General features: G+C 36.5%; 3 protein-coding genes, 2 long non-coding RNA genes and 1 pseudogene across 5 annotated transcripts; 4 read left to right on the forward strand and 2 right to left on the reverse strand.

The window, feature by feature from the left end:
- Window positions 1-1,234: 1,234 nt before the first annotated feature.
- Window positions 1,235-10,226, reverse strand: LOC146139428 (cocaine esterase-like). Its single transcript, XM_083392077.1, has 9 exons — window positions 10,036-10,226; window positions 9,057-9,252; window positions 7,479-7,675; window positions 6,110-6,273; window positions 5,240-5,376; window positions 4,290-4,517; window positions 3,502-3,658; window positions 2,549-2,795; window positions 1,235-1,788 (listed from the first exon to the last, which is right to left on the reverse strand). Exons 1-9 carry the CDS (start codon window positions 10,191-10,193, stop codon window positions 1,638-1,640), a joined length of 1,635 nt encoding a protein of 544 aa, XP_083248203.1. The 5' UTR covers window positions 10,194-10,226; the 3' UTR covers window positions 1,235-1,637.
- Window positions 10,227-18,404: 8,178 nt separating this feature from the next.
- LOC146139429 (atlastin-1-like) lies at window positions 18,405-25,556 on the forward strand. Its single transcript, XM_083392442.1, has 8 exons — window positions 18,405-18,464; window positions 20,495-20,650; window positions 21,172-21,228; window positions 21,735-21,951; window positions 23,010-23,200; window positions 23,402-23,473; window positions 23,781-23,981; window positions 25,290-25,556. Exons 1-8 carry the CDS (start codon window positions 18,420-18,422, stop codon window positions 25,554-25,556), a joined length of 1,206 nt encoding a protein of 401 aa, XP_083248568.1. The 5' UTR covers window positions 18,405-18,419.
- An 8,789-nt stretch (window positions 25,557-34,345) lies between these two features.
- Window positions 34,346-37,795, forward strand: LOC146139430 (uncharacterized). The gene is made up of 3 exons (XR_014501332.1): window positions 34,346-34,778; window positions 36,173-36,340; window positions 36,813-37,795. It is a non-coding gene; the product is annotated as an uncharacterized LOC146139430 (long non-coding RNA).
- Window positions 37,796-38,154: 359 nt separating this feature from the next.
- On the forward strand, window positions 38,155-39,840 carry LOC146139431 (uncharacterized). Its single transcript, XR_014501337.1, has 2 exons — window positions 38,155-38,381; window positions 38,854-39,840. It is a non-coding gene; the product is annotated as an uncharacterized LOC146139431 (long non-coding RNA).
- Window positions 39,841-41,971: 2,131 nt separating this feature from the next.
- LOC146139432 (uncharacterized) lies at window positions 41,972-46,822 on the reverse strand. Its single transcript, XM_083392443.1, has 3 exons — window positions 46,819-46,822; window positions 45,557-45,688; window positions 41,972-44,651 (listed from the first exon to the last, which is right to left on the reverse strand). The coding sequence occupies exons 1-3, from the start codon at window positions 46,820-46,822 to the stop codon at window positions 44,485-44,487; spliced, it is 303 nt and encodes a 100-aa protein (XP_083248569.1). The 3' UTR covers window positions 41,972-44,484.
- A 9,839-nt stretch (window positions 46,823-56,661) lies between these two features.
- On the forward strand, window positions 56,662-57,661 carry LOC146139433 (uncharacterized; annotated as a pseudogene).
- Window positions 57,662-72,089: the final 14,428 nt, after the last annotated feature.

Genomic DNA, 72,089 nt, shown 5'->3' on the forward strand with positions numbered 1-72,089 from the left:
ATTTTGCTTAACTAAATGAAAATCCAATTGGAAGGCCTTGTTTTAACATATTGATAAAATATTAGTTTTATATATATAATTCTGAACTTTTCATGGTTTCATTGACTTACATTGCCTTTCAATACCTCTTTTTCTCACGTTTAAAACAAATACGTCCCGTAATGTAAAGTAAGGTTCCTAATTTAGGTTTTTTCTTGATATAATTGGATATAATAATGTAAAAATTATGCGCTCTTGGCTACCCAAATGCTGTTTCCGTTTGTCCCAGAGGGGTTTGGGCGATAGCAACGCTTGAGAAGCCCTTATATAGAGTGTTAAATGTTTTTAGGTATATTGTATGTGGTTACGTGTAGCCTACCGTGTTATATGTTGTTGTACTTTTTTTCATTTTTTTCAAGCTTTTACAGAAAATAAAACCGTTGTGTTTCGTAATCGCCTCTTTCTTCATTATTAACACAAAGTTGTGACTTATGAAATATTACAATGTTTACATTTTAAAAGCAAAAAGTTTAAATACAACTTTATAGAATACCGATTGCTATAACTGAAGTTAAACGCTGTAAATTCAAATCAATGCAGAATGCCGCCGCAATGGTAAAAAGAATCCGGTAATATGTTTCACTGCTTAGTGTTTCGTTTCATTTGTTCTATTGATTTACTGTCCGCTGTAAATGTTTTCGCATTTTTCATTCATCAAATTATATCGCCTAATAAAATGTAATCCCAAGATACATTGTTGTGATCGAATGAGTGGTTCAATTTAAAAGAAGGAAATAATAACAGATGTTTTTTTAAATATTGCTCAGCTAAACAAATAATCTAAAAGACGGATATCTTGCGTTTTACTTAAATTGAAAATGAAGGATATTATGCGGTAAGTTCCTCGAGCTGTAACAAGTAATTTCAAAATGTCTTAAGTCCCATTTAAGTCATTTTAAATAAGTAACAAGTCAAGTCCCAGTGCAAGTCATGAGCTGCAAGCCATGACCTTACGATTATCTTACTAGTTAATAGCCTAAATGTGTTGGGTCAATCGTTTAGTTCGGCGACTTAAAGTTACAAATACATACGTGTTGAAACAAATCGAGTCATAAACCTTTATGGCTATCCTACACTATCTGCATTTGCCACAAAAAATAGTTTCAATAAGGCACTGAAGCAGGAAAAGTAAATTACCAAAGAAACAGGTATAGCGTTTTCGATTGGGCTTCGACATCCTCGAAACGCAATATCATTTGGTATTAGGTTTAATAGCGACTTACACCGTCCTTATTATATAAATTACCACAGTGAAAAACAAGTGCTTGACAAATAACAAAAATGTGAGCAAATAAACTTAGAAAGCAATATGTTTGCTTGCTTTTTAAGCACAAAACCGGTATAACCAGGTAGCCTTGCTTGTAAAATCAATTGCGTTAAATTAGATAAAAAGTAAATAATTATAGAAAAAATAATCTTCATATCAACAACGCCGTTTACCAAAATATGAAATTTTAGCAAAATATTCACCTATTCTATTTTATAGGTAACCAAAAAAATCTCGGTAAAAACATGTGCTTCATTTATAGCTTATACTATACAGTTGAAATTGTAGGATAGGCACTGGGCAGCCAGAAAGTCGCTGTTTTTTTCTAAATTTACAGCGACGGAATGACTTTCGTCCAGAGGTTGTAACGGTCAGCCAGCAAGTCACTGTCCACTTCAAAGGGCTCCCGGAACACAATGTGCCGCTTTTGGTCGTCGTAACGTGGCCATTCCACTTGCATTGGGACGCCTATGTTCGGGTCGCTGCAGGCGAAACAGATATATTTCAACTCTATTAATTCTTTGGTATAAGCCGGGGACGCTTAATAAAAATGTTAGATCTTGTCTCATGGAAGCCCATACCGAACACCACCTACTCTTGTTAATACCCGCATGATACTTTGGCCTAAGGCAGTGGTTCCCAAACTGAGGTCCGCATTCCTTTTGGGGTCAGCGAGACAATTTTCTGGGACAGCGAAGCACCTAACAAAAAAATCAACACGACGCTCCTAAAGAAGAAATTTTTCTGTGCATTAAAATTTTCAGGCAACTTACTTTTTCAAACAAGCTGATTGGTTGTTTATTCAAGTTATTGTACGCTTCGAGTTAAATTGTGCATTGTAACGTCATAGTGTTGTATTGTGCTAATGGGAATTGCGTTTTCACAGCCGCTGCGTTGCCACTGGGAGCTGTACGGTAACGGTTTTAAAACTGTACATGATTGCTTTACTTAAATAACGTGATTCGTTAGAGGTTAACAAAGCCTAGCTCATAACAAAGAAGCAAGTGCACCCGTCCCATTGAAACCATTAAAAACAACGTGTTATTTTGTGTTTATTTGTTTATATTTTCAAGGGACCGTGAGCAATTTAAAAAAAATTGGGGGACCGTTGCGTAATTTTTTTTAAAAGTTTGAGAACCACTGGCCTAAGGTATATCGGTGCCGACCTCATATAAAACTAACGCCGTTCGTTGAACCTAGATAAGTAATTTGCATATAGCATCTCGTTGGGCGCATATTTACCCGTTTCTGGCGAAATTAACGAGGTAATCCATCCACTGTAGGGAGAGTCGCTTCTCCTCATCGGTAAAGGTGACCTTGGGACAGAGGTCGCCGCGACCTTGGGGAATGCCAAAGGTGAAAAGTATGTCGTCACCGTGGTCGGCCTGGCAACAGTCGATCTTCTTGGGCGCGGTACCTCTTAACGTGTCATCGTGATTGCATCGCAACTGCTGCGTCATGTAGTACACGAAAGTCTTGTGGCCTTGACCTGAAACAATTCGTAGGCTACGTCTTTTTCGGCCGGAAAAGCTACAGTTTCTGTTTGCAAGCGACTGTAACTCCGTAATAGTATTGTGACAGCATAATGGCGTACATCGCCATGCAGTTGTCCTAAACTGTTTAGGTTATTTTGAAATAGTAAACCTTTTTTCAAGTTTTTAACATTGTCAAGTTCGATGTGATTTGTATTTTCAAATGTGTTTATGTTAGTAAGAGCGAAAATGTGATACAACAAACTGAATATCAAAACGGGTACCTATATAGTTGTATTGTTATTGCAAATCACCAATTATCTTTGGAGACAAGTAGAACACAAATATGACAGTAGAACATGCACAATATATGTTAAAAAACATTTTGTATTGGAGCATTGTGGTCACGACCATTCCATTTGAAATTATAGGTCTAAGAATATTAGTTATTTTTGAAAACGTTTCCAACAAACACCCTGATTTCATCGAATAAAACGGTTCATAAACGTGGACTGCAAACATTTATAATTTATCTAAAGGCCCTCAAAAAACGGAGCCGATTGCTTTCGGAACAGACTCGTAAAAAAACTCGAGTTGTTAAAAGGCTTTAATATGGCACTGCTTTTGTACACCCATAGAACTTGTTACTTTACATAATTCAAAAGCTTTGTACACCATAGATCATGTTACTTTACATAATTAATAAGAGCTTGTCCAGTTTACCTGCATGGACACTGGCTTGTTCGATCATTGGAGCTACAAACCACAGCTCAGCCATCACACTTCCAACGATTTTGCTCCATCTCATCGTGTCATCCTCCTTAAAGATGCTGGCAAACTTCCTCTTCACGATCTCAACCGCTTGCTGCAGTTTGTCCGGCTGAATAAAATCAAAATCGTATCGGTTTGTGCCATGTGAAACGTGAACAAAATTGATTTGCGAAACTCGGATCGAGAAGATGGAATCACATTTTCATGTGGGTGGAAATCTGTGGCGCAGTTTCATTAGAGTGGAAATCTGTGGCGCAGTTTCATTAGGGTGGAAATCTGTGGCGCAGTTTACATGCATATATCTACCTTGACATGATTTAGTTGCATAGTGTCGCAGAATTTGCAATGAACGAAATGACACACGCAGAAAATCAATCTCTAACAATCGTCGACTCTTATTCCAAAAAAATTTGAAAACCGATTTTTACTCAATCAAAGGAATGTAGTATAGTATAACAAAAAAGTGCGTCGTAGTGCGTTAGAAACAAGCCCTTAAATATTCTACTTATTGGCTTACGAATGCCACAAAGAAGGATACTGAAGAAGAATTACAATATATTCGGGAGATGCGATATCAACGACCAAAAGAATAAATTGTTAATCGTGAGAAGCTATACGCTCTATTGTCAATAATGTAATAAATAACTGACAGGGAAAGAGTTGCAAAACTACAAAGTGTCAGCTTTTATAATTATTTTACGCGAATGTCATTGTTTATCATCGATTTTCTCCACACTCACCGGAACACTTAGCCCCAACATTCCCTTGGCTATCTGCGTTCCCATCTCTTCGTTGTATCCCGTGTCAAATCCGGGGGGTAAGTGGTGGGTGCACAGCCCGTATCCCTCCGTGCTGTTGCACCCCATGAGGTAGGGGACCGGCGCGAAATCACCCTCCGTGTACAAAACTTCGGGAAGCTTCGGCAGAAATTCGTCGCCAACAGCAACTCCAAAGTACATGTAACTTGCCTACAGAGGGAACAACGTATATCTTTGGGATGAAATGCTATTGGTTCTCTTAGCCTCCAGTAGTATTCATTGAAATTAATGTTCTAAGGAATAAGGTTATCTTAAACTGTAAACTGAGTGCAATGGAAACTGTTCTAAAAAAATTTACAAAACGATATTCAAGACATGAAAGTAACAATGTAAATGGTGAAAACAATAAAAAAAAAAAAAAAAAATGTGTGATGATTTTTCCGATCTGAGCTACAAAAATCAATCAAGGAAATGAAAAAACAAAATAGATGCCAAACATAGTGGGGAAAGAGTGGCTTAAATTCGGTTTATTTTATCAAACACATGGAGTTCTGCATTTTATACCTTGAAAACACCATCGACAGGTCAAACTAGGGTCATTGTATTGTATTTATTATATGTTTGTTACTTGTCAGAGTCGAGTCAATGTATGAATTGCGCCAAAAAAGTAGTCAGCAAAGCCAAACCTTACAAAACCTACGTATACAGCACCTGTTACTCGTTCATTTGGTAGGTATGTGGTATAATAATATAGATATAAACAAGATAGGTTCAGAGAGGTTGAATAATCACATTATTACGTCTTAAATTAAATCTCTATTGTTGGAGATCAAAGAAAATATCGGCATCCATACCACATTTAAGTTTAACAAATCAGCGCCACATTTTTTTATACAGATGATCAATACCATATTAAAAGTTTTTGCACTTACGATGTCCTGAGCTTGCACAATCTCCTTAGTGGAAAACTTCTTCAACTTCCTCATGATTTCTTCCGGTTCTGTTTCGGTGATGCCCAGTTTGCCGAACATGGACTTTCGAGCTAAGGTGTGGTCCTCGCGTAGAAGTGCTGGTGTTACAGAATAGTATTTAGTGGTGTTTTTTAGTTATAAGTATAGGAGCGAATTTATAAAAGCGCTTAGATAATGAGGCACAACGCACCATTAATGTTTTCTCTGGCCACTTTTAATACTAAGCACGAGTTCGTGTCGCTGAGCATGTAGTACAAAGCTAATCACCAGCTTTGCTAATAATGGTAGTATTAAAACTGAATGTTACCACGATTGGAACAAATTATCCGTTCAAATCCTAAATCTTTTGTTTATTTTAGGGTTTTCCAAAGTTAATTCAGATTTTCCAACTTTATTTTTATATTTACTTCAAAGATTGGCATACAAAAGTACGCGAGAAATAAGTTGAATTGTGACTTCATTTCACATTATGATTTATTTCCATAGATAAATGTATTTTCGTTTTAAATATACGTACCAAAGGTTTGCAAAACATCAAATTGACACGTTCCTTATTAGGTACAATCAACTATTTAAAATGGTTTTGACCACTTTGACCATTAAAAATGGCAAGTTATACAACATGATTAAGAAAGGTCAGCTAACATAGTCGCATACATTTGTAGGGGCCCAATTTGCAGTACTTATTTGAAAATTAACAAATTATATGACTTAGGAATTTTATGGGGAATTATAGGAATTATATGACTTTTAAAAGCGAAAGATTTTACCTTATGCATATCAGTAAGTATAAAACACCTTATGTTACCATTCAAAAACTTTATTTCTTACGTCGGTGATTGGCCACTCCGCTGTTGCCGATGGCTTTATGGAAAAGTCCCCTCGATAAGGGTGAAAGCACATGAAGCCCCACCGAAATTCCCCCGGCGCTTTCGCCAAAGATCGTCACATTATTTGGGTCGCCACCGAAATTTGCAATGTGGTCCCTGGTCCATCTAAAAAAAGTCGCTTTAAATAATAACCGCGCGAAACTTAATAGGAGAGTATACGAGTTCTAAAATCGCGCACCGGGGAGCTGTGGCAAACTGAATGTGTAATATAGAAAGAAATCTCCTCGCCCTTACACGTAAACGCAAATGACGACAATGGCTTCAATCGGGAGCAAATATATTTTAGACTTTCCTGTCTTAGTCAAAGTCAGTCAGTCATAAGTTCTTAGACTTTCCAGTGTAAGTCAAAGTCATTCATTTATAAGTTCTTAAACTAATAAAACAAGAAAGTCTAACGCATATTTACAGGTAACTGTGTTTGTATATTTATGTGCTCAGGCGCGGTTTGCCACAATCGAATGTTGACAAAAGTACTTAGGGTTGTCTTAACAGAGAAGCATGGCGAGTTTCTTTAAATCAAACTTGGCCGAAGTCGAACTATTAAGTTACGCATGTATTGCACGAGGCAATCAATTACTAAGCCATATACTACACTCTTGCGTTCTGCCTTGTTAAACGTCACAGATCTCGCAACTGGTGCGAGCTTACAAAGGTTAGCACTGTCATCTGTCAGGGTTAAGAGAACTTTCAACCGAGTGAACTAATGAAACTTTGAAAAGGGATAAGCAGACTACACATTTACAAAAAAACAAATTCGAGCGGTGCTAGTTTATTATAGTTTAATTTGTCAATTGCAGTTCCAATCCAATTTCCGGTTACAGCAAATTTTACTTTGTGCTTATTCGGAGCAAGTTTTAGCTGGCAGGCGAATTATACAGCCGTTATTGGAAAAAATTTGCCATTTTGTCTGAATTAAACCTAAGTTTGGAACACTATATACGAATCTGTTCATAAGTTTAATGGTGAAAATAAAGGCCCAAATAGACGTTAAAAGCGACATGCTTTATTTTCAAACGTTTCGGCAAATTCTCATGCCATCATCAGTGATATGAAGGCCACATTTGAAAATAAAGCATGTCGCTTTCAACGTCTATTTGGGCCGTTATTTTCACCATTAAACCTAAGTTGTTTAAAGAAGAACGCAATAACCTATAAGCAATGTCGTTAATCCTTATTGTAATCTAACCTAAAAACACAACATTTTTTTTCGCTATACGCTGTTTTTCTAGGCTCGTTAATAAAAATCGAATCATTTTAATTTGGTTAAGTCTTATAAGTTCGTATTACAAATAGCAGTAAATTGGACTTACTCAAGCGCCATAACCTGGTCCTTGAGACCCATGTTGCCGGTCCACTTGGTGTCCTGGCCCATGTCCAGGAAACCAAAGGCGTTGACCCTATAGTTGGGGGTCACCAGCACGACGTCCTTGAGGCCGCACAACACCTGACCATTGAAGAAGATGCTCCCTCCAAGAACGTACCCGCCGCCGTAGATCCAGAACAAAACCTGTGATTGTATGTCTTTTTTTATCTAACTCAGGGTTTCTTAACCAGGGGTCAGACACAGAAAATGTTTTACTGTAATCTATTTCCTTGCTCAATTAAACGTAAAACTAACTCACATTTTGGTATTGTGTTACTGTGTTACCAGTTACTAATTTAAAAATAAAAATTACAACAGTTTTGTTATTTAAGCAATTCTAGAAGGGGGTGCGAGAACTGGTTGGTGGTTTTAAAGGGGTGCAGCGGTGAAAAAGGTTAAGAACCACTGATCTAACTGTTGTTTACTTTGTTATGCGGTGCCTTAGTTAAAGCTATAACAAAACGAATTGGTTGTTGTAGTAAACAAGTTTGGCGTTTGGCTTTGGTGGTCCAAATCCGTTCAGACTACTGACCACAACTGGTCGGAAACGTCACTTTCCTTGGCCCGCGGCATATTATTTAGTTCAAAGATTCCTAGTTTTTGACTTATTCGTATTTATCTTATTTTACACAAGAAAATTTTTCCATAAAAAAATAAAAATAACGTTCACACAAATTTAACGAATATTCGACTAGTTTTACGATGGAAGTATATAGAATATTGTGTTCGGTCGACGAACAATATGCAAGTTATATTTTGGCCCCCGATCCTGGCAGTGTTGGATGTTGTGCTGAGGTAATCTTGAAGCAGCCCTATTCGGGTTATACCAAAAATTACGTACAGGGACAATAATAACCTTAACGTAAAATCCTTTGAACTTTTTGTTATTAATAATGTTCCTTTACCAGGTATTGTTTTGGGTTTCCAGCGCTAAGGATTAATAGACAACTATAAGTTTCGAAGTGATAGGAGGCGTTGATTTTCATGGTTATATTATGTCGCAAGCAACTTAACGCTCTAGCAACGCTTGTAGCACACCGTAACTGCGTGATTATGTTTGCAGCTTTGAGAAGCCAGTCGTACACTTGAGAGCTGTTTAAACAAAGCAAAATGGCCAACGCAGCAATATGCTGTTTGCGTTGACTGAGCAAGGCAATTCACGGAAAAAGGAGTGGCACATTTGACTTGGTTTGTCCACTTGCCCCACACGATTATGTAATTCATCAGGTGAATGATCATGCCTGATATAAGCGTCTTCCTGAAATAAACTATGAGTTTCCAACCAACATGTTTACGCCGTACGGAACAAAACGCGATATCGCTATAATGTCGTTTCTAACGCACAACATAAACCGTTGTTTTTAGTCCTGAATCAATCAGGTAAAACTCAAAGTTACCCAAGGTTACGAAAGGTGTATTTTGCGTATAGTGTGCAGATCTTGAAATTAGCTAATTCCGTATACTGTAAGAATTTTATGAGCGGTTTAGTATGAAGCTGTACGTGACCCTACGAAGCCAAACTTACCGGTAGATTTGCGGTTTTGTCTGTGTTGGGAGTGTACACCGAAAGATAAAGGCAGTCTTCGTCGTAGACCTCGAACTTCTGTCCTCCCACCTTCATGGTAACCATGGTTTCGAACACTTCGTTCGCCATGACCTCATCTTGAGCGGGGTTGGGAGGAAACTTGGTACCGTCCAAGACTCCGTTCCACTTTTCCACCCTGAAACATTTCAAACGTCCGATAATACGCCGCATGTAGAAAGAAATTTCAATTCTTGGAGACAAGACAAAATATAAAGATGGCAAACAAGCGTGACAATGAACAACTGCATAAATATGGCGTTTGGGTTTACTTCGGTTTGTCGCAGCAATATAATAAAGATTTCATAATTTGTGTTTTAGTTCATTGGTTTGGCCGATTTTAGTGTCTACTAGCGCATAAAGCCAGTGGTATTGTATTCGCAAGTCCGGCGTTAAATATAAATTGCTGTTTAACAATCTTTGTTTAGTTTGCTTACATAGGATCCCTGAAACTAAACTGGGTGTCCTTTTATGACATTTTGCACGTCCAATTTCAAAAGCTTTTCAAGATGTCCAATTTTGAAAACTCAATTTCTTTAATGTTTTAAAATAATATATTCGTAAAATCACTCGTTACCGGTATTCATACAAAAATAACTAATATTAGTTTGGACCATTTTTTCTTGGTTTGAACGTGCAAATGGAGGATTGTTTACAAGTTATTATATAGGTTACCAATCAAAAACGAACCAAACTAATAGCAATGGAATGCGAATTGGTCAAAAGAGACAACATGGTTTGCATAGTTGCTGCAACGATTAAGACTTACATTTAGGCAAAATGTTAATGCTTCCGATTATAACTTAAATACGAAAAACATCTCCGACGCTGTATTACACAAGCTGAAAGCCCGTGTTTAACAAACTATTATCATTTCTAGCTTACACTTTACACAAAATAGAACCAAAAACTGAGTATTTACTTTTGCGGAGGCTCAAATCTTAGGTCGCCCAACGGCGGCTTGGCGAAGGGAATGCAGCCGTAGCAGTACACCGGCTTGGCGTCGCTGCCATCCGGTTTCTCCAGCACCTGTCCTCTCACACGTCCAAGATCCGTTTTTACAACAGGGCAATCCGACATTTCTTCTCGTTTTGCTTTCGTTTCTTCCTTACCCTTTGGCTGCTGCTGCTGATTAGGCTGGGACTTGTGCTCTACTTGTGTAGCCGTCGACGCGTTGCAGCCCATGGCTTGTGCTCGTAAATAAATAACCGGCGTCGGCGAAAAGAAAAAGGTTTTTTCTCTATGGCGGTGCTACAATGCGAGAAGTGAGAAGGTTGAAGTTTGGGACGAGGGACAAATTGTATGCGCGGTGCTGAACTATGGTTTCCCTGTATAATGCCATATATAAGTATTTAAAAGTGTATTCTATGCTATAAACCAGTGATTCTCAACCTTTTATGGCTTAAGTCACCCCAAGAAATAATTCATAGATTTTTGGCACGCCGACTGGAATTTTTGTTGATTGTTTCACTGAAATGTCGCTATACATTGAACTGGAACAACAAAATTAACTTAAAACATGTGGGAAATTGTCATTTGATATAGTGGTCTCTAATCGTACACAAATAGTTGTATCAAGAAGCTTACCAATTGAGCAACAATCAGGTTCTTAAAAATTTACAAATTCCTATCGGCACCCTTGAGCAGTAGAAATGGCGCACCAAAGCACCACAGCACCCCGGTTGAGAACCACTGCTATAAACCAACTAGACCGATTACCCATTTTAATAGGAAAACAACACCTGCGGTAATGGGAAATCCGCGTTTATAGGCAATCACTATTTTCTCTCTGCTCGCAACTGCGACCCCAATAGAGTCATATTCAAGTTTAAACTGATCTATTTAAAGATGTTTGCAGTAAACGGAATTATAATCTTTCAAGATCTGCACATTATACGAAAAACACACTTTAAGCCACTTACTTGGAGATCATCACTTTTAAAACAATTTTCGGCCTAAAAGAACCTTTTCTACACTTGGGGTCACCTGGAGGTGACCTGACCATACCTGGGCACACCTTGGTTTACCTGGACACACTTTAGATCACCCTTAAACCTGGACACTTTACGTAAACGATACACTATTCTCTCGGACTTTCGACTAAACAAGCAAACAGGCCTTGGGTAAGCATTGTTAAGCAGGTAAAAAACTGCATGCAATCCTTTAATTCGTATATTCAAACTTTAAAAATTCCACCAGGGCGCATCATTATGGCAACAATTTATAGAAAGCTTATCCTAACGAAACTATACTCGACTGACGTATAATGTACTCAGCGGACTTTAAACTAGACCAAAATACACATTGACGCCGATTGAGTGCAGCGCGGCCTGGCCGAAAATTAACTTGTACGGTTTCTAACGATTCCGCTTTTAAACTGCTTTATACGGTAAATTATATTTTGTAACCCTTAACCACTGCTGCCGACTTAAATCATATCTTTACGGCCGCGTTTCTTGTATAGAGAGCGGGAGAAATTTTAAGCAACGACTATATGCGGACTACGACTTTAGCCTCACCTACCAACCATCCCAGCACTTGAAGAGTTGCCCTTAACAACGTACAACTCACCAAACAATGACACAACGCTTATTTAGCCATCCTGCACGACTGGGCGAATAGCTTTTTATTACATATATCCGCTGCACTTTCGGCCGACGCACCTTAAATATATATTTATATTAAGGTTGCGATCGTTTTGTTTGCTTTGGGGTGCTCTTAAGTTGAAGTGAAACCCGATGGCAAGCCCCTACTCTATGTACTTTCGCTCAGCTAAGCACATTTAATTAAAACTTTGGTATATTAAAGATTAACTGCGCAATTGACGATGGAACTTGAGTGCACTAAAATCGGAAAGTATAAATTTCGAAGTAAAATTCGAATAGAAAATATAAACGATTAGTGTTTCTTGGATTGGTTTCGGTAGATGGCACATTCACCAATACTTATATATTGAACCAATATTTGTAGAGAACACATTTACTTTTCAGAAATATCAAATTTCAGTACGAAAGAGATTAATTTAAAACGTCTTTTCATATATTTAATCTTGTCTATACTATTCGGAATTTAAAATAATATTCCTTGTCTTAAGCCCGATATAATCTGCAAAAAAATCCAGGATATACAGTTTCCGTGGATCAAATATACCCTCGTTGTTTCCTACACAAACACTCCAACACAATAAAGCGACAACCAATCGACCACAATACACTAATATGTACTGGCTTGGAAGGATTATATTAAAACAGACAAATGTAAAAAAGACACACAGACGAAAACCGAAAAATGGTGGAATGAAAGACGCAGGTTATTTAGGAATTACAACTACGCAAGAATCAGACGGGAAAAAATTGCTGAGGGGGTAGTTACACGAATTTACAAGATCAAGAAGTTTGCCGCATTGTTTAGGCTTTAGTAGCATTGTGCTATTACCTTGTGCTTAAAAAAACATTTGTGCTACTACCTTGTGCCACAAAAACAGAATGTCGTATGTGTTTGATATAGTTTACAAAAAATAGGCGATCAACAAGATTTTCCTTACTGAGAAGAATAGAGTAGTAGGTGCTACACAGCGATCATAACAATGAGAATACCAAGTTAACAATGAGGGTTACACTTTGTTATCACTTAGGAGGTTACGTGAAACGCGATATGTTGACTATAAAACACACTTTATAAGAACGCGGCGATTTGATAGCACAAGCCGTTGAGGAACACTACCACAGAGAATATATTTGCGAACGAAAGTCTATAGCTATAGACCAGCGGTTTTCAACCAATGGGCCATGGCTCACTAATGGGCCATAGGAACTTTTTGAATGGGCCACAGACCAAATTAAAAAAAAGCTAGAATTACTGAACAATTTAGTTTCATTTGTGTAACTATGTTTAATTTTACAGGAATAATGGCTTGAGAAGGAATTTAAACTGATTTTTCAGCAGATAGTATCTTACTAATTGAGGGTAAAGAAATAGTCTGTTGAGAAACATGTTCTGCTGTTTTTTGTTCTAAACATATTTTATAGTTGTTGTTTTTCATAAAAATTTATTGGGCCACAGAATTTTTGTGCAACGAAAATGGGCAACGAAAGAAAAAAAGGTTGAGAACCACTGACCTGGACGATAGTCGTATACGAAAACATCAAAATTAAAACTCAGTTAGAGACAATTATTTAGTTGTGGATTTCTGAATTCCCTGACAGTGGCGGTTTAATCTTTTAGTTTGACAGGCCGCAGTACAGTTGAAAGCGTTTCGTTAAAACTTTGTTATATTGTTCAAAGGTTAAACTTAAGTTCGTGTAAGAGGTTGCAAAAATCAACGATTGGCAGTGGTTTTGCGCGTTTCAGCTTTAGATACTGGTAAAAATACTACATTTGGTGTTATAGCCAAATGTGACGAAAATATATTCTTTTTAAGGCCTTTAAATATGAACGATTGAACGTGTGCAACATCTTAATAAAACCACCCGATGATCAGTGCAGTTCTCACTAAAACGGTTTATGACACTTAGGTTTTATAACCTGCATTGTTCTGTCTGCCACCAATATCGCGTCGTTTATAATTTTAGGGTGAGCAACTTAGAATAGTAATTGCAATCCAGAGGTCGATAATAATGTGATCGGAGCCGATACCCGATTCCAAGTCGTAATAATTTAATCGGTGCTTGTCAAGAACTCGATTGGTAACGGTGCCGATTGGTACCAAACTAATTTCATCATTTAAACAGCATAATAAAATTAAAACTTAGTTTCCTTATTATAAAGAAATGTTTTGCGTAACAACCAACAAAACGTTACATTTGTACGTTCAATTTAATTTGCCTGCTTAACCATAGTAATTCGTTTAGTCTGTTGGATTTTTGCGTCAAATATCTGGCATTGGCATCGAAATAAGACACGAAACAACGGACCAACATATTATGCATGACGGAATTGTAAAAATCCAAAGTATCTTCGCAATAAACGTACCCAATTCTAAATCCAGTCCGTCCGCACAAAAAAAAATACAAGTTGGCTACACAGGCGACCAAAGTCAGGTTAAAAGTCACGAATGGCAGAGGAACTGCGCCACGCTCGAAATAACTCCAAAAATAGCGACAGAAGACGTTACAATAAGGAGCACGCTCAAAAAGCCGACAAAGAGAGCGTAGGCTGCCCATGCGGGGAAATCCCTTATTTTGCTGTTTCGCTCGGTGCTCAAAAAAAGGGGAAGCCACCGTTCGGGTCGCAAAATCGTGCGAAGTTGTTTAAAATGTAAAGGAACCGCACACAGCAAACATTGACACTGGAGCAACGGCATCTTATACTGTGAGCAGTTACGTGACTGATCCAGCACAAAAGTGAAAGGTTGCTGGGTTGTGATGAGTATTTGCGAGGCTTGCAATGAAGCGTATAGTATATGGCATTGAACACTACGCCTTTAAAGTGATTTTTACCACTAGGTTTAACGTGTGTTGCGACATTTATTGTGTGGCAAACTTAAATGGTCTGCAGTCATTTCTATTGTGGCAAATGAGCGTCGAGTGTTAAAAACGTTTGCAAAGAACGCGGCTTGAGCTTTCAGTAAAAACAAGGTTTTTTTATGGTTTGTCATTTACGAAAGATTTTGTTGCAATGTGCTTTGGATATGACCGAAGATTTTGCTACACCAGTCACACCCGCATGAAAAATTTTTAGTGTTTGGCTCGGCGATATGCAGCGTATACCATACTGTTAGGAGAGCACGGTTTCTTTGTAATTGGACTCCAAAGCTTGTTTTGCGGCGATTGGTGCAGTTTGTTGCAAAAACGTCAGGTCCGTTTTAGTGTTTATACTACTGACGTGCTGTCATAGCTTGCTAAGGAATACTACTGTAGAATGCAAAGTGCGTTGCAGCAGTTTTCCACTGAAACGATGTTTTTAAGCGAATTAGTTCAGGGTGGTCCACGGTTGACTGCATCGCGGGCCAAAATACTTGCATGTTATTTGCGGGCTACATAAAGCAGGCTGCATGTTTGCCGGGGGCAAAACAGGGTTTTTGCGTTAGGTGGGGTCTTGAAATGGTAAAAGATGACGCCACAAAGCATCATCAAAAAGCAACGGCGAAAGACATAAAAGCTCCAGAATTCTGGACTATATGTCGACCTTGAGCGCGAATAAAATCAAGTGATAATAAAAATGGCAAAATGGTACAAGCAATGCGCGAAAAAAAGAGTGTTAAAAAAAACTTTAAATTAGAACACTGCTTTTAATGCGCGGATGAAAATAATTGTAATGTGGAGGCGAAACGTCGTGCGAATGTATGTGCGTACTAAAGTGATGCATATTATTCTTCTTCTTTCTGCGTAATACAGTAATCAAATTGGTTGTGCGCCCACCTATGCGTTACAGGTACAGTAATATAGTCTCTCAGTGGTTGATATTTGCTTTGTACACTTTCGTTTTATAGTTCGGGAGAGATAGCTGATGGCGGTTCGGTTAGGCTTTGTATAGAAGAGATAGTGATTCAGTTCTTAATTATTTTGTTTAGCGGCAATGAATAAGTTTGTTTTTATGCCCACCGCTTTTTGCATGTAAGTGTGCGTAGCGTTCATTCAGTTCTTGTACCAAACCCAAGTTTGTCAGCCTAATTCGTGATCGAAGTTGCGCTGACTGCTGACGTGCAACTGGGAAAGTGTAATCATAACCAAAATATTTCAGTATGCGTTCTGATTTTTGGTCACTTATTTTTATTTGATTTAACCCCCAACTGTAGGCATTACAATAACTAAACAGTACTTCCCAGGCCACGCACAATCACAGGGCTGGGGGTCACAGGGCTTGGACCAAATTATTTTTCAACATTTAGATAATCTAGCGTCGTGGATACGTTGTCCCTGTTTGTACATGAAATACGAAATGTCTTTTGAAACCGAACTGAAGCAAATCGAATTGTATGTAAATCATTTTGAATACGCTCGATTTTTTAAGCTTATTGGCGGTCGCAAACAAGCTCGAGTTTCACTTGGGAACTGTTTTGCTAGTGTGTCGAACAAAAAAAAACAGGAACCACCGCTGTGGATTTGTGTTCAGTCGACCTTAAGAGCAACGCTTGTATAAAACAGCAATGCTGTAAGGTTAAAACAGGCTCAACGAATGATTTTGTTTTCAGAGCGTTTTACCTTTTTTTCCAATATAAAAACGTTAAACGACGATTTTGCGGCAATTTTGCTAAGTCAGTCGTCCTTTTTCTTGTGATTTGACGCATTGTTACGCGCGTGCATCTTTTGGTGAGGACCGTTTGTAATACGAAATGAGTTTGCGGGAATCTCGTTCGTTTCGTCCCTAGTTAAAACGAGCTCTTTACCTTACGAACGAGGAACTGTTTATAACGCCGCCCCTGGCAAACAAAGAGTTGGTTAATGGCGACTGAATCCAGTTGTAAATAACGAGGTCTATATATAAGAACTCTGTGCAGATTTATACAGTGTCAGTGTAGTTTCATACTTCCTGCTTTGTGTAATATACGTTAAAAATTAAATCAATAAATTTCGGAAAAAAGCATAGAGCTCACTTAGAACCGGCATTATACTCGAAACTGCTGTTTGTTTCGCCCTTAAACTTAAAGTTTCGCTATGCTTGCCATTACCCCAGTTTCACATCGACAGACAAGTGCTACACCAGATTTTCTTAAACTGGGGTCCATGGATCCCTTGGGGGTCCGTGAACTAGTTTTAGGGGGTCCATGAAGGCCTAATGGAAATAGTAGTAAACATTTAAAGAATAATAAATTTTTGTCTATTTGTATTGTGACGTCAATTTATGACGTTATTATGAATTTTTTTCTCCTACCGTGATCCACGCCAGGTAAAGTAAATTTTTTGGGGTCTGCGGAAAAAAAAAGTTTAAGAACCCCTGTGCTACACGATAAAAAAGCGTGACCAAGTATAATGCAGGTAATAACTTTGAGGTGCACAGCGCTACATTCCATACGTTGGAAAATCTGGAAATTTATTTTTAAATTAAATTGGAAGATTCCTTAAAGTTCTTCAGTTCGTTTAAAATTTCCGCTGAATCATAATGGCTATGTTAGCATTGCTATATTTGTCGTGCAAGTTTATTTGACGAAACCGCAACAAATGGATCCCTGTGTAAATAGAATAGTTTCAAAAACCATCCTAATTTAACTGCGGTTTACATGATTCCAAATATGGGTGTTTAATAAGCTTATCAAAACAGCCGAAGGCCAATCTAAAATCTCATTAAGGATGTAACGAAATTAATTCATTTTAATATTACACTATTCAGCTAACATTAAAGCAAGGTTGGTTCTTCCGTTATCCGCCAAAAAAATGTAAAACAATAGTATAGAATAATTTGCCATTTGAATTGTGGTGCTCTTATGCACTATTGGCATGTTTTATATTTATACACTATTGGCATGTTTTTCATTCCGAATAGAATGTATAACTGTGAAAACTTAGCGTCTGTCTGGAATGGCATTTGGCATTTTATCCAGACGACTAGCCACATACAAAGCATCAATTAATGCTAAAAATACAAGAGACTTACAATTCGCTAATAAACGCAGCTAACGAGAATAAAGACTTTTCGTTAGGACCGCGGCAAATTATGTTTTCACTTTTGTTTGTAGGCTAAAACTATTTAACTTACTTTAAAAGCCAACAATGGCCGACACGGCAATTCGAAAAATCCTGGATCAAGGTGAAGACCAAAAATGGAGGATTTTCAGTGACAGGTTACCAGATCTACAACCAGATGATGCTGAGAAGCCACTGGCAATAATCACAAGCGTTGGGGATTTTGGAATGGGAAAGTCCTTCTTGAACAACATTTTACTCAACTATTTAAAACTGGTAGGGCATTTCGGTTTAACCCAATAGAAGGGATCAATAATTGGATTGTAGACCCACATTGGCCTTCATTGGAACCTATTTGGTTACAATGAAAGATTAGACATAATTGTATATATATATATATATATATATATAGGCTATACCAAAGTAATTCAAGGTTGTTTTAGTGTACTACAAAATAAATAGTTTTGTACTTTACTAAGTGGTTTTAAATTTTAAAGTGGTGATGTTTGTTAGTTTTTGCGTATCATGCATCACGAGGCCATAGTTTTCGTTGCACTATATAGTTGAATAAGATGTTAATGCAATTTTGTCTATGGTATCGTACATTCTATAGTTTATTGTTGGTCGGAAATTCATTTTTAATTAATGTTCTAATCAGGGTGAACATTGCTTTCGTGAAGACGAGGAGATTCCTTACATGTTTCCCATTGAACAATCCCAAGAATCCGAGACGAAAGGCATCGACATGTACAACGGTTACTTGCAGCCACATGTAGACCAGTACACCGAGGTATCGTAAATAATATTTGGAGTCAATCGTATGCAACAAATATGAGGCAATAAATAACCCATAGGAAGTGTGGAGCACCAACGCAACGTAGCTGAGTCGAGGCACTATCGTCATACGCTTCTACTAGCAGATAATAAAACAAGCCATCTTCCTGACTTTTTTAATATCAAGTTTATATCTTTTCACATTGTTCTGTGTCAAAGATTTTTCCGATTTTACAATGGATAGTGGCTACCGCTTCTGATCAATATATATATTAGTAAATAAAACAGCCTGTTGTAAAACACGTCTAGCCAAATGCTTCACTGGCCAGATTAATACATGTGTAAATGATAAATCATATTGAAGAGTGAGTTTTTCGTCTTTAAAGTTCTTCCCAGTTTTATTTGCACAAAAGCACAGGACAGCAAAACGTAAACACAAATGAGATAAACTCTATTAGCGCAAACAATAAACATCATGAGAAAATCTATGCGAAATCTTGATTAACCATGAGTATAGACCAGCGGTTCCCAAACTGGGGTCCACGGACCAAATGGGGTCCGTACAGCAGTTTCAGAGGGTCCGCAAGGAGAATTAGTCTTTAAGTAAACATTATCTGTCATCATTATTGTCTTTAGGTATGCTTTACTATTCGATCATATAGCGTGTTTTCTGATGCCGATTGTGACATCATAAAGCATCTATTATACTGTACTATACCTGCTATCAGCGAATCGTATTAGACAAAAAGTTGTTACATTAGATTTAGAAAGAATCGTGACTGCACTAGTGTACTACAAGAAACATGGGTCAACTGACCCTTGAATTTTCATAGGGCCGCGAAATATCAAAATAATTGCAACGGGTCCGCCAGGCAAAATTTTTAGAAAAGTTTGGGAACCGCTGGTATAGACTCTTCTATTAAGCATAAATCTTACTTAATAAAGACACAATGATACGGTTTAAAGCTAAACATAACAACAAGACATATGCTGGGATACGGGCTTCATTATATCTGATTTGTTTAGACTGGGCTGGCCGCTTAAGGCCGCCAGAAAACACACTCCGAATAAATACAGCGATCAGGTTGCAGAAATACATAGGCCTCTAAGTAAGACACTTTAAAGTCTTTGTCATTCACGATTCCTGCAAAATAGCCCATAACATTTAAGTTATAAAGAGTGAAGCGCCGCTGTCGCGATAGAACGATTTCGCTCATGGGAAGCTGGAAATGCACACGACTAGCCGTGGCTCTATGAATTTTGTTTAGGAGGACCAATGACATTTTTGTGACTTCACAAGGTTAGGTAAAAATGTGATGTCCCAAGTTACATCTAAATGTAACGTCGTAAAAAGTATAACCTAATGAACACAACACAGTTCGTTTATTAGGTTAAATTATTGATTGGACAGGTCAGGTGTTACTTTCAATACAAAAGCTATAACCTTGTAATTCATTTGCGCAAAACAAAACCCAAACGCCTTTATATCGTGTAAGTTGCCCAAACTTGTATTTTCGGTGTTGCGACGGATGCACGACGCCTTTGGGCGAAAACAATTTTATAAAAATGGGCTAGGACATTGTAGCAACACAATTATAATTATTTGACCTTTACGTAGTTAAAGTGACCTTTGAGGGGGGATGACATAGCCACGTGGCTAAGATAGTATATAGACCTAATTGGATTTTCGCGAAGCGCGAAAATTATTTGAGTTTGCTTAGTTAAAATACGTAAAAAATACAGTTTGGTACATAATCCACCCCCTGAATCCGCCCCTTTATACGATTGTACGTTTAACACATAAGCTGCGAAGATTTCAAATAACGTAATTTCACCACAAAGCATCATTAGTTCGCTATACGTACAACGCAAAAAAACAATCGAAAATAATATGTATTTTAAATAGCTTTTTCGAAATAAATTTTTATGTGTATTTACCCTTTCATTTTAATCCGCAACGTTAAATTAAATCTGCACAACACAAACTTGAACATCCATGATAAATGTCAATCTTCTTGATAACGATCCGATGTATCATGTCAGAAGGGGCTCGTGACCCTGTGGGACACGGAGGGTGCCTCGGACCCCAAGCAGTCACAGGATCACGCCGTTACCGTGTTTGGGGTCGCCGCTTACTTCAGCTCGGTGCTTATCTACAACCTTGATAAACGGTTCACAACGACCAATATGGACAACATCAAGGTACCCAATGTTAGCAAGGATGGCAGTTTATAACGGTAAAAGTATTTCACTAGTGAGTGGAGGGACGGCAAAACCCAAACCTGTTTGCATTATATATATTTACATCTGTTGTTTTTTTTACTACCGAATATATGTAACTACTGTATATATCAATAAACAAACTACACATTTTGTATAAAATGATCGGTCTTAAAATGGCTCATATAGTGTTTATGATAAAATAATAACGACCTTTGTAAACATTAAAATAAAATTTGAATATTTTCTCACGTTTTAATTTTAAGCGTACCGTAAACAGGAAGAGTGCAGCAAAGAGGCAAAACGTTCAAAAATAAAGATTTTATCTATAACTTAAATAAACCTAAAAGAAGGCGATATTCATACGATGACTGCCACTCTATATGAGATCTATGCACATGGCCAGCAGTAAGGGATAACATGTTGTGTCTGAGGCCGTTTATGGAATTAAATACATGAATGAGCGAATTTTCAGACTATTGTAACCTGTTCATACATTCCAGGTTTTCATGCAAGAAATGCGAAGAAATAGAGGCGATTCTAGCGCTAAAATATACCAGGTACAAATATAAGCTGGCGTGAATTACCACATAGATCACAAGGCATTTGGTATTTGCAGTAATGCAGGGTTAGAGATCCACAATAATTTTTTTTTAAATAGAAAATATAATTAAACGATTTTGGCAATAAATAAATATTTTACGAAATATTTCTAATAAGTCCTGGTGTGAAAACCTATGCTGGTTAATGTATTCCTAATAAAGCATAGATTTCAGTTGATGTTCTGTTGCAATTTAAATACGCACGAATCCCTGTTTTAGCACATTAATTTTAACCAATCGGAATCGTCTAAATATACTTAAAGGTAACTAATTAAGAATAATAAAACTGATCATCAGAATAAGCTTTTTTGTGTTAATAATATCACACGGTTAAATATTTACCTACTTATTTGTGATCCACGAAGTAAAAGTGGATCGCAGAACGAGCTCTATAATAATTAAATCACGACAACAAAATACGTTCTAATCCAAGTTCGACAACAATGGTGCTTTCCCTCTTCTAGGACCTGGTTATTGTTGTACGGGACTTTCCCGACGACCCTCGCTTCGGCTATTGTTGGGATGGTGGAAAGAAATATTTGGACTATATGAAGGAGAATGAGAAGACAAACGAGTTCTTCAAAGAGCTGGAAAACACTTTTCGAAACGTTCTGGTTTTCCTTATGCCGACACCTACCGGTGTAATTTTAACCAAAGGCGTCCCTGTCAAAAGGATGAATGGTAATAAACATATTGCCCTTATGTTAGAAAAATATTTCTTATAGATATAATATTTGCGTCCCTTATGTTAGAAAAATATTTCTTATAGATATACACGACAAAAGCATAATTGCAGAATATTATTCAACACCGATTACCAAAGGTAAACAATCGAAGTTCTGTAGTCGTTGAAAATAGGACAAAATAAGGACACAAGTCTAAAATAAGGACATTTCTTAGAAATAAGGACATTTAGGTTTTCTAATACCTGGCCCTTCAAATTAAGGACAATCCTTATAAATAAGGACGGTTTGGCAACCCTACATATATATTGGTCTATTTTTATTTGTATTCCGACTATAAACATGCACCAACTTAGCGTTTCCCTTTAAAGCAGCGTTTCTCAACCGGTGCGCCGCGGCGCACTGGTGCGCCATGAAAGGCTGCTAGGTGCGCCGCCAGCGAAAGGGGGAAACATGTCGAAATAAGTCCAAAATTAATCGGAATACGACTTTCATGGACAAAATAACGTTTTGAATCTCAAAGGCTGTAAGTCCCTTTGAAGATGTGCAACTATAAAACCCCTATAATAAAAAACGCAGGCAATTTAAGACAAATATCGGTACACCTCAAACATTTCGCGCTCGCTTCACTCGTAAGGTGCGCCGGCAGGTTTTGCATACGTCTCTAGGTGCGTTTTGCATACGTCGCTAGGTGCGCCCCGATGCAAAAAAGGTTAAGAAACACTGCTTTAAAGCATTGGTGCCCGGAAGACCTTAGTCACATAGACATTTTTATTTGTATTCCGAATAAACATATTACCTTCATGTTAAAAACGAAATATTAACAGGTGGACTTTTATTTTATACTATTTGGCTGCTTAATTTTTTGTGAAAAAACACCAATTTTTTAATGTTACGTTGCTACAAGAAAGCATGTAAAACTTGTCGACCAAAATAGGCAGGTCGGACAAGAAGGTCATTTAAAAACTACTGCAATAAACGATCCAAAAATTAAACTTTACACAACGACCTAACAAAAATAACTGTTTAACCGATGTGGCTTATCTCATATGGTAATTTACACAGAACTCGACCCGCTTTTTCGCGCTTCTATTCGCATTTTGGCGAAGCAGATAACGCACGAGATTCTGCAGCCCCGGATTATTAACGGAGAGGCGCTCAAAGCCGGTGACCTTGCCGTTGAACTTGTCAAGGTCAAGGCCAAGTTCGCCAGCAACAATGAGCGACGAAGTCTCACGCATGCAACTGTACGGTACTTTTCTGCAAACTTTTCATCATATTTTTGTTAACATACCGTATATTTAAAGTCTATACCTTTGTTGACTAATCATCCGGTTATTTTGACATTTGGGAGAGATTTTTGACAACTCTTTTTAGGCTTGATGAAATGACAGTTTGCTAGTTTTTGCTAACGCTACAAAATTTTCAACTCAAACCAAAATGTTAAGGCACTGAAGGAAGATTTCCTGAAACAAACCATTAGCAAATGCTTCAACGTTTATCAAGACGAATTGCTGAAGGTAAAATATAGTGTGTTTTAGTTTTAAATAAAGGTTATGTTTACATTTGTTTCTGGAATTAACAACACGGATCTATAATGATAGTCTCCTAATAAAGGATTACTGTGTCGGTGGCAATCAATTTGTTTGGCTAACTTAAAATACTCGACCGCTACAGATTGTACAGGGCATTTTTGCTGTTAAAAAATCCTAGTATGCGGGAAGGTGGTAATTTCTCAGATATATAAAAACTTCACTAATTTTACTACTACTGTAGTCTCTGATACGCAACTTTCATGTCAACATTTTTTCATGACGCTTATCGTAGAACAGAGGATGGCTACAATGGGAAAGTACCAGAAAAGAGCGAAGTGAAAAAGCCGCAAGCCTGGTGATCGAAAAGTTCAAGGTCGAAGTTCAAGGTCAAGCACTAGAGTCGCATGTTGTGGTGGCTGCCGAAACACAGCTTAAGGAACTAATCGACAAACGCTTTTCCGTGTATAACGACGACGCGAGCTGGAAGCAAAAGGTAAGAAACTTAACATGAAATGTGTTTATTGTAAATTGTAATGACTGAAGACGAATATAAAATGACATGGGACGAAGTAAGTCCTATAGATCAGTGGTCTCCAACCTGTGGGTCGCGACCCCAATTGGGGTCGAATAAAAATGTTGTGGGTCGCGATAACTTTTAATGTATTTCGTTTTTAACAATGACGTCACACTAATAAACGTGACTGAGTGCATCTTCTGCGTGAAAGTGCTGTTTTTAGCTCGCAAGAGCTGCTAAAATTATCTAGCGTGACATTTCACAAAATTAGGTTTCTTTGATTTAGCACAGTAAATGTCGCACTTTCTCAAATTGTTTCTTTGCGACATTTTTTCGAATTATAAAAGGGCTGTTGTTTCGAAAAGTAAACTTTTTTATTCAACTTAGGCAACGTGATATGTAAATATAAGGAGTAGAGGCTTCGTATTCTTAATTATGACAGCGGATGCAGAAAAACGCATTTCTTTTAACTCGTTTAAAGTAGTACACCCTGGCCATATAGGCCTAGGTTTCGGTAAATATTTTATTTTGGACTTCGATGCAATCAACGTAGCCGACTCGGCCTAATTTTGTTATTGAACTGCAAAACTTCTTAAGAGCAATCATTTTGCTTTACATCTTTATAGCCACAGTTCTCTGATATTGTGTATAATCTACGCATATTCGCTTGCGTTATTTTGTTCCAGCATTATTTAAAATATTTCATTCGTATCTAAAAACAAATGGGGCCGCAATTTAATTTCTGATTTTATGGAGACCACTGCTATAGATAAAATACCAAAAGTACCTTATTTTTCTGCTAAATGTTTGGTTTCTGACAGTCGATGAGCAAAACGTTAGCCTATACAATTAAGCTAAAAAAGACTGGGAACTATTCTGTTTCAAAAGTAAACTCGGCATAAAATCTAGTTCAACCATTTTAAATGATCGACAAAGGTCACTTTATAGTTTATGAGGAAGGTGCCAAAAAGTACGATTCTTGGTCAAGAGATTATTATAACAGAACTAAAACGCAGGCGATTTACAGAAAAACGATGCCAAAACGTATTTACAGGGAAACGATGCCAAAACGCCTTTAAGTATAGTTAGGCTTACTAAGAAAACATACTAAGAAAACAACAATTATCAATTGGTGAAATACAGGCTGTGTCGTCAGGGCCGGCCCCGGGACTCGACGAAATCACACATTTGATCGGAGTCGGTCTCGGAAGTTGGATTCGGGTTTATATTTAACCGACTCCGTAGCCCTGGTTAAAACCGGCCTGCATAAAATGTGTTTCAACACAGGCGTGGATTGTCGGGGGTGTTCTTATCGGAGCCGGAGCCATCGCTGTCGTCGTTATCTTCCCAGAAGTGTTGGCGGCAGCGGCGGCCATTGCGGCGATACCGAGGGTATGCACCATCTTACAAAAGGTCATACCTTTGGCGGTTGCTGCTGTCAAGTTCGGTGTAAGCAAACTGATGGACGGAGAAGATTCCCCATTTATCAGCTCTGCCATGGTTATGGTCAAAGCAGCGGCAAAACAAGGCCAACTGGCTTTGGCGTGCAAATAAATCTCTTTGATTTACCTAATATATTTTGCATGATATTTTAAACGCGATAGAGCATCGAACAAATTCCTTAATCATTTCCAGCTTGTGTGTTTTCACATTTATGCGCGTTTCTCTCCTACCAGTTTGTTGCTAAATATCACAAATTGAAATGCATTATACAGCTTGTTCTTAGAAATAAATGCACTTTCTGTAAAAATGAAACATCCTGAAGTCTTGTATTTTTCTTTTTATGTCTTTAATGGTTTCAGTTGGGTTTAGTGTGCGAAATGATCCCATTGCGTGTGCCAACACTAGTTTCAAAGCGCCTGTTCCCAGTAATGTACATTCTATGTAAATGTGTATTGTGTGTCTGTTCGAAGATTTAAAACCAAACCACATTTTTTTAAACTGAAATGTTATGCTGAGCTGCGTTTTGTTTACTGCTTGAATTGCACCAAAATTTATATTGCATTTGTCTTCCTGCTTCTGACTCGTAGTTTTATAAAAATAAAAATATATTGTACTGCCTAACAAAATATTTTTTGACGTGATCTTAATACGTTGTTGGACAGCTTACAATAGTAATTGGAGAGGAAATCGAATAAAAGACCTAAAGACAAAACCATATTAATTATATGAGTGATTGACAGAAAATGATTAACAGAAGTTTCACATCCGTTAAGGTAAGTAATTGCAGCTACTGTCCTACTGCTGTATCGGAAGTTTTGGAGGCTTTTACGTATTAAACCTTCAATGCATGGCAGGTTGAACTGCTAAAGCTGCTTTTTGAGGGAACATTGACCCTATCGAGCATAAAAATGTCGCGCAGTCGCAATTTCGGCTCTGGTCTGATATGTATAGCCTTGACAGTAAGCATACATTTCAACTCGCTACTTCTGTTTTAATATGGTCATAATCAACAAAGATCTATTCAAGCTACTAGGGTTTTTCCGAACATTTTTTGTCCCTGGCCCTCCATTTTTAACAGCAGAGGCGTTTTCTGCAAGAAGCTTTTGATCTCTCAAACACAACGCAATAAAACCAGTATAGTTTTGCAAATTCAAGTAAATATTGTAATTATTTATGAAAATTTGAGTTGTTAATGTTGCCAAAGTAAGCATATATTCCTAGAGTATGCTAGTAATTTTTTGACTTTCGACAGTTGCCAGATGTCCGGATAGAGTAGCATCTCAAATAAAGGTAATAAGGCGCCATTTTAAAAACGTTTCTCACCATCCTTTCAAAAGATTATCTTGGGAAAAAATGTTGCACTCCCGGAAAGGGCTTGCAGCTTTCATCTTCTAAAGGTTTTTTTTTTATTATTTCCTAGGTCTTGTTTCACATAATAACCAATATAGGAAACCACTAAAGCATATATTCTATTTGAATAAGGTTTACTTTATTAAAAACGATAAAATTTATACATTAAAAATGCCAGCTGACAATACACTGAAGAATATCCACAAAGGTCTAAAAGAATTAAAAGCATCAATGGAAACATTGCAAACAATACAGTGCACAGTAGGTCAAATAAAAACGGAAACTGCAGAAACAATCACGGAGGTGAAGAAGCTAAGAGAGGAACTTAAAGCAACAAGAGAAGAAATGGAAGTCTTAAAACATAAAAACGAAAAACTAAAACAGGAAATTCACAGCACAAAATATAAACTGGACAAACTAGATCAGTATGGACGCAGAGAAAATATCAGGATCTAAGGTGTACCGGAAAGCGAGAATGATGGAGATGACGACGGGGAACTGGAACTGATAAATATTGCACAAGATTTAAACATTTCACTGAAAAAAAAGGATATACAACGAGCTCATAGACTTGGTAAAAAAAAGAGATAAATCGCGGCAGATTATAGCTCGTTTTGTGTCATTTAAAAAAAGACAAAGTTCATAAAGCAAAAACGAGCCCTGGTAGCACAAAAGATATACATTAATTAATGAGGACCTGACTTATACACGATTCAACCTAATGTACTACCTAAAAAGCCTCTTTGCTGTTGAAGCTTGTGGCACGTTCAATGGAGCCATAACTGTGAAGGTTGAAGGAATATGGCACAAAATAGATTCCCCTGAAGACCTGCTTCAAACAGGCCTCGAACTAGATTGGCTTCAAATTGCAAAAATTTATGAAGAAAAGGTGTAGTAAGTCAATTTTTTGTGTTTTCACCTAATGATTTTTATAGTGTAATTATGTATACCACAGAACAAATAGAAATTAAAAATATTCATAAGGAAAATATAGACGACTGTTTATATTACACTGAAAATTCGCTAAACTATGCCATAAAAAATACAAATAATTTATTTATACTGCATTTAAATGCCCGCAGTCTTGGAAAAAACAAACATCGAATAGAGGAGCTATTAAATCTATTAATAAGAAAACCAAATATAATTCTGTTATCTGAAACAAAAATTGGTCAGGGAAACTTTCTCTTTGATAACAACATAACTGGGTATAATTTTTTACATTCTGATTCACCAGCACAAGCTGGAGGGGTAGCTGCCTATGTTGAAACAAAATATAAAACTCCAATCAGACATGACCTCCATATGCAACTAGATATGGAAAACCAATGTGAAAACCTGTGGTTTAATATTATAAATAACCAATCAAAAAATGTTACTATAGGAGCAGTGTACAGGCACCCTGGGGCAAATTTTGAAAACTTTGAAGAAAAATTTACCTTAAATTTAGAAAAACTACAAACAGAAAAAAGGGAATTTTATATTGGGGGGGATCTTAACATAAACCTGTTAAATACAAAGGAGAGAAAAATCAATGCGTACGTTAGCAACATTTTAAGTACGGGAACCAATATTTATATTAACAAACCTACACGATTCGACCAACATTCAAAAAATTCTTTACTTGACCACTTCTATTCCAATGCTATATTAAATCATATCACACCAGGCATAATAGAATACCATATATCAGACCATCTACCAACATTTCTAGTCATCCAAACATCTACTAAAATTAATAATATTTCTCAACTTAAAAGAGATTTATCCAAATTTAAAACTGATGAATATCTTGATCTAGAACAGGCCTTTGACAACATAAACTTTGACCACAACTGTATAAACCAAAACTTTAACGCATTGATCCAATCGATTATAGTAACCCTAAATAAACATGCACCACTTCGCCAAAGATCACATAATGAAAAAAAACTTGCAACCAAACCCTGGATTTCAAAGGCAATTCTTAAATCAATTAGAACAAAAAATGAAATGTTCCGCAAATGTTATAAAACAAATAACAACGAACAAATTTTGGAATATAAAAAATACAACAATAAACTTACAAATGTATTATCAAAACCAGTTACAACAAAGCAATAGCTCAGCTGAAACATGGAAAATAATAAAATCAATACAAAATAACAGTTCACCAAAGCAAAATATTGACAACCTAACGGGTGATAATGCAAATATAATTACATGTAAATCTGAAATAGCAGAAACCTTGAATACCCACTTTTCAAAAATAGGTAGCACTATAGCATCACAAACTCCAACAACCAGCCATAAATTCCACCAATACATTAGCAAAACAAATTCACCAATAGAATCATTCTATTTTTCACCAACCACTGAACTTGAAATAAAACAACACATACAATCATTACACACACGACAAGCCAGCGGGCCTCACAACATTCTGATCCAATATATAAAAATGTCTTCAGAATTATTAACCCCTATTTTAACCAGGCTTTATAATATATGTATACTAAATTCAGAATTTCCAGATTGACTTAAAGAAGCTCAAATCATGCCCATTCCAAAAATTCCAAGACCTCTGACAGCAAGTGATTATAGACCTCTCAGTAACATCAGTGTTTGGTAAGATTTTTGAAAAAATAATAAACAACCAATTGCAAAAATTCTTTAAGAAAAACAAAACTATAATCAAAGAACAACACGGATTTAGAAAAGGTCACTCCACTTCACATTCTACAACTGAACTTTATAAAAATTTATTATTAAATAAAGATAATCATAATCACACCTGCATTATCCTGTTGGATCTTGCTAAGGCCTTTGACACCGTAGACCATAAAATTTTATTACAAAAACTAAATCATTACGGTGTTAGAGGTCAACCACTTACGTTAATTAAAAATTTTCTAACTGGTCGAAAACATATCACAAAAAATGGGACAACAAAATCTAATCCACAGGTGCCTCTATACGGAGTCCCACAAGGTTGCATTTTGGCTCCACTACTTTTCCAAATTTATATTAATGATTTACCATCTAACACAAACCTAAATTGCAGCTTGTATGCTGATGATACTGTTCTTTTTGCTTCCCATTCTGATAAAAAACAACTGGAAAATATTAAATATAATACAATCTGAATTAACTGAAATTGATTATTGGTTTCGAGCTAATAAATTATCCATAAATTACTCAAAAACCCATTTCTTATTAGTTGAAGGCAAGAACCAAACGGGTCAAGTCAATATTAAAATTGGTGACTACAAAATAAAACAAGCTAATTCAGCTAAATACTTAGGGCTTATTATTGACGACAAACTTTCATGGTTGCCACACATAAAAATGATAGAGCAAAAATTATCTAGGGCAATAGGTCTAACAGCAAAAATGAGATTCTACCTAGACAAACATGCACTACATTTACTATACTATAGTTTAATTCACACCCACCTTCAATATTGTGTGGTGACTTGGGGAAGGGCAAATCCAACAAAATTAAATCATATTAGGGTCCTACAAAATAGGGCTATCCAAATCCTAAGCAACGCCCCACCGAAAACTAGGCTACTACCCCTTTATTATAAACATTTCATTTTAAAACTGAATGATATATTTAAACTTGAAATTCTTAAATTAATACATAAATTTAAAAGCAATGCCTTAAAAACTTTATGGTTCCTATAAAAAAACTTACATTCTTATGAAACAAGACTACGGGTAAATAAAAATTACAAGTGTGGCAAGTGTAGCCTATAAAAAAACTTACATTCTTATGAAACAAGACTACGGGTAAATAAAAATTACAAGTGTGGCAAGTGTGTATTATGTTTGGCCGACTACTAACGGTGTACTGTTAGCTTACTTATTCCACACAGAAGGTCGCAGAACAGAAGAAAAGCTGTATTTGCCTGGGCGAGAGATAGGACGGTTTCTGACGAAGAGAGTAAGTACAAAAGATCTAAGCAGAAACGAGAAGAAGGCAATTAATACAACACTGCAGGAATATGATCCTTACCGTTATAAACAGACCTAAAGAGTCACTATACAACGTCGTGCCATATATACTCAGTGCTACTCGCAATGTTCTAACAATACACCAACAAAACTACATTGTATTAAACTGTACTGTAAATTGGGGTATTAAGTGTGTTGTATATTTCAAGCATTTGCCGTGATCTTGATCGTTACTGTAATCATAGTATAATTACTAACGTACAATCCTTCTCAATCCGTAGTAGGCTACGCGTATACCGCAAGCGGTACGCGACATAGTTAGTTGTATGTTTCGTTTCCATGCTAATCGATCTATAATAATTATCATAAATCTGCGGCTAGAACTGGAAGCGAGGTTTCAGTAATTTGTTTTCAGCCTTATTAAACATAATCAAATAAGATAAAATGGTTACTTTTGACGCAGTGTTAGTACGATTTATTATACTTGGTGTTGTGCGACTAAAAAATTGAGATACATTTTTTTATTTCCACGCTCAGAAATGCCTCTTCACCCCTGCGCCAATAAGGGGCTTTGTGGCGGTTTAGTTTGTATTTCATTATCAGATTCATAAGTCCAAAACTAGTGTTGGCCAGAGTAGCATATATATTTCAATTTGATTACAATTCAAGAAAGATGTGCGACTTATTCAAACAACCGCAGTTCATCAACCGCGACCAGTTTTGATCATATAAAGCTAATTCAGGAACATTTGCCAATATTATAAGGTCTAACTAAAAGTGATTTTGTTTAGCATTTTTGTTTGGGTTTGTTTTTCATTCAGTTACACTAAAGTGCGCATGAAACAGAAATTGATTTTACTTTATTCCGCAGAAGTGAAACTAACAGTATAGACTACAAAAAGCAAATAAAGATCCTGCCCCAGGTTAGTTGCCAACATTACGGCATTGCATTTCATTATCAATCGGTTTTTGAAGGCGGCAAGGCTTTTAATGTTCTGACAAATGGAGAAGTACTAAGACACCCCGTTTAACAAGTCATTTGTAGCACGGTAAATGGGCCAGGGTCGGAAGCTGGTGAGGAACGCAAAGACAGCACAAAATGACGTTACTTTGAAAGACACCAAATGGCGTGACATGACTGGTAAGTGACTTCGCCTTAATATTACAATTAAACTGGCACGTTACCGCGAAACGCCTAACCTTTAATAATGCTCATGTTCAGGTTTTTAATACAGTTTATAGATAGACAAATTGAGCGTTGGATTTGTCTTATAACTGAGATATTTCAGTGGTGGTGGTTGGGTAAGATAACAGACTTGATTTCTCGGGTCCCCTTGAATATAAAATGTGTTCTAAAATGTCCACCGCGTGGCGCTCAAGATTGGCAGTGACGTTGCTCTTTTCAACTTGACAAGGTCGCACCAAAAGTAAAGCAACAAAAGGTGATTTCAATAGTTTTTTATTTTAATGAACCATCAAGCTTGCTGAAATATTTAATTTAAACAAAATTGCCAAAACGTGCATGATCTTAACAGATTTCAAAAGGTATTACTTTGTTTTTTAAATCGAAGTTTACTCTCAACTATAGAACCCAGCAACGTTAAGCTTTGAATAAAGCACCGCTTGACTTTAGGTAAACAAGTTTACAAATTATACAAAAGGCGATAGTGACTAAATGAAGAAGAGGCCTTTAACATTTCACCCTTACAACATTTAGTAGCAACGCCTACGTAGTTTCGTAAGGGAACTTGCGCAACATCATTAAGGCTATGCGATGTTAGTTTTGCCCAACATTTGAGTGTATACTGTAGGCCAACGGTGTCCAAACTGCGGCCGTTAACATAAGCATGTGTTGGCGGCCTGTCCGTACTGGCATGCGTTAATGGTTGATATGTTAAATGCAGATTAGAATATTTTTACGACTTTAGAGAGGGCAGTCAAATCAGTTAGCTAAGCTCTTTCGCTACATTCTTAGTGAACAGATTTCTTATAAAAAACTTGAGCGTAGGATATGTGTAACAATGTGAATGGTGATGTCACATAAAGAACAATAAGAAATTATAATACATAATTAACCGTCGAGCAGATGTGGTATGCGAGTTTTTGAGTGGAATTATGGCAAAACTGTGGGACAGGTTGAGCAGTAGTTATAAAAAGCCTTGTGTAAACAAATAAGATTGTGTGAGTGCATCTTAGAGAATACATGGAGGATTAAATGGCCACACACAAAAAAATGTCTGTATTTTGTTAATTCCAAAAAAACAAAAAGTAATAATCATGAACCACAGACAGTAGCTGACATACATTTGATACAAACTTGCGTTTCACCTCATTTTTTTGGAAAATTTCTATGCAAATACAATTTTTTTAACTTCTATCTGCTTTATTGTGTTTAAGTCCCTTTGAATAAATCCGTTAGTATCAAAGTTGCTAGGTATATCATAGCATATTGCGCTGAATTACTAATAAATTTTATTTTTTTTTGTCTAAGAACAAAATGCCTGTGTTTATAACAGGGGTCGGCAACCTTTTTCTAGTCGCGGGCCAAAAGCAAACTCAGAAAGGTATCTGCGGGCCGCACAAAATGTTAACTAAGAATTGTGTTATTAAAATGTTAAAACAGCTAAGAATCAATTGGGCCTCAGATTATTTTTTGCCATTCAGACGTATTTAACTACGTTTAAACAGGCAGTAAAGCGCAAATATCGGCATTTCTTTTAAATTTGGTGAAAGTTTCTTATACATTGCCGAAAATGAAAAATAAAAAAATGTTAAAAATACATGTGCAATATTTTTTAATACGTTTTTAACTTTTCCGAGACGCACTTGGTAGCCTTGCACGGTGCAACAATAAACAAGCGCTGATTTGGTTGAAAAGACAGCATAAAAACGTAAACAAACCGGAAGTATTAAAATCATTCGCGCGAAGCGCGAAAATTTTTCGTACTTACGTAGTTAAAATAGTCAAAAAGTATGTGAAATAGACTCTAATTTGTCTAATTTGTCAAAGAGGCGGCGGGCCGGATGAATTACATCGGCGGGCCGGATCCGGCCCGCGGGCCGTAGGTTGCCGACCCCTGGTTTATAACAATATGCGATTATTTTAAGTCCATTTGGATTGAATTAGAAGTTTTGCTAAACTTAATTCTAACAAACGCATTGTTTTCGCGCTTCGCGCGATTAACCTGCATTTAGGTTCCATGTTTTCCCACGAGTTCGTTAGACAACAAAACGTCGTTTTAAGATTAATTATGCTATGACGTCACGATTTGACAACTTTTTGATTCACCCCTAAAAAAATTCAACTGGCGACCGTGAGACAAATAAGTCTGTCAATGCGGCCGTCTAGAGCTAAAAAGTTGGGCACCCCTGCTGCATAGGCTGTGTCATTTGAGTGTTTAGGGTGTTTTACAAGTTGGTGCAAACATGTTGCGACGACGATGCAATATTATTGGAAAGCTGGTAGAGCTTTAAAATTGTCAGCAAGCCAATCAGCTGCTCAACACCTATGCGAGTTAATTTCAGTAAACTACATAGCCTACATAAATTTGCTTTACTCTGTTTTTATTGCCATCTTGTCAATGTTTAACGGATGTTTAGAACATTCCAAAAAAACTAAAATTCTGAAAAAAAAACTTAAAATTTGACGTTTGTTTAGTATTTGCTTTTAGTGTAAAGAAGATTTGACATTACTTTTAAATATAGCAAAAGTAAAATAGTTCGAAAGAACATTTGGAATTCCTATGAGAACCTGAAAGGGCATTTCGTTTAATGGCGACCGCGTGGTGTTAGATACTTTACGTTCTTCAATAGGAATGGTTAATCAAACCAACTAAGTTTGAATATTGGCAATATTTTGTCTAGAAATTCAATAAATAAGAGAAAAAATCCTTTCTATTAATTTATCTTAATACGTCGCAATTGGTCAAAGTTCAAAGCTAACTGGATTCATTGAACAAAGATTAGAGACGTTAATATTTTGGATACTGTCAGATAACGCAGAAGATTTTGCAGTTCCAAGTCACAAACAAACTGTTGCTGAAGGTGGGTGAAAATAACATGCAGCCTATTTGAGGAGGAAGGCTAATTTTGAATATCAGTATACAACATAAGATAAATCGCACAGGCCTTGAAATTGTGATGTACCACAGTTTAGCAGGTAATATGATTGTAAAGAACGTACCGGTATCTTAATCGCCTCTGCAAGATGGAATATTAGCTTCGGAAAGTGCTGAATTGGTAGATTGTCTGTTCTTTATCCTGTCTTTAACTGAGATATCTGATAGCTTGGACACCGTTCGAGCAAGTTTCACAATGCCACAACAAGCCCCGTGATGTGTAACCAATACATAATAATGTGAATAACCCTAAAAGCGAGATTGTCGAATTGAATTTGATAATAAAGAATTTTGCGATGTGATTTTAAATAGGCTACAAAGAAACGTCCGTCATTAAGATTATGGGCCTACAAATAAAGAGAGTGCAATAAAGAAAAGATAAATAATAAAACGGCACACTTACGTCTGTATAGAATATTTTGCGCTGTTTTAGCAAGTGAAACTATGTTATTAACTTTGACGCATTTCGATTATCACACAGGAAATTACAAATGGTTGCAATGGGAATGCAAACGATTTAATCAAAATCATTAACTTTCGAACTGTTATTAAGAGTTTGAAAACAAAATATGAATGCCCCATGAAACAATACTTTTTTATCAGTAGCGAAATGCAGTTGTTGGCGTTCTAGAGCTCTAGTCCATCGTAAAAGGTATGGCCTATGCCTTGACACAGTTGCCTACTTCACTGTAAACATATTTTCGCGAGGCTGCATCGCTGTGTTTTTTTTCGTAAGTAACGTTTCGCCTTTATCTTGTTTAAGTAGACATATTTTGGGTGGCAACCAGAAATCCAAACTGACTTTACACTGTAATGTAATAAGGAATTGTTTCGATAAATAATAAATACATTCTATTTTGGTTGTTTAAAGACATAGTCACAACAGCTAACCAGCCTAAAGGATGTAGCCTATAGCGTACATAGTGTTCCGACAAAGCCAGGTTTTAAGCTGCTATTAATAACATTTGCATGGTTTTGTAATAAAGATCGCATAATTTATTGGTTCTTAACCTGCAATAAGTCGTGGCTTCCTTCTATGAGCTCTCAACACTTTGTGGCCTTCTTGCACACGAATTAGAAAAAGGCTTTAATAAAGTCACAAGAGAAGTCTCTTAAGTCATATAGAAAACGATAAATTTTAGTTTAACTGGTTAATAATGAAAAATGAGATAAACCTGTGGCCACCTTAAGACTGCTCCGTCGCTTCTCTTGGGGGTTGAGGGCCACGATCGAAAACTGGCCAAATGCTAAAATCAAGCCAATATATTCGCATACTACAAGCATACATTTTGAACTTGCACATAACCTTTTCTCTGTTAGACACGCAGTTTACCTGAAAAGAAAGTTTCGACGACTGGCCAGCCATACAACAAGATGGACGAAATTCAAGTTCCTTCCTTAGAATCACCTCCTGTCACCGTTACGAAGGAGTCCAAGCAGTATGGCATCTTTGAAAAAATCAAAGAAAGGGCACAAAATATCCCTAAGGTTGGTATTGAATTAACCCAGTTGTTCCCAAACTTATTTAGTGCGACTATTTTTAAAAAGCTTTGACTTGTCGCCACACCTAACAATAGGAATTTCAGGAACTCTATTTAGTTTAAATTTTTGAGCAAAAGTGTTTACGTTTATTTACAAAGTGCGGGTTTTCATTTGACTAAGTCATGAGCAATTTTAAAAATAACTGTAAACAACTAATCTAGTTAACTGCTGTTGTAGCTGCGTTCATATGATTTAGGTCGATTGAAATCAGTCGTGGATTAGCACTTTGGTCGTATCATTGGCTTTCAATTTTATCCATATAACTGATTGCCCCAAAAGCACAGTTTGCCAAACTCGGAATAAACCTAATTAGCTGGACTTTTTAGATGCTGTTTGAGATTCAAAGCCAAACTGCTCCCATTAGATAACATTTGGTGTAGGCGTATAATTTTGTTGTTTCATATATACTCCTGTATAGAAAAACTGGATAATCAGCGGTGTACTTGGTTCCGGTGCTGTTGCTCTCATCGTGGCAAGCCCTCCAATAGCGGGGTCGTTGGCAATTGTAGTGGTCTCCATATTTGCACTGAAAGCCGTTCATTCGCAACTCAAAAGACGCTAAATAATGTATATCACGTCAAAATTGTACTTTTGTGAAAATGACTTGCAATTGCCGTGTTTTTGGTTTAGATCAGTGTTTCGTAAACTTGGATCAGTTGATTTCTGGGGAACAGTGAGGAAGATTTAAAGTCATTTACCGATAAATTATTAGCAATAACTCACCCTTCTCATTAATTGTAGCATAAATTTATTATTGTACATATTTTATTTTCTTGATATTCAAACTGGATGAAGTCTTTAAATTTTTCAAGAAAACAAAAAGGTCTTCCAGGTTAAAAAATGAAAACCACTGGTTTAAATGAAACCACAGTGCACTGATTAAAATTCAGTAGCTTAGATTGAATTACAGTATTCAATTCATGTAGTATCTGTCGTGTGTTCGAGTTGTTTGTCATTTCTCATATTTCCATCGATGGTGTAATTTTGATTTCAACCGTATTCAGAAGGGAACTACTTTGTTTTGCCCCAAACAACGAAACAAAGCGCCTAGTCCTCTTTCAGCTTTCGCATTCCAATTTAACCCAAACAAAGCAAAACCTTTTTAACGTGCGTTTGAATGGACTCGTCAGTAAGACCGAAATTAAAATACCAATAAAGTCGAAATAAAAAACATATTTAGGAATATGACCAAAATAGGACTAACACTGATATTGCGCCACATTTCAAAAACGTGGCTATTGTTTCAACTGTGAATTGTTTGTGTTCCAACGGTCGTCCGAGATACCTGAGCGAAATGAGCGAGCTGAGTTTTAATAGAGCAATATCTTCGAAAGGTGTGACGTTACATAGTTGACATTTTTACACAGTCCTTGTATTGGCTGCCATTCTAGCAAAATGTATTAAAAAAATTAATATTCATAAATATGAATATTATTATTAATCAATAATCACGCTTAGTTGTCGAGCCAACAAGTTCAAATTATAACGATATAAACTAGGAGGCACTTTGTAACAAGGCCCATAGATCGTGTTCAAATTCATTCGGAAGGGGTGTTTAATATTGTTTCAAAAATTCATAACTGCTTATGTTCAACTAATGCCCACCTTCGTAATAAAAATACGGTTTAGGTTAAAACCATAAAGCATTTGCTAGAAATTTAAATCGTAAATAAAACATAATTAGGCCGACTATGATTAAGACCAGCTCTTGGGGGTTGAGGGCCACGATCGAAAACTGGCCAAATGCTAAAATCAAGCCAATATATTCGCATACTACAAGCATACATTTTGAACTTGCACATAACCTTTTCTCTGTTAGACACGCAGTTTACCTGAAAAGAAAGTTTCGACGACTGGCCAGCCATACAACAAGATGGACGAAATTCAAGTTCCTTCCTTAGAATCACCTCCTGTCACCGTTACGAAGGAGTCCAAGCAGTATGGCATCTTTGAAAAAATCAAAGAAAGGGCACAAAATATCCCTAAGGTTGGTATTGAATTAACCCAGTTGTTCCCAAACTTATTTAGTGCGACTATTTTTAAAAAGCTTTGACTTGTCGCCACACCTAACAATAGGAATTTCAGGAACTCTATTTAGTTTAAATTTTTGAGCAAAAGTGTTTACGTTTATTTACAAAGTGCGGGTTTTCATTTGACTAAGTCATGAGCAATTTTAAAAATAACTGTAAACAACTAATCTAGTTAACTGCTGTTGTAGCTGCGTTCATATGATTTAGGTCGATTGAAATCAGTCGTGGATTAGCACTTTGGTCGTATCATTGGCTTTCAATTTTATCCATATAACTGATTGCCCAAAAAGCACAGTTTGCCAAACTCGGAATAAACCTAATTAGCTGGACTTTTTAGATGCTGTTTGAGATTCAAAGCCAAACTGCTCCCATTAGATAACATTTGGTGTAGGCGTATAATTTTGTTGTTTCATATATACTCCTGTATAGAAAAACTGGATAATCAGCGGTGTACTTGGTTCCGGTGCTGTTGCTCTCATCGTGGCAAGCCCTCCAATAGCGGGGTCGTTGGCAATTGTAGTGGTCTCCATATTTGCACTGAAAGCCGTTCATTCGCAACTCAAAAGATGCTAAATAATGTATATCACGTCAAAATTGTACTTTTGTGAAAGTGACTTGCAATTGCAGTGTTTTTGGTTTAGATCAGTGTTTCGTAAACTTGGATCAGTTGATTTCTGGGGAACAGTGAGGAAGATTTAAAGTCATTTACCGATAAATTATTAGCAATAACTCACCCTTCTCATTAATTGTAGCATAAATTTATTATTGTACATATTTTATTTTCTTGATATTCAAACTGGATGAAGTCTTTAAATTTTTCAAGAAAACAAAAAGGTCTTCCAGGTCAAAAAAATGAAAACCACTGGTTTAAATGAAACCACAGTGCACTGATTAAAATTCAGTAGCTTAGATTGAATTACAGTATTCAATTCATGTAGTATCTGTCGTGTGTTTGAGTTGTTTGTCATTTCTCCTATTTCCATTGATGGTGTAATTTTGATTTCAACCGTATTCAGAAGGGTACTAATTTGTTTTGCCTCAAACAACGAAATAAAGCGCCTAGTCCTCTTTCAGCTTTCGCATTCATACAATTAAACCCAAACAAAGCAAAACCTTTTTAACGTGCGTTTGAATGGACTCGTCAGTAAGACCGAAATTAAAATACCAATAAAGTCGAAATAAAAAACATATTTAGGAATATGACCAAAATAGGACTAACACTGATATTGCGCCACATTTCAAAAACGTGGCTATTGTTTCAACTGTGAATTGTTTGTGTTCCAACGGTCGTCCGAGATACCTGAGCGAAATGAGCGAGCTGAGTTTTAATAGAGCAATATCTTCGAAAGGTGTGACGTTACATAGTTGACATTTTTACACAGTCCTTGTATTGGCTGCCATTCTAGCAAAATGTATTAAAAAAATTAATATTCATAAATATGAATATTATTATTAATCAATAATCACGCTTAGTTGTCGAGCCAACAAGTTCAAATTATAACGATATAAACTAGGAGGCACTTTGTAACAAGGCCCATAGATCGTGTTCAAATTCATTCGGAAGGGGTGTTTAATATTGTTTCAAAAATTCATAACTGCTTATGTTCAACTAATGCCCACCTTCGTAATAAAAATACGGTTTAGGTTAATACCATAAAGCATTTGCTAGAAATTTAAATCGTAAATAAAACATAATTAGGCCGACTATGATTAAGACCAGCTAGTTGTGAATAAATCTGAAACAAGCATTTATTAGCAAATTTTGTAGTTTTTCGTAGTACTGCTGTTTTGTTAAGCCTTAACTGTCGCATTTTTCAAGTTGTTTCATTCACACTTTTTTACAGTCATTTTTAATTCAAAAATATATCTTCTCTATAGCAATCTGTGCATTATCATAGAATTTCCATCGAATATTTTCTGTAACACAAATTTAACACCTTTTATACAATATACACATCTTATTAAAATATGACTGATCTATTTGTAATGTTGTATTGTTTTGCAACAGGTGTGCTTTCATAAATGTTATCTTGATATTTGTCTGTGGTTATTATGTAACTATAGTGTGTCGCATGACAAAGTGTTAAATATTTGACCTCTATACTGTTTTCCTTGCTAGGCCGGTCTAGCAAATCCATCCGGCATTTGACTTAGCTAATCCCCAACGCAGTCGCTCTCGTGCTATACAGTTTCACGCGGCTGTTGGAAAAGCAGAACTGCTCAAAATAAATTGCACGGCTTACTGGCCAGACGTTTTTTACTACGCTGTAAGCTATTTTATTGAGAGCGGAGCTATGCTGAAATTTTTCGAATGTAAATAAACCTATTAGCGATTTGACAGTATGCCGTTTAAAGGTTAACATAAGCAAACATCTTCTTCATCACACTAAAAATATAGACTGCCGTAATTTTTTGTGTTTGCAGCTTTTTATTTAGCTGTATATAGAATGAGTAAATCTGTTATGCAAATTAATGCAACAATAAGCACCAGACAAAGAGTTTTTGGTGTCAATCTTCCCACAATTAGCTTGAAACAAGCAGTAATATTCTTGATGGGGAGTAGGTTTGTTTCAAGCTACATGGTGTGTGTGTAGTGACTCTAGAGTCAGGGCTGGGCAAACTGCGGCTCGCCGGAATGTTTTTTGTGGCTCGTCTATAGTCATATCGTAAAATTCCAAAAACCATTGTAAAGGCTACCAAGAGTTTTGTTTATTTTTTTTTTATTTTGGCCAGAATGTCGTTTATACGTAAAACTAGACGTATAGTTTAGTTAATACGTTATTATTTTGTGTTAATTATTACCGTTTTGTTATATTATTATTTGGGTATTATTGCTGCACTTACATTATTTACCGTTTTTCTATTGAAATAATTTTGAGGCTCTCTGGTGCTTGTATTAACTGTAATTGGCTCTTCCATCTAATACATTTGCGCACCCCTGCTCTACAGAGTTATGAACAAGTTAAACTTTATGTTCAACAAAAAAGCCCGATAAACAAAACAAAAAACTGTAAATAACTGTGCTTCGTATTTACTTAGTATAGTTTGTTGATTACGAGCAAATATTTTTCTCTATGTTTGTTACCCAGTTATAAAACCGGTTCAAAACATTTAGCTGAAGTGTATAGAAACCACAACTAACTTGTGGAGTAGGCTAGGGTAAAATGTCCGCCACGCCAGTAAACATAGTGAAACCAAAAAGTTAATTATTACGCACGGTCATAATTCGGTTATGCACTAAAGTTGCTCCGTGCAGAAGGTCGGCATTCAAATAAAGCGGATACACCGATAGAATAAAATCCACCAGGCTACAAAAACAATACTGTATTTTTTCCATTTGGCCGAAATATATAAGCAAATGAAATATTAGCGCCGTGGTGACCACGACTCTAAGATAGTAAAATACCGGTATTAAATGATTAGTGCTTTCCAGGCTTTGCGTGAATCGTATAAATAGAGTAGTTTCGCAGATTACCACGGGACAAACCCCAAAGTGCTGCTTCGAGTACTTTCTCGTGCAAACATTTAATCAACAGTTTAATGTGGAACTATACGTAAAGTTCAATAAATGTAAAAACAGTGGAAATGTCGTAAGCAGAGGAAGAAATAAAGCAACTTTTGAAGAAGAGCAGACGACTTTGGTAAACAGCAAAGAAAATAACAGCTTATTGAAATGATTGTTCGGGTTGAATTATCCAGGATTGTCACTTATTTGGCCCAAATTTAAAAAAACCCACTCTTAAATGTTTTGCGAAAATCGTCCCACTTAAAACAATACATCCATCGCTTCGGAAGACATTACTAGGTAATGAAAAAGTTTCGTTTTTCAAAGTGAATAGTTTAGAACACAATTTGAAGAACACAAAAAAGCATTTAATACGATACTGGCCGAAAACACATTTGCTTTGGGACATAATCGGAGAAAATAGAAGTCATTTGTATTCGGAATACGCCCACAAATGCCTAATTAACAATTGCGTTTTCAGGTGGTAGCAGAAAACATAACAGGTGATAAAATTTCAGAACGGAACTTGTGAAAAAACTACTTAATCGGAAGTGCATTTGTATCAAAGGCACAAGATTACGGAAGAGTCGTTCAAATGCTAAGTTTTAAAAACAAAACCGCAAACATTACAATGATATGAATTTGCATATTTGCACGCACAAAGAAGAGTAAATAAAGTAACATTGGTCGCGTGCCTCGCTAAAAAGCATTTGATGCCAATAACTTGATCAGAATTGAATAAAAACCGTACAAAAGGTAAAAAGGATTAATCATGGTGATAACTGGTAACCACTACATAGAATCTGTTGGACAGTAAACTAAACAAATTATATTTAACCGACACAATACCGGATTGTAAAACAGCAATTGCAAACGATGTGCAATAACTTGGATTGTGAATTGATATTGGCGTGTAATTATCGATAGTCGCCTGCTCGTCAACTTAAAACATAACGCCAATAAGAGGTGCAACAATTTGGAACTTGAATTGACTTAGGGGTGTAATTAATTATCGATGGTCGCTTACTCGGGAACTTACAAAGTAACGCAAAGTTGTACGGTACACACCACACAGTGTACGACTGCAGTGCCTAACGCTTTAGGTTTTACCTTCCAAGCAAAGTACGATACAAACGACCATAGGCGCCGAACTTTCGAAATCCCAGGGCGTTTTTTTAACCAGTCCTTAAAAAAGGGATTCCCGAAATTTCAACCGAGGGACTTCCCCTATTTTCCGTCTGACGTTAATGAATAATGACGTTATAAATATATAACCAGACACATCAAATTAACGTCCAGCAAAAGCGAACATTTAGACGCAAAGCGAACACGTGCGTTATCGACAATCCTGGCTGGCGCCAGCTGCGAAACAGCTTAGTGTGCAATCGTTAACTTCAGGCGAAAAACCAAACCAAGGCGGTAAATTAGTGTGATTGATTTTGATAGAATCATGTTTCGATAATCAGCAGCGCAGTTTCATGTACGGGACCACGCTAAATTACAAGCACGTCTTTCGCCACCCCGAACCCCCAGACGGCCCTTAATACGCCACCGCTCATTACCAACAAAATGTAGCAGGTCTCGCTAACCGATTTTGCGATTCCGTATACTAGGTTTAAAACAACCGTTAAGTCATGTAATTTCGTCTGAATTAATTGTACTTAAAGCCAATGCGTGCTTTGTTCTGTATTAAAATGATGAAGGACGAAGGTTAGTACCAATCTACTTTGAGCAGTGTTCGTAACTTATTATCCGCCATAGCATAAGTGCAGAAGGAGCGAGCGAAGCGAGGGAGGATTTTTTGGGGCTATAACGATATTGAAAATTAAAGAGACTTGTGCGAGAGGAGTCGGCGTTATTGAACAAGGTTTTTATGTGTTTGGCGAAAAGCTTATGCTCGGAATACTACGTTTATTTATCGATTCGAGTGACCAAACGTCTCAGCATATTTAACATTATGAATTGTGACGCCAGACGAAGCACTGTGTTATACGACGTTTAAAAGTTAGGAACTAGGTTAACACTTGTCTATTTAATTGGCTTGACGCATCTTTTATCACAGAAAAGTTCTCACTGAACACAAATTTCTTATCAGCTTTAGTTTAATCTACGTTAGCGCGACCTGGTATTTCATATTTTCAGCGCGCCTTCGGTTTATTATTAGGTGCAAAGGAACACTTTCGCAGATGGTACCCATGTAATTCAGGAAAGTCGAGCATACTGTTAGAGTGAAACACGATTGTGCTACTTGCGATGTACATTGCACTAGCTGTAATATAGTATTTACAGAGATGGAGTTGCACACTAATTGCACACGAAACTTAAGCGAATTCCAGGGCGTTTTGACGCCCTGCGAGAAAACCAGGGCGTCAAAAAACGCTCTGCGCACCAACGTTCGGCGCCTATGCAAACGACCCTGTCACGTCAGTGTTACGGTGAAATCATCGATTATTTTTTTAACCTTTCGCACTACATTGGACGTTACGTGGCAGCGCCTGAGATGACGGCAGTCCAATATACTTGACAATCACAAGTCTTGTAGTCGGTGCCCGCTGTTAGGTGGCTGGGGTGTCGAACTCTGCTAGGATTTGCTTGATGTCATCCACGAACAGAAGGATACCCTCCGACTTAAAATGCTCCATGATCGTCTCCGGGTTAAACTTTTCTCTTCCGAGAGTCAAAAGATCGGCAAACATCTTGCGAAAGACCTCGCCAACGGGTTCTGAAGCAAAGAGACGCATAGATTTTCTAATTGTGGTTTGTGAACTGCATTATACAGCGATACGTGCCAAAATCTTTACAATATCTTCCTAAAACCAACCAAAATTGCAATCTAAGTCGATATAATCGGTTAGAAACGAAAGCCCGATAGCAGATGGTAGTATCGTTACCTGACCAATACTAGGGTGTGGGGGGTGTCAGACAATCCGGATCTTAACCGATAACTAAGGCCAAGTGGTAGTATCGGAACGCGTACGATAACCTTTTTTGTCTTAAAGTGGCAAAAAATGCAATAGTTCCAAAATTGTGGGCCATGGCCCAGTAGTGGGCCACGAGACTATTTCCGGAGGGCCATATAGCTATTTGAAAATAATGCAACTAAATATGTTTTGTTGTACTAAAAGTTAGTATATCTAAAACTGTATACGAACGACGACATTTTCCGTATTTTTGGCTATTTGTGAACTATATACGCGAAGGCAAAATCTCACGACTTATGTTTTATTCGCTACGCAGTTAACACGACAGTTTATTTTAAATTCAGTTTTGTTGTCATAGAGATATTTTAGTGTAATCTAAAAATGGACCGGAATTAAACAGGGTTTTTAGAATGTTGTTAAAATCAATGTTTTTAGAATGTTGTTGAAATCAATAATTTATTGAGAAATTATCCAACTATGAAGGCAGCCAGGCAATATTGCTATATTTATATCACCAAGGTTGATATAAGTTATTTGGATGATGGTCCAAATCGCATACAAAAAAGGTTACGCCAAATGGTGGGCCACGAAATGTTTTTGGAACAAAAACTTAGTTTGGTCAAGGAATACATAAGTTGGGGAACCACTGATTTAATGCAATTATAATCAAAACTAATGCGATTAAGGTAATAACACCGTAAGTCACCTCCTTTACTGTAGAGCCTGTCACTAAAATCAGCTTCAGTACTGTTTTTGTTATTTCGAAACTTGCGGAAGAAAATCATCGCGTCTTCTTTGTTGGTGAAACTCTCCGATATTTTGTCCTTAATTGCCGGCACTGCAAATTAACAAACTTTAAAATCAACTAAAAGTTAGTCGATGTTGAAGTGATTAACAGCGAACGTTGCACTTTAAGCTTTTTCAATACTGCATGCGTAAAAAAAACAGTGCAGTAAACAGGATTTTTCGGGATGACTTATAAAAGTTAGGTGATTGGAAAAACATTAAGTCCACGCCAAGTCGTGTTGAACAAAAAACAAGTCAAATGCCAGTCCAGGTCACGTCGCTAGCATCCAAATATAAATACTTACAAAGATAGGTGAACACGAATAATTCTGAGCAATGTTTCGCATAATAAACTTTAAAAATGGAACGAATAAGTTAACTTTTTTGCATATAATTGAAATAAATAAAAAACAATTTTACTAAAATTTAACAATTGAAGACCAAAATCTTAGTCAAGTCATTTGCGTAAATGACATCAGTTCGTAAAATGACATCAGTTAAGTCAATTCATTTATCCTTTTGAATTTAGCCAAGTCAATATGCCAAAAACACATGCACTTAAGTCATTACAACACTGGAAACCACGTAAAGCTTGATACTAAAGTTTTAAAGGAAATAAAGTTAAAGCAACAGGAATGTCGATCAATATATTCTACGCTTTCATAAAGTTTGGCATTACAATGCTTATTGCTTACTGATTTTGTTGTATAATTCAAGGGAACGCCAACTGTTTGAGGTATTTCGTTGCCCCGACGATTCAGCCCTCACGTTGCTGGTTGGTCCAGCTGTATTCGGTGCAACCTTAAATGAATAAAATTTGGCCTTAAAATATGCATATCACACGCTTATATTGAGTGCACACAGATTTCAGCGAAAAGGCAATTGTCAGCAGTAAAGTTCCGTGTACACTACAGCCAGACTTGGACAACTAGATAATTCGAGTTTTCCAACTCATTGGATCAGAGCAAAATGCGGCTAATTCTAATTCTAATGTAATTTGTGAATTGCGTGAGTGCTGTAATTCTAATTCTAATCTAATTCGGACTTTACCAAAAAAGCTACTTTGTCCAACGGCATTTTTAGTTTCTCAGTCGAAACACAGAATTTCAATTATAATTTTTTAGTTGGGACGACTTGTATGTAATTTTTACAGTCTATTAAAAAGCATAAAAATTAGCTCACACATATCTACCATTCACGTTCTTATGAGAATTAATTGCGATTAAATTAAATTGGTTGTAAATAAATAAATGTGATTCTAGTTCAAATTCTAGTTGAAGTTTGATATTTTAAGAATTCGGTAATTATAATTCTAATCAAGTTTAGAAAAACTAAAATGCTCTAATTTTAATTCTAATTTAATTTTAAAAAGCTAAAATAAATCTAGTGGTCCAAGTCTGACTACAGTTGCGCTGAGCTGGGCGTGAAATTGTTGTCACTACAGCTGCGCTGGGCATAAAAATCGCCCCAAAACGTAACGTGTTTCTATAGCTACACTGGGCTTGAGTTTAGCAAAGCGTGAAAATCGCTCCAAAGCGTATTATTTTTACCTGCACCGCATTTGCTTAGCTCAGTGCAGCTGAAGTGTAAAAGGGCCTTTAGAACCCGAAATTTTGTCAACAATACAATAGATTAATTATTTACGACTGTTGTGCCACTTAAGTGCATGAGCAAATAAACTTAAAAACGTTCATCACGTTATTCAAAAAGCGAAAATTCGCGGTCCTGCCTTATGGGGGCAGAATGAAATTAGAGAAGTAACTTAACAGTTTGTGATTCGGGGAGCAAGCACACACAAATTAGCTTCAGGCAAAATAATTGGAAATAAATTCGGGGCCGGTTTTAACGAAAGGGTTTGGTTAGCGAAGTCTTACAAGCGAAATGAGTGCAAGCGTAGGTTATTTACTTCACGGCGATCACACAAGAGATTTACCGGTTCATTTGTTTCCGCTACTCCTGGATTGCCTGGACTCAACCTTGTTGTCTGGGATGCTTCAGGTAACTAAAAACAATTGTGTTTTAAACATGTAAGAGGCGATATCGACTTTTCTACAATATTACCACTTTTTCCTAACAGTCGATTTTTTTTTGAATATTATAGCCTTGAGCAAACTTTTAAGAAACTTGTAAACCGCGATTATCTAAGAAAGGGGACAGAGAAAAGCCATGACTATTAGTTGTTACCTGGCCTACCAGGACAGATTGTGGCGGTAAATGTGAAGCGCCAGGACCTTCTGCTTGTTGGCTGGGCGCTGGTGTACGAGAAGGATCGTCGCCAAACCCATCGCCAGCCTGTAGCTGATAACAAAAACAAATAAAAAACAAGTGACAAGGAAAAAAATCCAAGTTTAGGAGAGAAAAAAGGTAAGATTTTTATAGTCGTGGAATAAATATTCCCTACAAAGGTAAGTAATATTTCGTCACGCTCATAACCAAGTTGCCCAGGTCATTTTTTACTGATTTTTAAAGTTTTTGATTCAGTCACTCCTTGTTGCCATCCGCATCCATAGAAAAAGTGCATGGGTCATTTTTAGGTCATTTCCCACTCGCTTGTGCAAAAAAATGACTTCGGCACTTTTTCTATGAATGGGGATGGCAACAAGGAGTGACTTAGGCAAAAAATCTAAAAATCATAAAAAAATGACTTAGGCAATTTGGTTATGAGCGTGACGATTTTGTAAACGATTCGATTTTTTTAACACATATAATATACATAAAATGTATATAAAATGTATACGTATATTTGATCGGCCCTTTGAAAACAATTTTTCTTTCCTACCAAAGGTTGATCTGCTCTTAGGTCGGTGTTATTGCACTCGTCACTTTCCAAAGAAACAATTTTTTTCGCCGGTTTTGCGCTGCTTTGGATGCCACTGGGGGAAGGCAGCGCATCAGGTACGGCGGGTGAATTACCTCCTGATGACTGCGAAAAAAGGTTTATATGATAATAATTAGAGATGTTTGACACTTTTCGATAAGCGATGACATGTGGTATAGTATCTGTATTGTCCGATTCTAGGGCGTATTGGTGTATTGTTTGAAAAAAATAGGTGATTTGACATACGTGATGATGTCAATCGGCATTGGATAATGGTAGTTTTAATTTTAAATGTATCGGACATGACATCGCTAATTTTCATTTATGAATTATTTGATAAGAAAGGTGAAATGCTAACTTTTGAGGCAGTTTTGGTGGCCCAAAAAAACGCATGCCCGTTTAACTGTTTTTTTCTTCACACCGCATGCAACGCGGAGCTAGTGACTTCTTTGACTGACCACACATACTACCCACAAAAATCATTCGCATTATAAACGAACATCTCAAGATTTTTTTGTGAAAAGTTGTGGATTTTAACGGTTTTGCATGCGAAATGATTGTGATAAAGTTTTGCCTACCAACAAAGGCGTTGATTCCTGTTGTTCGGCTTCATCTGAAGAAGAGTGAAGCTGGTCATCTCCGCTGTCGGCAGTTGACGACTGCTAAAAATGACAGCAAATAAAAAAAAACGAAACATTTCCGTAAAAGCCGCAATTTGAATTCATTCGACAATAAATTGCTGAAAAACTGGGTTTTGGAAACTAAGCACTCAAGATCTAAGAAAGTGGTTCTCAACCAGGGTTCGATCGAAGCCCTGGGGTTAGACAAAGCTGTTTCAGGGGCTCGGCGCGAACGTTCTCTAAAACATTGCCTCTAAAACAAACGATAGTTGATTGAAAAGGGAAATCGTGCTTCCCAAACTATGTTTTTTGCAAACTTTAACTATGTAAATACCCTTTTTATCTCTTTTATCATGTTTTTGTCCGCTTTAAGGAAATTATTTGAGGCCAATTGCATATAATGGCATGTTGCGCCGTGTGACAAAAAACACTATGAAAAAAAAACTATAAAACCAGTTTTTGCAAGCTAAATTCGAATGTCTTTTATGTGCGTAAGGCACCACGTATCTGTTTAAATTAAAGGTTTGGCTAATTTATTTCAAATATACGCAAATTTATAAGTTGCTTATACCCAGTTTCAGGTGCATATTTGCGCACGGGTTCGCAAGAAAACAACAGGTGTTTAAAGATTAATTGTTTTACGGTGTCACGTCTGACGTAACTTAATACCTGAAAACTAAAAACTTTCACGTTTCCCAAAAACAAAAATCCTGGATAAGCCACGTTTTGATTGCAACCAGAGGAAAAAGAAACGGATAGTGGGTGAAAGTTTATGGTTCGATGAAAGGTTGCAGAATAACATATGGGTTTGACAGGGTAACAAAGGCTAAGAACCACTGCTTACGTTTTTGCGACGGTTTTGTCTGACTTTGCGCTTTTAAGAAACGTCGTTAAAAGACAGACATATTTTAGTGAGCCGAAAATTTAGCGAACTGTACCAATGCACGCCGTAACCGTTTATCAGTGAGATAATGTGACGCGTTTACCAGTTGATTAGGCTACTAAACCCTGATCACATAATAGTTCAGTGATGTAATCCAAATACAACTAAATGCCGCCAACAGCCTATTGTGCCAACATTCTTGGTGATTTTGTCATACCCAGAACAATGGACGGTAAAGATATCTGACGCTAAATAGCCGCGTTCAGGCATAGGACTGCTGAATCGCACCTTACGATTTTCCCAACACTCCTACTTGGGCTACAACGCGAGCGTTTTTTCTTACAATAAAGTGGCTGACAAACAACCAAGAACCCCTTATATATGTATTTTTTTAATTAAACACCTTAAAAAAAACGTGAGGTTGTTTACCCATGACTCATCATGAGGTTTTTCAAAAAAAAAATAAAGGTGGTACTATATTGGCTAAACAAAAGCTAAAATTACCATTTCACTGGGTGCAGTGGATGGACTGATGTTGGATTCGCCAGTCGTCGGTCTTTCGCCTGGCATCTAAAAAAATAAATATGAAAGAAATTGCAATAAAACAAGTCTGTTGTGATGAGAAATTTCAATGATCATTCGGAATCCGCAGTGATTTCTACCATGAACAATAAATTTATCAAAAGGTAGTAGATTAACAACTATAGAGGTAATTCAACTTCTAAAAGCTAAATATATCTAGCGGCTTGAAAAAGTTACCTTTTAACAATTCTATTTTATCTATATGGCTTATTTTAGTATAGCCATGGCGTCATTTGGGATAGGATCGGACAGCAGTACTTTTTTAATTTCGGGTATCGATATGGAAATAAAACGTCAAGGATCGGACTTCGCTAGTTCTAACGAGATTAAGTGAAAAAGTAAGTGAAACATATCCTAAAACTTAACATCATAAGGTACTTACATCAACGAATTGCGGCTGGTCAATTGAGGAGTCATTGTGTGGCTAGATGTAAATAGCAAAAAAACAAATTATATTTTTTTTTTTTTTAATTATCATGACCAGCTTATAAATATAAATAAAAAACTTAAAATTTGTATTCAATCTCTATCATCTCACACCTATCATAAACAACCCATCCCATTAGGTCCGATATATGAATCTAAAACAAAAAATATACAAATAACATGTCACAAAAGGTACTAAAATAATTTGATAGTGTCACAGGATAATATCATTTAGTTCTGCGTTTTTATTATGGCAGCAGGATAATATTAACGCAGGAAAGGTGTATTGAATACAACTATAGTAATCATGGAAAAAGTTTGACTTCGAAAAAGCAATACCTGATCCCCAGATAACGGTGAAGATACAGAAGATGCCGATGAAGATGCGGCATTTTGTGCTCCTGATTGTTGAGTTGATATTCCACCAGAATACTGTCCATTCCTAGCAACTGGGGAACTCGCACTGTCAGTTGATGACTGAAATATAAACAATGTTAACTTAGTAGAGATCTACAATGGTGAGCTTAAAAGTTTATTATCGGCCAAGATATCTCGATCCAATATATTTTTGTTCTTAATGGTATTTTAGATAATTGTAAACGGTTGTTAAAAATAATATAACATAGTTCACAGAATACCGATGGATGCAGGCGCGTTTTTATGTCACCAAGTGTGACAAAATTATCGCTTGAGTAAAATTGTACATTGACAAACCTGTATAACCATTGAACCAAACACTAGGTATAGGTGGCAGTGTTATAAACAAGTTCAAGTCAATTGATTTGAAATAAAAATAGCAATTTAGTCGATGTCACGTCATTCCCGTCAAAACATTATGTTAAACTAATAAAATTGGCAAACATATCCGATTCTAAGTGATGTTTTAATTAGACAAAAACAATATCCTAACATATAGTGAGCAAACTGTTTTACAAGCAAAAGTTGGGGTAAAACAAAGCAAAATTTACCAATTATGTTAATTAATGAAAACACTCAAGTTCAAGACATTTATACAAAAGACTAAAGCTAAGATAATTTATCAAAGTCAAGTAAATCGCCAACAGAGCTTATGTATGCTTTCTTCAAGCCATTGAATAAATTCACTACAAATTTACAAAACAATATTTAACAAAATTATTGTTGTGTAATAATAGGACTCGTTTAAGAATAGGATTGCAAATAAGTGTCCTGTTGCTGCGAATGCACGCGTGCTGAAACAACATTAGGGTGTATCCACCACGATCCACGATTTGGTTGAAATCAATATTAAAATCAAAATCTATATTTGTAACTAAATTTGTTCTATAATATCGGATCTGACCCGATACCCGATGCCAAGTGGTAGTACCGGTACGCGTCTGATACTAGGATGGTATCGGTGGTGATCCGGTACCAGATAATATGGGAATTTCAGACAAGATTTAGAATCCATGACAGCGATTCTGTCGTAAAAGTTTTTTAACAACTAATAATTCCTTTTAGACTGGAGGCAACTGCATTTTGTAATGCTAAAGCAAATTTGGCCTGATTATCTATTTTGAATATTTCAGCTTAGTAATGCGAATTATTCAGCAGTGAGGAAGGATTTCGTGCGGATTATTGGTTTAGCCCTGCATCCGACTGGTCAGGATAAGAACTCCTGCTAATAAGTCGAAATTTAAAGTGCATGTTTACGCAGTCCACGGAGTTTTATACGTTGCCGTTAAGAAAATTTCCGATCGGTTTCGCGCGATCCGGTTTCAAAACAATATGAGATATAATCAAATTGGAAGGTGTTTATACAAAAGGTACTAAAATAATTTCGAGTCAAATACTTTTGTATAGGGCAGAATAATATAAACGCAGAAAAGGTCATGTACACCACTATTTAAATCGTGGGACAAGTTTGACTTACGAAAAGAAATACCTGGTCCCCAGATAATGTAAAAAACTATCGTGGAAAAGCGAGCATTGCGCAATCAAATATATTTTGTGTTTTTTAGGACGTTGGAACATGGCATTTTATATACGTTATTGTAAACGGTTGCATAAAATGGTTTTTACAATACCAATAAATGGTTATACACTGTGATCAAAGAATAGGAACGAGAGGCTAAAAATGTTTAACCAATACGATGATAAGGTCGGTTTATAAATGTCAGGTAATAGCGATAAGGAGAAATTCAGAGGGAAAAATCAATTACGATACCTAAATATTGTTTTTGGGTTCTAGTTACATTTTTTTTAATTAGTTGCGATTTCTATTTGCATAAAGTTTACTTACCAAAAGGGGAGCTGAAGGGTCAGTGGTGTCAATTGGTCGATCAACCCTAACTTGCTCTAATTGTGGTCCCGGTGCTGACATAATTTGGCTTGAATTGGCGGCCGGAGTTGCTCCATTTTGATCAACTGGCGACTGTTAAAAATAATATATGATAGTTCACAGTATACTGATGGGTTCAGGCGCGTTTTTGCTGTCGCCAAGTGTGACAAATTTATCGCTTGAGTAAAATTGTACATTGACAAAAATGTATCACATCTAAACCAAATATTAGGTATGGGTGGCAGTGTTGTCATCAAGTTGGGAGTCAATTTATTTGCAAAAAGTAACAAGTTAGTCCATGTCAAGTTATTTGCATTAAAATAATATGTTAAACTAATCAAATTGGTAAACTTATCCGATTCTAAGTGATGTTTTAATTAGAAAACATCAAAAATCTAGCAAATACCAAGAAAAGTCCAAGTCATTTGTCCATAAGACTAAAGTAAGATAAGTCCACGGAGACCGAAGTGCGCTTTAGTCAAGTCATTGAAATAAATAATTAAAACACTGGCGAGTGGTATACATAACAATATTTAATCGATTACGACTTTCAATTATCATGTTTCCACCATCATTTGGTGGAACCTGAAATTTCTAGTAAACAATTTTGATAAATGTTTGCAATAATAGTAGTAGGTACTGCAGCAAAATTGCAGGTTATAAACTAAAAGAATAAAGAGACTCCTAAAAAAGATGTGGTAAATTTGTGCCATGTACCTTATTCTATGTTATTTATTACGCTATGTTTATTTGTGACATGTTGTGTTGCAGGTAATGTTTAATTAAAATTCAGTTAAAAAAAACCTAGCAACCCCTAGGTCACCACAGTTTTATGAACTGATTTGTTAACATTGACCTTGCACTTTACCAATCACAATGGAGAGACTGATGAGGCCAGATCATCTGGAACTTGATCCTAATGACCCAGAGGCCATTAAAATGTATAAACATTGGTGGCATTCATTTGATGGTTTTATTCGAGCCATTGAGAAAACACAAAATAGCCATCGGAGTGGAACCAGCCAAGAAACAGGTGGTGTTATTACTTTATCATCAGAAGAAAAATTAGACCTCCTTGTCAATGGCATATTGCACAAACTCTACTCCTATGTAGAATCCGTGAAACCTTTCAATCTGCTAAAAAGACTCTTAACAAAATTTTTCTGAAAGAAAATAACATCACAGTAGCTCGTTATTTATTGATGGTGAGAAAACAGAAACCGGATGAGAACCTAACTGATTTCATGTATGCTTTGCATGAGCTTTCTAAATCCTGTGATTTTCAGGATGTCGATGCAGATACTTATTGACAAGAAATGGTTCGCGACTCCTTTATTAGTGGCATGGTAGCCCCCGACAAAGACTTCTTGAGAAAAATAAGGTTACCGGTAAAGAATCCTTTGATCAAGCTTTGGTGTTAGAATGAGCAAGGAATGAGGCCGTGACCTTTATTAAGGAAACTACAAATGTGACAATTGCAGCCTCAGAGACTCCGGAGTCCACTGTTTTTGCAATAGCTAAGAAAGATTGTTTCTACTGTGGAGGTTCTTTGCATCCTGGAGGCCGCTCCTCTTGTCCAGCTAGAGAAGCTACTTGTAACTCCTGTGGTCGCAAAGGTCACTATGCTAAACAGTGCTTGTCAAGAATAAGAAAGAAGGGATTTAGTAGTTCCTTCAAGACATTGGCTTCAGTTCTGCCACAAACAGAAAAGTGGAGAGTCTACTTTTGCATCTATCAAGAATTCTTTCATATATATGATGAATGGGCAGCCTGATCCACCTTCAGGTTTATATCCTGCACTTATTAAAGTCTCCCTTGGTGCCAGGCTGCTAAACGCTTTGGTGGATTCTGGAGCAACTGGATGTTACTTGGATAGTCGAGTATGTCAGGAACATCACTTACCTGTTTCTGGGCAAAGATCCAAAGTAGGTATGGCTTCACGAAAGGCTGCAGCTGAGGTAATTGGCACTACTTGTACAACATTGTGGCTAAACAAATCCCGCTATTCTCTGACATTTGAGGTGGTTGATGAATTATGTGCTGAAGTTATTCTGGGACAATCATTTCTCGGCCTTCATAAAGGGGCATTCTTTCACTTTAAGGGTCCTCGTCCTCTTCTTAACATTTGCCCTACTTACGCTGATGACCAATCTTTTATCCATAAGGTAGTTTTAAAACTTCTAGAAGAGGAGATTATTGAACCTTCAAGAAGTCCTTGGCGTGCACAAGTTTTGTTGCAAAGAGTGGTAATCACCGCCGTCAATTGGTCATTGATTACTCTCAAACTGTGAATCGCTTTACACTTCTAGATGCATATCCGCTGCCCAGGATAGATGATCAAGTAAATGCTGTTGCTAAAGGTAAACTCTTTAGCACGCTTGATTTGCGCTCTGCCTATCATCAGATTCCCCTGCATGAAGAAGATAGACCTTTAACCGCTTTTGAGGCCGATGGTCGACTATATCAGTATAAAAGACTGCCTTTTGGATTGACCAATAGAGTATCTGTTTTTCAAAGACTAATAGATGCTATCATTTCAAAATATGGGTTAAGAAAAACGTTTGCCTACCTGGACAAAGTAACTGTGGTGGGAAACTCACATGAGGAACATGACAGAAATTTTGAAGCCCTATTACATGCTGCCGGGAAGGAAGGCCTCACCTTCAACAAAGAAAAGTCACCTATTGCAAAGAATGAAATTCAACTGTTGGGATACCTGGTAAAGCCTGGTAAAATCCAGCCTTATCCTGAGCGATTGTAGCCACTCTTGAACATGCCTGTGCCTCAAACTCTTGTTGAACTGCGACGCGCTGTGGGTCTATTTGCATACTATACCCGTTGGGTTCATCAGTTTTCAGATAAGGTTCGACTCCTTGTCAAAGCCATTCAGGAAAAGGCTCTCCCATTGGCTAAACCACAAGCTATGGCTTTTGCAGAGCTTAGAAAAAGTTTGGCTTCCGCCTGTCTGAAAAATATTGATCCTTATCAACCCTTTACTGTGGAATGTGATGCCTCCCAATTTGCACTGGCCGCTACCCTGAACCAATGTGGTCGCCCTGTCGCTTTTTACTCACGGACCTTTACAAAAAGCGAACTCAACTACCCTATCGTGGAGAAGGAGGCTACAGCTATTATGGAGGCTACGAGAAAATGGAGTCATTTCTTGCATGGTAACACCTTTACATTATTGACTGACCAGCGTGCTCTTTCTTATATGTTTGATCATGTGCGCCCAGGTAAAATAAAAAATGCTAAGTTCCAGATGTGGCAAGCTGAACTGGAGGCCTTTTCATATCGCGTTCACCACCGTCCTGGTAAACTAAACATTGCTCCTTTCAAGAACTTCTTCTCTATGTTTCATGGGAAATGCTGGACTAGTCCAAATCCATAGGCAATTGGGGCACCCTGGGGTAACACGCCTACTTCATTTTATAAAAGCGCGCAACTTACCTTACTCTATTAATGAGGTTCGGCAAACATGTGCAGAATGTAAAGTTTGTGCCGAAGTAAAACCTCGTTTTCACCGCAAGTCTAATGAGTCTTTAATCAAAGCTTCTGCTCCATGGGAAAGAATTAGCATTGATTTTAAAGGACCTGTCAGGGGTAGAAGACATTACATTCTCTTTGTGGTGGATGAGTTTTCCCGTTTTCCTTTTGCAATTCCCTGTTCTGACATGACTACCAAAACCATCATAGCTTTGCTAACTTCGCTTTTTGCTCTTTTTGGTCTACCCTCTTTCGTCCACAGTAACCGGGGCACAGCCTTTGCTTCTGGTGAATTTAAAAAGTTTTTGACCGATAGAGGAGTGGTCCCAAGTCGGACTACTCCCTATCATCCTACTGGTAACAGCCAATGTGAAAGAGTGAACCAAACCATATGGCGAACGGTTAAACTCCTTTTAAAGGACAGGGGTCTGGGAGAAGATAGATGGGAAGAAATCTTAGTGGAGGCCCTTCATTCCGTAAGATCTCTGCTTTGCACCTCAACAAACAAAACCCCTCATGAGCGTTTTTTAAACTTTGGACGAAGAACTATGCTGGGGAGATCATTACCATCATGGCTGCACCAGCCTGGAAAAGTTTTGATGATACGTTTTGTGTGAAATAAAGAAGATCCCTTAGTTGATGAGGTAGACTTGCTGGAAGCCAATCAAAGTTTTGCACATATTCGTCTTCCAGGGGGGTGTGAATCGACAGTGTCTGTGCAGGATTTAGCTCCTTGCCCTGAAGACCATGAAGTCCCTCCACTGCCAGATTCAGAATCCTTTGGTGAGTGTCTTGAATATGGAGTCCCAATTCCTACCAATTCGGTAAATTTGTGCCATGTAACTTATTCAATGTTATTTATTACGCTATGTTTATTTGTGACATGTTGTGTTGCAGGTAATGTTTAGTTAAAATTCAGTTTGATAAAAACCTAGCAATCCCTAGGTCACCGCAAAAGACAAATTGGCCATTCTTGAAACACAACAATAATGTCTAAGCCATGGCCCTCAAAGCGAGGTTAGTGAAGAGATATTTCTCCCGATAACATTACTAAAACATAAGGTGAATAAAAAATTTGTAGATGGTGGCTTGAAATTTGCAAGTAACAAGTGCCTTTTTTATAAAACAAATCGGACAGCCACCCATACTTCTCAGCACCTAATAAAAGCCATAATTTCAAAATCCTATAGCAATTGTCTAAGGTCGGGTATTCAGAAGTAATACAGTACAAGATTGTACAACTCGGTTATTGTCAAAGTTTTATAAGTGTGTTATCTTATTAAATTCACTAAAAATATTTGTTTTATTTTGAATGTGTTACAAAAAAATTGTTTTGGTATTGGTGAAACTATTTGGTGGAATGGAAAAAGTCTAAAAGTAATGCACTATGCTAGAAACCAATGTTTTCACAATCATGCAATGTAGAATTGTAGTCTTATCTACTATAATTAAAGATAATGTTGAAGTATGTCTACCAACATATTTTACCTAACCTTCCTAATCCATTTAAGATTAAATGTTAATCACAACTTGAAAAAATAAATAGGTGTTTCATACTAATACTCACCGGGTTGTAGCGCACATCGTGGTTTGAACCAGGTCGGCTTCTAAAAGATGACGTAGATTAATAAAAAGGGCTATAACTCAACAAACAAACAAGTAAACCACTGTGTTTGACAAAGATATACATGTATATAACATTTTTTCAACAAAAAATGGTCAGCTGTTACAATAAAAACTAAGGAATGTATATTTTTTAAATCCAAATCTGCAAAATATGTTTTACCTCTTCTTTTTCCAAATATAGCCAACTACTGCCAAAACAATAATGATGATACCAGCAATGATGCCCACCACCCAACCACTACCACCTAAACAATAGTGTGTTAATAATAATTTGTAAAATATATAAAAAAACATTATTTCACTCTTCTTATACTAAGGCTCTTATACTGGGCCAGTGGTTCCCAACATGGTTCACAGTTTTTTATTTCATTTATTCGGTTAAATAATTTTTAAACCATAGAGTTTTTGGATCTTTAAGCAGCCAAGCCCAGGCACTTAGCAGCCCCAACAACTCTTGTTATTTGGCAAATTCAAATTCAAATAACATTATATTGAAGAACGTGCAAATCTTTTTTGCCTAATGCTTAGCACCCAGTTCTAAATTCAAAGTTTTGTTGGTTAAACCACTAAACACAACTTTTTAACCCTTGCATGAATTTTAGAGTTAAATTCCGTTATATATTTAGTACAAGTTTTACCACCAAAGGAAGCTATCTGAGATTTTTTGCTCAATGACATGTTATGATGTGACTTTATGATGCCAAATTTGAAATTCTTTGCCCTATTCGAAAAAACGCTAAACCCCTGCAGTTTAACTGGTTTAGCTAGGGGGTCAACAGCTTTCAACCGAACGTTTAAAATAGAACAGTCCATGACACTAAAAAGGGAACAACTGTATTACATAATGCATACGGCTTAACCTTTTATTAAATATAAACCCATGGATACAGAAATATGCCCATAAAAACAGCAAAAATATAACTTTAAGTTATGAAAAGGCTAAGTAGAAAACATAGTTTAGTCACAAAATTTATAGAGGTGGTTGGGTCATTTTCAAGTTTGTTAGTCAATTGCAAGTTACTTAACAGACTATAACAAAATATGTTTTCTTGCCAAAACAGAAAACTTTAAGATGCTGCATTAAATATTTTATATTTTTAGTACCTTTTCTACCAGGCATTATCGGCTAAAAATGCATGGCAATACTGATAGAAAAATTATAATTTTTGTCAGGCCCACTACATTATTTGGTGAATCAATTAGAAAGTTATAAAAGTTAAAGATTTTATATCACTCTGACAGAGTGATAGTTTATGTGCGGCATTACAAACAATCATTAGATATCTCCATAACATGTTGACCACAACTCTAGTATGAAACAGCAAACTTTTTATTGCACATTAGCTGTATACATACCGCTCTGGGGAGATGATGTTGGTTGATCAGCCAGTTTTGTAGTGGAAACAACGGGAGGGACTGTTTCTTTCTCTGTTATTGCTGTTGTTGTTGTTTCTTCCGGTGGTTTTGGGTAAGGGGCAGGAGTTGTTGTAGTTTTAGTGGACATTGATGGTGTGTTGGTGGTAGTGGTGATTGTGGATATAGAACTAAAAAAAAAAATAAAAAGGTCATGGATAATTAGGATTGTGTTAAGGTTTGACACTGGATTGTCACATGGAAATTAAGAGACGATGTACCCACTTATAACTAGAATACTAGAGAAACTCTGCTACACTGAACACATGAAAAGGCAAAGAATGCTGCTTTTCAAAAACTAATAATTAAAAATGCTTATAAAACACCATACAAGCAGTGTGCAAGGGTGTTGCAATTCCTTTAATGAACATATAAAAATTAATCCATCTGATACACATGTCAACAGTATTGCAACATAAATAAAGCAGTTTTAAATAATGAAATTGGCAACAAAATATGCTTATCTAAACTTTAGGTAAAGGGAGGCTAAAACAATTAACTATGCATGCCTTGAAAGATTCTGAAACTGATAACAGCGGCCAGTTTTTCTAAATGTATAATGTCTTTTTAAGACATCACATGTCCTATATGTTTCCTAGGTTTGTAAAAAAATAATTCAAAATGTAATTAAGAGTGACTTACTAATCAATAGGTGTGCATTTCTGGGTAAAAGACTCTTTAGGAGACTCGAATCCTTCCTGACACCATCTGCAATCAGTGTCATTTTCATAATTTCCAGGAGCGACCATTCCGTAACCCCTCTTGCATGCACTGTGGCTCTTACACTTATCGGTTTCTTCATCTAGGAAGGTTCCCTCTTTACATCGGCACCTTTGGATGAATAATATGAAACCACCGATTTACAAAACACTGAAAATGTGAGTTGAGTATCATGTCAAAAATAAGACTCCTAACTGGTGCTACCAAAGTTGTGCTTTAGCTACATACATAATACAGGAAGGAAGTAATACAGAATTATAGAATGATTAATCTGCAATTCAAAATATATCATTTTCTATATCTTCTGGTTTTTAAGTATAACTTGCAGCATTAAAAATAGTTTATAACCTAAATTTATATATAACACCACTTTAGCTTAAAGTATCATATCTTAATCTCGAAACATTACAATATAGGACTTTCACAAATATTTAAATCAGATTTTGAAAATCTAGCAAATAAAAATCAGAAAAAAAATATTAGTCAACAATAGCAACATACGGAAATGTGGTATATCTTTTTACCAGCAGGCTTGTACAATATTCATTTTTAAAGCTCCTTTGCTATCAATCAGCAAAGAAGCAAAACAATTTTGGAGATGAACTTTAATCCTCCTGTCTAATCGCTAGGGATGTTCAAAGTAGAATACCAAGGTATTCTAGAATAATAGGTTTCGAATCTAGAATAACGAATCCAGAATAGCGAATCCTAGTGTATTTTTATTAAATTATTTAACCTCGTTTTTGTTTAGGGAATGGATTAATCTTTTTCTACCCTACAGGGCCCACATTCACAGCAATAAATCGCCCAAACAATTTGCTAACATGTGTACATTATAATGAAAATGTTTTACATTCTTAACAACTGTCATTTGAAGCAGTTGCGTAAACTGCATTACATGTCCACTGTCCAGGTTGTTGCCAATACTTATATTTTTGCCAATAGTGAGTACAATGCAACACTGCATACAGAACTCTTTAGCAATTCGGTACAGTTTTTAAAAGCATTGTTGGGTCTTAGTGATTTTTTTTTTGACTAATTGATCTGTTATGCAGTCAAATAATGTACTGCAAATAATACAAAGTTACTATTGACATAACGATTACTTGACAATTTACGCTGTGCATAACTGCATAACCTCGCTGAATATTGGCCTAAAGTTGACCTTAAGTAACCCTATAGCGCATTTTCTCGATGGCCAGCACGTGTTACTTTTGCAACTTAACGCATAGGGAAATTGCGAACTCCGCTCCTGACATTACACGTTAATCGCTCGCCCAATAACGCTTGATTGACACTTAATTATTAGACGAACGTTATCGCCTGACGCGAAGTAATTGGTCGCCCGAAAAAACGCTGACACTGCACTACCAGGTTAAATTTAAAACAAGCACCATAAAATGGTCGCCGCAGCGACATGCCAACTTACCGCACGCGTTTGTGCAATTAGGCGCAACAATCGGCGGTAAAACATTAAATTTTACGGTTCCAATTACCCGAAATAAACGACAGAATTGGATTCGAATCTCATCTGGATTCGAATCCAAGGATTCTATATTCTACTTTGAGCATCCCTACTAATCGCCCTGTGAGCATTCAGAGCAACAAGGGTTCGTCGAGAGTCTTTTAGCCATTTTGGGCGTTAAATGCACACAAGGAGGTGTTTATCCAAAATTTATCACACTTTGAACTATACTAAATTAAACTTGAAAAAGCAACATTTTTTTATTTACAAAACGTTGCTGCCAAATGTTATTGTAAAAGTGGGTGTCAATGCATGCTGTTTTATATTTTGAAATTTCAATAAAAAGGGAAAAGTAATCGCTGAAATGCTTAAAGCAATTGGTTGCAAACAATGTCAAACTGTATAAATATTTGAAACAAAAACTATAAAGGTGGCAAATAATTTTTTGAATTTACTTGTTTTGTCAAAATTATACAACTTTTATTTGGCCTTTTTATTTTTTCATTTTTACACTGTTTTAATTTTATACCTTGATTTTTTTGTATTCAATTTTTCATAAACATCATCAAGCCTAATTTACATGCCAAGTTCGTTAAAAAACTTTTTTTTCTTTACACAAGAAATTCTTGTAGGTCATCAACACAAATTAACTGGATTTATCTAAAATTGTTTAAAGTTCATGTTTATAATGGTGCGATTTTCATGTCAATCCAGAGCAAAGATCTAAAACTAAAACTGGGTGTATTAAAGCAATGGGGGGGGGGTATAAGAATCTGTCGAGCTGAAAGGGGTGCTGAATATCATAAAATCCTCATAATAAGTTTTATACCACTTGGGTGTCAAAAAAAAATGTTTGGTGTTTAATGAGCTGCAAGTAATAGTTAAGCTTGGTACATTTAAGGAGTAAGTGAAGAATACAAGTAAACATATTTCTTATAAACTTAACCTAATTAATTATTTTACTGTGCACTTACACTGCAGGATAAGTTCGATTTCCTTGTATTCTATCCATTCCTTCTGTACAGAATGGAATTGCTGGAATGCAATTTTCGTGAGGATGAGGAGACTTATCCATGTAAGACTGGTTTTTAGGGTTGTCAGGGTCAAATGGACACAGTGTGCAAACTGTGCTATTTTTATCGTCCCTGCAAAACATAAGAATTCAACGGGTTTCCAAAAGCACATATGTATATTGTATATCTATACATTTAAAATATAATCAAAATAATTTTGAGTAAATCTAATGTTTTCTTAATATAAGACACATAAATAAACACAGCGTGTATGTGACACAAAGGCCTTAAGACCTTAAATGTACATACCAAGTCGTCATTTTTCAGTATTCTTTAGTCAAACAAGTATTCAAAAAAAAGCAGTTGTTTTATTAAATTTTTTCTAGCAAAATGTCAGTTGATTGAAACTCACCTAGCGATAGTAACTTAATGCATTTTTGTTTAGTTATTTGTGCAGTATTGTAACAATAAGTTTAAATGTGCATATGGGTGACAAATAATATTTAAGTATCTACTATTCAAAGACACAGTTTGAGAACTGCCTTACAGTGACATGGGATACTAACAACTTCATACTAACACTGAAAGCCATCACAGACTAGCCAAAACTGTCTAGTAATGACTTAAGCAAGGCATGTTACTAGCCTGCAGTGAGGTACTATGGTACAGAAACAGTAATCGTTGGTCAAAAAACAGCTTCAGAGGGGCTAAATTGCAGTTGTTAATAAACATTATGTGTTTGAATCTTTTATTGAACTTCATACCTAGTACACCGTTTCTCCATGAAGTGACCTTTCCCACATAGACAGCATGTGAAGCTCATTCCGTCAAGTCTAGTGTGGGTGTGCTCATTGTATGATGTTGGTACAACAGGAAAGCAGGGGTTCACATCTTTTTCATTTGTCCTTGCACTGGCAACTTGAGCAAATGCTAAAAAAAAGTTTCTGACATAATTTTTTTAAATATTTAATAAACAATTACACATAGCACTAATACTCATGATGCCTTCAAATTGGCTTACGAAAAAAAAATTTTGTTGGCCTAATTAGGATCTTTGTGCAAGCAAGGCCAGAAAAACCACTAGCCTGTGGTGAGGTTTGAACTCACGACCTCCGGCCAACATATATGTAAATTGTGTATTTAATTGTACAAAAAAATTATAGCTAAACAAACAGGATATGATATTAGTAGTTTTTTCAAAGTTACACAAAATATTTAATAGGCAATAAACAATATTTACTGCTTTGTGATTCAACACAAACAAATTGACAAACCAAGTCTAACCTTTGTTATAATATTTAACTTCAAATCAAAATGTAAAAATTGTTTTTCTCTAAAACAATATTATGTAAGAAAATATAAATTAAATCAGGTGTGATTTTGTCAATTTATCAGAGTATATACAAAACAATTATGCTGAAAATTTAATTTTAGCGGGAGCCTCACTTTTATAGTTTGTAAGTAAAACAACCTATCTGGACATACCTGTTGCCGAGAGGCCAAAAACAAAAGATATTAACAACTTCTTTGACATGTTCCTAACTTGAAAGCAAATCCTCATAAAGTTAAGTGCCACTAAATTACTGGAAAACGTAATGTTATTAAACAACTAACGGCGCTGGTCTAGAATCCTACCACAACGTTGAAATGATTATTAAGCAATGCATAATATGTGGGTTAGGGTGTCGGTTAGTGTTTGGGTGTAGGTAGGTCAAGTAATATTGTTTAAAACTATTACTGGACTCACCCAAACCCAAACGCTAACCGGCACCCTCACCCAAATAATGTTCGTTGTGGTAGGATTCTAGACGAGCGCCCAACTAACTACAACTATTAAATGCCTAACTACTAAGAAAATTAATGTCAGAGTTGAGGACCTAGCCTAGATTCCTGTTTTTTTTATGAAATCATCCCTAAGAAATCTTCCCTAAGAAAAACCCCCAAAAAATCCCCCGAAAAATAACCCGAGCGAAGTATGAGCGCAGAGATTTTTATAGATCAATACCTCCCAAAGTTGTCAAGTTACAGTCATTTTTTTTATCATTTCTGTAATATTAAGGTTGGCTATCACGAATATGTCTTTTTAATAACGGTTAAGTGTTCACTAGGGAGATTATTTTGGGACTTGTCAAAAAAGTCAAAATTTTGTAAAAATTTACACGTTCAAGCTATTATATTATTATTGTATGTGTAGAACATATGTCGCGAACTTATATTTTCTTGTGGCCAATAAATTAATGGACATTACCCTAGTGTTCTTATATCGAGAATAGACTGAGTTGAAAAGTTGGATTCCTGGACGTATTTAAAACAATTTGGGTGTGATCTATCTAGCCCAGCGCTCCGCAACCCTTTTTCACTTGCGGCATACCCATAGAGATAAAACAATTTGGCGGCACACCTACAAAATGTACGTTGGTCGACTATAGACTAAATCAGGAAATATCGGAGGCAGCGAAAAGAAAATGAGCTATGTATGATAAAACTCGCTGAAGGCGCCGAAAATTGTACGTATTACTTTTGTAGCAGCTTGCGCTGCCCCATATTATTACCGGCTTGAAACCCCGGCCATCCAGATGAAGCAGGCTGGCCGGTTGTGACGTCGTCACACCAGCCTCTGTGAATTCATCAAATTGACAGCTTATTGCCTGATCGTGTTTTAGTCGATTGTCCGAGTTTCCTTTTTCGATGCGTCGCCGAATCGAACTGTTATGAATTATAATTAACGCCATCTGGTATTAAGCATAAAAGGGATTTTGTTTTATGCCAAAAACAGCAGTCTTGCATACTGTTCACTCCTGGAGTCCAGATCGCGTACGTTATACGGAGGTAATTATTGTACGTATATCCCAAATACCTGTAAGTACTGTTTGTCGTTTGTTTATTGGCAATAAATATTCTTTCATTGTGCTTAATACCCACACTTTCCTTAATTTTCTGATTTTGCGTTTTTGCAGCCTTACTAAAATTTTCCGGTCAACGTCCTGAAAATTGGGCCCCTTGCGAAATCTGATAACAGAGGGATTTTGCTGCCAAGACTAAATTATACGATCACATATTGTCAATAATATGTTTACAACGATGATTTATCCCTTTACACTTTGGTTTAACGTTTGAAAACATTCGTTGTATGTTTGTACTCCTGGTAGTTTGTTAGTAAAAAAAAACTATATTTTGATATTTGATTTTCGGTAACAGAAAGTAACACATGTTTTAGAGTTTTAGAAAAGTTTAAAATATTATGGAGAGTTTGTAAAATTCTACCTGGATTATTGCATAAGATCAAAATACCTGCCTAGATGACATACAATTTTCGCGTCAATTCGACTGTTCATTAAAAGTGCATCTCCGGGAACGCCACGGCACACCTGGCATGGTCTCGCGGCACGCCGGTTGCGGAGCACTGATCTAGCCTCACAATGGTTAAATTAACACATCACAAATGTTCATTTAACCAGACAATGAAATTACCGTAGCATCAAAAACTCAACAAATCATATTCTGTAAAAAGGCAATTGAACAAAAGTTACAGCAATTTAATATGCGTAGCAAACCTACAACACGTTGAATGACGTTGTTATCTGCAAGCATATTTACAAAATCCGCACAGTGCCACTAAAGAACAAAATGGCCTATACTGAACGTATGTGGGTTTATAGGGATATTCTAAACCCTAAAGGTTTGGTCTTTTAAACAATATTTTTGTCATATTAAAAATACCTATGGGTACACTATACACGGGTCTGTAATGTAGCTTGATAATAAATTGCAAAGACAAAAAGGTCGAGTAGATCGACATCATTTTGATTAAGGTACAGCGGGGTACCTGTTTAACACCTGAAGGTGCTAAATTATGCTCCTACTTTTCAAACTCAGACTAACAACAATTGCGTCCCATCTCTTATAAGTGATGCTTGAATTGCTTCTTAGTCACATTAACTGTAAATGATACAAGCTCGTATCGAAACGTCTTAATCAAGATGGTGTCGATCTACTCGACCTTTTTGGCTTTGCAATTCATTATCAAGAATACCTATAGATGTTAAAAGTGTTAAAACTCGTTATATTGGCATCAGATTAGGTCAAAACTAAGAATTTTCTTCAGATAAATTAGTTTCTCTAAGATCGCAGTCTTTTGCTAATTTTTGCTAGTTAGTTTACAACAAAACTAATGCACTAGAATTGTGTAAAAGTTGAAATTTGGATGTCCATTACCTCTTATTTCGTCCCGATGCCGATAACCGACATTTTGTGCAAGAAAAGAGCACCATCCATTCGTTCCGGTTTAAAGAGACATCATTATTTATTATTATGTTCAAAAATTTAAAATTAGTCAATTTACAACGTGCGAACGTATTTCAACAAAAGTATTATTTAGCGATTGAAAACTTAGTTCTTTATTGTTAATTTGCAATTTAAAAAAATCTTAACACTTGGAACGCAAAACATAGTTGAAATTCTGAAACTGATTTGATCCCGGTCTGGGTGATTTCATGTTTCAAACCACACTGCAGGTTAGTTCTTTCTAACCTTGCCTTGTTCGTATAAAAATCCTTATTTTTTTACTGATTCGGTTCGTCCAAACTCCAGAAGATCTTAAACAGGGCAATTTCCAGACAGGAGTGAATTTAATGTTTATATATTTATATATATACATATATTTATCTGCGCTGCGCCATCATGATTGTCTAATAAGTTGTTTATCAGTGTTAGTAATTCTTGTGCAAAAACTAGATGTTTTGGCCATATTTGTTTTTAATTTATCTTAATTTTAGTAAGGGCCTACAATTGAACCACCAAGAACATGTCGTTTCACTCGACTTATTTTATGCCATTTGTAGGATTGTGCTTTAGGCATATAAACCGACAATTCTGTCTAAAACATTTTCTAAAACGAATTATTGTTTTATATTTTGATAAATTATCTATAAGCCTTCCTAAATTACAAAAGTATCGCGCTTCTGAACCTAGATTTATTGCACCTTTTTTCTATGACCACAGGCTGACGCGGTGTAGGATTGAACCCTATCCAAAAAAACATAGAATTTGGGACTGATAGCTTTCACATCTTAAACGTTTTTCCAAAAATATTTTAGTAAATGTAACAGCACCGGGCAACGCGCATTTTGTTTTATTCTATGAGTCACGTCTACTTTCAAATGTTTTCGCACCTTTTCGCTGAACAGGGGGAGACAGTGCATAATATGTGTATCGTTTTGCTGTTGAGCATAATCTATACTAAAAATCAGGTCGTGACTTTCTAATACTCGAAGCCAAATAATTACCTTGTTTAACATATTAATCACTGAGTTAGTGTAGTTGGTAAACTTCAAATGTCGCGGCCCAAATTTGCCTTTCAACGGCTATTGAAGCCCCACTCTAACTAAACATTCTACAACAATATGGTCAAGGATTTGGGGGCGAGGGCATAAAAATGTTTAGTAAGACGTCACAAAATTACGTCAAAAAATTTATCCTAAAAAAAATATTGTTCTCGAGCGAAATCGCGAATTTGCAGCTGGACACATGACGCGACGCAACATGCCACAGTAAGCATTGCACTTTTTGGAGGAATAGAATTGATTAAACCCTAAAATGTTTGGAAAATGATCCTAAATGAAATGTTAAGCCATAACATTTTAAAAATACCGTAGAATAAATGCACGGCGATCACGCGGCCCACAACTACCTGATAAATGTAAAATATTAAAAATTAGTCCGCTGCCCACTAAAAGTCGCACGAGGGCCAACATTTGAGCCGTGGCTAAAAGTTTACCGACCACTGGACTAATTGTATTCGTCCCTATCACATTTGGCGTTGTGTATACTTTCTGGTCTTATTTATTTCATTTTACTATACGTGTGAGTCATTTCTATTTTGTTTTTTAATCTCACTTTGCAATTTTTACTACTAGTATTTAAGGTACTAATATAGATGCTAAAGCGCTTGTCAACTTTAAAGAGGTTGTATTTTATTTGTAGTGTGAAAATGTAAAATACTCTAAATTTGCTTTTACTTAGATAAAGCAAAAGCTTTAGGCTACAAATAAATCAAAATATTTGATTAAACGGCAAAACAATTTGCAGGTCTACGCTTAAGCACCACACAAGTCAAACGGACATATCTAGAAATGCGGATATCCTTAAACAAAGCTACACTTGACTGAGTAGTTACTCGATTTAACCTTAACCTAGTCTAGTAGATAGATGTGATGTAGTCCTAATGATTTCAGTTGCTGTTTAGTGACTTGACCTAATAAAGTCTTTCGGGTTAAATGATTTGATTTGGCGTCAGTTTTTTAGACAAATGGCTTGACTTGTGTTAAGGTGCTTTAATTGAATACATTTTAGCAAAATAAGATTATTTTATCCAATTATAAAGTTTAATAAATTTCCCTCTCTATGTTTCGTTATAATGTTTATCTATGCAATGCGTTTAATATTAAAACTTGACTTAACTCAACTTGGACTTAGACTAAGTTTTCTGCGAATGACTTGACTAGTACTCAAATCATTCAAAATCCATAGTCGAGCTATATAGCGTAATATTCTTGCAAAAACAATTGGTGATTGTTTGGTTACCTCTAACCATTTTAAAGTCTCTATTAATTTGAATATTTATACAACTCATCAGACTTAATAAAGTCTTTCGGTTAAAATGATTTGATTTGGCAGTTTTTTAGACAAATGACTTGAATTATATCAGGGTGCTTAATTGAATTCATTTCACTAAAATTGTTTTTTTTAGCCAATTATAAAGTTTACTAAATACAAACTTGCTATACGTTTGGATGTCAAAATTGTGACTTGAATTGCTCTTGTTTTGGCAATTTGGACAAAGACTTAATTAAGTTAGTTTTGCTTAGAATTCAGAAAAAAATTACTTCCAATAAGTACGTTTTTACGGCACCCTCCCGATAATGTGCTTACTATTTTTACCATTTCCGGCATTGGGATGTTTTTCTAACCATAGAGAAAAGGCGAGAAATCGCTTTTACGACGTTTGCGTCCAACCGGCTCAACGGGCAATTAACGCGAAACGGCGTCCGATGTTTTGTGGCAGTCGCAGATCACTGCCCCTGCTTTCCCTTCCCACAGCGACCCACTACAAGGGTGAGGGGCGGGGGCAGGTGGTGGGGCAAACCGTGGGTTACGCCTTTACGTTGCGACCGAGAATAGCCGGGTTCTATGGGTTTGGGGGAAATGACGCTTTACGCCGTATGGGAGTATAGCAGAAAGTCGGGGTTCGTGTTTTGTTTTGTATGGGAAGTTGTCTTGACCTCTATGCGTGAAAATTGCTGGATGGTGACTAAGTGCCTTAAAATTTAGGAACGAAGTATAACCATATATTTTTGTTTAAATTTAAAATAGAAAGTCGGTTGTGCAAGTATGGTAACAGATTTGCCAGTGTATTAACAATTGGCAAAAAGATTCTTAAAAAGTGGGTTGCACTGCATATACTGGATCCTTTACTTTGCGGCCTGTCGGATTCGGACTCAGAAAACATTAAAAGGGCGCAAGATAGTGCGGCCATCGACTAGAAACGTAAACCATGAGTTAAAATCTAGTGGTAATCCCAGTCTTCCCGACCGTAATGTCGACTCACAATCTCTAGCCCAAAACTGCAGGAGAATCGAAGAGTGTGAGGCCAAAGTAACTAGCGCAAACGTGTTTAGATAAGGAATAAACAGGTTTAAAGTGGGGTGCAGAAATAACGAGGCATGACGAGATACGCGAGTGAGCATGCAAGAGTGAAAACAAGGTGAAAAGAATACAAAGCAAACGACAAAATAATCTGTTAAACAGCAATTCAATTTAAAAATCCAAGCATGCGCCAAGACATGTTTTATGATAAAAATTTTAATGACCAGTACTTCCGTGCCGAATGCTCAAAATTTAACAGAATAAAGTTGAACGACTTTTTGGCACACATTTCCATATACGGTGTGCTTTCAAGTGCAAAGAGTGTTAATGGTGACCACGTAATTTTTGCGAAAGTGTCGCGCGACATTGCTGCATCGCGTGCCTGTTGAAAGTAAATCTTTTGTGGCAATTTCCTCTGCTACATCGCGTGGCCCCACTTCCTACTTTCTGTGTGCGTTGCAAACAAGCCAACGCCGTGGTCTGTTAAGAGTGCCATAACGTATAACGCCTTGTTTTCTGTAATGCCGCTCCGGGATCTTTGTAGGTTTGCTCTATAAGAATACTATGAAACAAAATAGGTAAAAATCTACGTAAAAAATACTACTAAAATTTAAGGACATTTTGGCGGCCAGATTTTGTATTTAGCGCAGATTTATTTAGAATTTAAGAACCCGACTATCTTATACAAATGCAACCATCAACACCCTTAGCATAAACCAGTGTTGATTCGCAAATGGTTCCTGCGAACAAATCTTTTCGCCAGTTTTTAGGGTGAGCATCCTAATACTGAATAGACATTACAATCAACTTAAAGACTGTGATTAGGTAGATGGTCGGTTGTAATTCTACCAGTGTTGTACTTAAGTCTAAGTCCCAATCAAGTCACATTTTTAAAGTTTATACAGTTGAACAATTTAAACTATACTTTGGGTCAAAGTCAATTCATTTTAAACAAATTACAAGTCCCAGTCAAAGGATTTACTTATCAAGTCACCAAGTTATTCCCACAGCATCGTCAATTTCCAAGTGAAGTAATACATTTCTATCGAGCAATAAGAGTTTTTTCCAGGCATCCTATCACATCACAACGACCAAAAACAAAGCAAAGGTAACAAAGCTATATAACGCGTAAAATCTAATTGAGTCCCATCATTTTTACCAAACTTGTATCAAATAAACACACATACAGTAGTTTCACTCCGGTTAAATTGTCGAAATGACTCGTTTCAAGTCATTTGTTCGAATGATTCAGATTAAGTCAAATTAATTTACTCAAACGACGCACTTCGAGCCATAAAGTCACTTAAAATAGTGACTTGAGTGCATTTAATTAAGTTATTCACTTTAATCTTTACAGCAATGAATTTCATACGGTATGTTTTACCTAACATCAATCATACTATAAATTTTGTTCTATTGACTTTAAAACAGTTTGCTGTTATCAGCATCTTGTTT

Source organism: Ascidiella aspersa, chromosome 6 (assembly GCF_963924565.1).
Source record: "Ascidiella aspersa chromosome 6, kaAscAspe10.2, whole genome shotgun sequence".
Taxonomy (NCBI): Eukaryota; Metazoa; Chordata; class Ascidiacea; order Phlebobranchia; family Ascidiidae; genus Ascidiella; species Ascidiella aspersa.

Excerpts from the sequence above, each read along its gene's own strand:
- LOC146139428 (XM_083392077.1), bottom strand. The coding sequence starts at position 10,193 with ATGTCGGATTGCCCTGTTGTAAAAACGGATCTTGGACGTGTGAGAGGA. Across the intron at positions 7,676-9,056 it reads ACAAAACCGCAAATCTACCG|GTTTTGTTCTGGATCTACGG; the intron begins GTAAGTTTGGCT and ends ATACAATCACAG. Across the intron at positions 4,518-5,239 it reads TTGTGCAAGCTCAGGACATC|GCAAGTTACATGTACTTTGG; the intron begins GTAAGTGCAAAA and ends TTCCCTCTGTAG.
- LOC146139429 (XM_083392442.1), top strand. The coding sequence starts at position 18,420 with ATGTACAACGGTTACTTGCAGCCACATGTAGACCAGTACACCGAG. Across the intron at positions 20,651-21,171 it reads CCAATATGGACAACATCAAG|GTTTTCATGCAAGAAATGCG; the intron begins GTACCCAATGTT and ends CATACATTCCAG. Across the intron at positions 23,474-23,780 it reads ATCAAGACGAATTGCTGAAG|AACAGAGGATGGCTACAATG; the intron begins GTAAAATATAGT and ends CGCTTATCGTAG.
- LOC146139432 (XM_083392443.1), bottom strand. Across the intron at positions 44,652-45,556 it reads CAGGCTCTACAGTAAAGGAG|AACCCGTTGGCGAGGTCTTT; the intron begins GTGACTTACGGT and ends TCTTTGCTTCAG.